Below are 72089 nucleotides of genomic sequence, written 5' to 3'. Positions count from 1 at the left end.
ATGGGCCAAAGTGGAGGGGCTAGGGAAGCCTACCTTCGAATGATGGATGCTTGGTATACAGAGTTCGTTCGTGCAAACCCAAACACTCCACCTCCCCCACCTCCTCCAATTCCTCAGTATGCCCCGGTGGCTCCGTAAGGTGTGGACGTGTTCAGGAGAGAAAAACCTCTGGTAGACAAGATCCGAAAGCAAGAGGCTAAGGAATTTCGGGCTAGTGTAGATGATGACCCAGAGAGAGCGGAGTTTTGGCTAGAGAATACCATAAGGGTATTTGATAAGCTATCATGCACTCCCGATGAGTGTGTGAAGTGTGCCGTGTCACTTCTACGACACTCGGCCTATTAGTGGTGAAACATTCTCGTGTCTGTAGTACCAAGAGAAAGAGTAACTTGGGAATTCTTCCAAGAAGAGTTTCAAAAGAAGTACATTAGCCAGAAGTTCATGGACCAGAAAAGCGAGGAATTTCTAAAGTTGAAGCAAGGTAATAAGACTATGATAGAATATGAGCGTGAGTTTGTGACGCTCAGCAAATATACGCGAGAATGTGTATCCACTGAAGCTATTATGTGTAAGAGGTTTAAGGATGGTGTCAACGAAGACATTTGAGTGTTTGTGGGAATCCTAGAGTTAAGAGAATTTGTGGTGCTCACTGAGAGAGAATGTAAAGTAGAAGAGCTGGTAAAGGAGAGGAGGAAGGCAGCCATCGAGTTGCAAGATTTAAAGAGAAGACAGATGGGGAAGACGCATCTGTCCTCCTCCAAGAGGTCTAAAAAAATTAATACCCGATCGAACACTTCAGTGGGATTTTCGTGGAGGAATAAGAATCAATAGAACATTCCATCTAAAGCCCAAACTACTTCAGTTGTAAGTGTCGGCGGTGCTCGGCCAAATAGGCCGGAGTGTTCGTAATGTGGAAGACGTCACTTGGGTGAATGTCGAGTAAATGAGAGAGGCTATTTCAAGTGTGGGTCGTTAGACCACTTCATCCAAGATTGTCCTAAAATAAATGACAAGGAGAAAAATCAAGAGATGAGGGCGAGTACTGCTCCTTTGAGGGGCAGACCCCAAAGGAATACGGGCAGTGGAGCTAACAGTAGAGGCACGACTAGAGATGAGTGGCAAGGTCCAAGGATAGAGCGCCTGCGAGGACCTATGCTATATGAGCCCGAGAAGAGGCAGAGTCTCCAGACGTGATCACGGGTACCTTTTCTATTCACGATATAATTGTTATCGCTTTAATTGACCCGGGATCTACCCACTCTTACATATGTATAGAATTAATACCTTGTATAAACATGCTAGTAGAGTCCACTAAGTTTGTAATAAAAGTGTCTAACCCGTTAGGCAAGCATGTATTAGTGGACCGAGTATGTAGAAATTGTCCTTTGGTGATTAGAGGCCACTATTTTTCGGCCAACTTGATATTATTGTCATTTAATGAATTCGATGTAATTCTTAGGATGGATTGGTTGACCTCCCATGGCGTTGTAGTAGACTGTGGGACAAAAGTAATTTTTTAAGATGTGAGAATGGAAATGTTCTTCGAGTTGGGCCAGATAAGTTAGATAACTTGTCTGTAGTAATATCGTCTTTAACAGCCGAAAGATATTTGAGAAAAGGTTATGAAGCTTATCTACCTTTTGTGCTGAATATTCAAGTGTCCGAGTCGAAGATTGAGTCAGTACCAGTGGTTTGTGAGTTTATAGATGTCTTTCCGGAGGAGTTACCAGGGTTAACCCTAGAAAGAGAGGTTGAGTTTGGTATCGAGTTGGCTCCTGGTACGACACCAATCTCGATTACACCTTATAGAATGGCCCCTACCGAGTTAAAGGAGTTGAATGTACAGTTGTAAGAATTAACAGATAAAGGTTTTGCTAGACCGAGTTACTCACCATGGGGTGCTCCAGTGCTTTTTGTGAAAAAAAAGGACGGATCGATGAGGTTATGTATCGACTATAGACAACTTAACAAAGTAACGGTAAAAAAAAAGTATCCCTTGCCAAGGATTGATGATCTCTTCGATCAACTGAGAGGAGCCACTATATTTTCTAAAATAGATTTGAGGCCGGGTTACTACTAGTTAAAAGTCAAGGAACAAGATGTATCGAAGACCACTTTTCAGATGACATATGGGCATTATGAGTTTGTTGTTATGCCTTTTGGATTAACAAATGCCCTGGCAGTATTTATGGACTTAATGAACCGCATCTTCTGACCGTACTTGGATAAGTTCGATGTCATTTTATTTATGACATATTGATTTATTCGTGTGATGAGAGTGAGCATGCGGAACATTTGAGAACTGTGTTACAGACTCTGAGGGATAAACAGCTCTATGCTAAGTTTAGTAAGAGTGACTTTTAGCTTAACGAAGTTAAATTTCTAGGACACCTTGTGTCGGGTGATGGGATCAGAGTTGATCCAAATAAGATCTCAGCTATTGTAGAATGGAAATCGCTGAGGAATGTGACAGAGGTTCGCAGTTTTCTGGGGCTAGCGGGATACTATAGATGATTTGTAAATGGATTCTCCATGATAGCCACCCCGATAACAAGGATACTACAAAAAGACGTCAAGTTCGAATGGACAGAAGAGTGCCAATAGAGCTTTGAGAAATTAAAGGTTTTGTTGACCGAAGCCCCAATTTTAGTGCAACCTGAGTCGAGCAAGGAATTTGTAGTTTTTAGTGACGCCTCCCTAAACGGTTTAGGGTGTGTGCTAATACAGGAAGGCAAGGTTATAGCTTATGCCTCAAGACAGTCAAAACCTCATGAGAAGAATTGTCTGACCCATGATTTAGAGCTAGGAGCTGTGGTGTTCGCACTGAAGATTTGGCGAAATCATCTATATGGCGAGAGATGACGAGTATTTACCGCTCATAAAAGTTTAAAGTATCTAATGACTCAAAAAGAGTTGATCTTGATTCAACGATGATGGTTAGAGCTAATAAAAGATTATGAGTTGATTATCAACTATCATCCGAGAAAGGGGAATGTAGTGGCCTACGTTTTGAGTAGAAAGTCGTTGTTTGCTTTAAGAGCTTTGAACGCTCAGTTGTCCGTATCTAATGATGGTTCGATCCTAGTGATAAACCGTAATTTATACATATTTTTACCCCATGCTTAACGCATTTTATGGATGATTTTCCATTAAAATTGGTGATTCGATGCTCCTAATGCTTTAATTTCATGTTTTATACTTAGGAGAGTATAGGAGAGCAAAAGGAACGAGAAACGGGCCAAAAAAGGAGAAAATTGGCCAAAGTACGAAATCAAACGGCCTGGACCTCCTCACACGGGCAAACCAAATGGCCGTGTCAATTTTGGCAGTTTCAAAGCACGATTTACACAGGCGTGTCCCTGCCGAGCCCAAGTTGAGTCCAATTTGGAAAAGGCTAATTTTGAGGGCTTTCTGGCATTCCAAATCCTATAAATACACCCTAGAGGAGGAAAAAAAGGGAGGCAAAGAATAGGAGGTAAGGAATTACTCCAAAGAAGTTGATTGATCCATCTCAGAAGCCGAACTCACCATCAAGACTGAAGATCTCCCCTCAATTTCCCTTCAGGAGTTTTGGGTTTTCTTTTATGTTTTCTATTCTTTATTATTCTGAGATGTTTTCTTATTTAGTTATGAACTAAAACCCCTAAATACCTAAAGGGAATGAAACCTAAGACGAATCTTGTTATTATTTTCTGAATTGTATGATAAATATTTAACATGTTCTTAATTATGTGTTCTTAATTCTTGTTTTGATATCCTAAGATACTGATTCAAGATAAGCTCTTATTCAGAGGAGGAATAGACCCTGTCTAAGAGTACATTTATCATAATTAAGCGGATTTGTTTGCGCACCTAGACATAGGGTGACAAGATTTTTCTGGATTAGGGTGAAATCTAATAAGGGGATCCATAGATCGAGTTAATGCAACCCTAAGGTGTTAATTAGAGAAAAGTCTCAATTATTCAATCTAGGGATTAGACGTTATTAATCTTGAATAGGGATAACAACATAACTTAGGGATCTCTACGGAACAAGTTGAATGAATAAATCGTCCGATTCGGAGCCAGAATAACAAGTAAAGTCTAGGTGGATTTTTCCTTAGGTATTGTCTTAAGTCAATCGATTTTCCCCAAAAGCAATTCCCCAATTCCTTTCTTTGTGAGTTCTTAGTTTAGATAATTAGTTAATTAAAACAAAACCTCTTTATTCTTATGCTAGATAATAAAAAGACAGTCATTACTAGTACTTTTAGTTTCTTTGGGTTCAACAATCCGGTCTTGCTAAAACTATACTACTGTTCGATAGGTACACTTGCCTACATCGCGATAATAGTTAGTTTCAAGAACGATCAATTATAAATATTTAAAACCTATCACGAAATCACACGATCACCTAGCAGAGTTAAGAGCCAAACTGACTTTTCTTCATGAAATTCGTGAAGCTCAGAAAGATGATGAGAAACTACAAGCCAAGAGAACTCAGTGTGAATCAGAGATTGTGTTAGATTTTTGTATTAGTACTGATGGGTGTATAACGTTCAAAGATAGAATTTGTGTACCCAAAGATAGTGAGCTCATTCAGAAGATTTTGCGAGAGGCACACAGTGGTTGTTCGTCGGTTCATCCGGGTAGTATAAAAATGTATAACAACCTGAAGAAAATGTATTGGTGGTCGGGAATGAAAAGAGATATTTCAGATTTTGTTTCCAAGTTTTTAGTTTGTCAGCAAGTAAAGGCTGAACACCAAGTATCTTCTGGGCTACTTCAACCTATTACGGTTCTGGAGTGGAAATGGGATTGTATCACCATGGATTTCATGACCAGTTTACCTCTAACCCCGAAAAAGAGAGATGTTGTATGGGTTATTATCGATAGACTCACTAAGTCAGTCCAATTCATACCGGTGCGTACCGACTACTCCCTTGAGAAATTAGCTGACTTGTATGTTTCCGAAGTTGTGAGACTACATGGTGTACCATTGTCGATTGTTTCAGATAGAGACTCGCAATTCACCTCTAGATTTTGGAAGAGGTGGCAAGAGGCTTTAGGAACCAAGTTGAGTTTCAGCACAGCTTTTCATCCACTGACTGATGGATAGCCAGAAAGAGTAATACAAATCTTAGAGGATATGTTGAGATGTTGTGTTCTTGAATTCCAAGGAAGTTGGGAAAAATACTTACCATTGGTTGAATTCACCTATAACAACAGCTATTAGTCGAGTCTGAAAATGGTGCCTTATGAGGTTTTGTACAGGCGAAAGTGTCGAACGCCCCTATTCTGGACTGAGTTGAGAGAGAGTCAGATCCACGGGGTTGATTTGATTAAAGATGATGAGGATAAAGTTAAGGTGATTCGTGACTATTTAAAGGCCGCCTCGAATAGACAAAAATCCTATGCGGATTTGAAATGAAGGGAGGTTGAGTTTGAAGTCGGGGATAAGGTATTTTTGAAAGTTTACCCGTGGAGGAAAGTCCTCAGATTTGGTAGAATAGGCAAGTTGAATCCTCGTTTTATAGGACCTTATGAGGTTACCGAGAGAGTAGGGCCTGTTGCCTACCAATTGGGTTTTTCGCCAGAGTTAAAAAAGATTCATGACGTATTTCACGTGTTCATGTTATGCCGATACAGATCAAGATCTTAGCTCGAGAGGTTAAACAGTTAAGGAATAAGAATATCCACTTGTAAAGGTTTTGTGGTATAGACATGGAATCGAGGAAGCCACATGGGAACCTGAAGAGTCTCTGAAAGTGCAGTATCCGAACTTATTCACCGGTAAGATTTTCGAGGATGAAAACCCTAAGGGGAGGAGAAATGTAACAACCCGATTTAAGGCCTAGTCGAAACAGTGGTCTCGGGACCACAAATCTAAAGTTATGAAATTGTTTTTATTATTTTTATGAGGTTATGGTACAATTATCTTAGTGCATGAAAAATTTGGTGAGTTAATTTTAATGTTTTCAAGCCCGATTGCGAGAAAGGACTAAATCGAATAAAAGGAAAAAGTTACATTTTAGTACCCAATGGTGCCAAGTAGCTAGAGAATTGAAATTAGGATTATTTAAAGGGAAGTTAGACCCTTGTGCATTAGCTTGGCCGGCCATAGGGAGACAAATTGGAGAGAAGGTCAAAATTAGGTGAGGGTGAGGTCATCAATTTTGACTAGTTTTATATTAAACAAAACAAAGGCTATTTCTTCTTTATTTTCTTCTCTTTCACCGATTTTTACCAGCCATAGGGGGGTTTTTGAAAGCTTCAAAAATTTCAGCAACATTAAGCCTCTCAAGTAAGTGAATTTGAAAGTTTTTATTAATGATTTTTACATTTTTGGACTCCTTAAAGCATAGGCTTTCTAATGAGAGGTCTATTTTGCAACATGGTGGAAAGTTTAGGGTTTTGCCATGAAAATATTTGTAATGTTTGCTGAGTTTTTATGGAGGAATATGAGTCATAGTTGTGTTATAAACAACTTTTGTGAAAGGTGATAGCATGAAAACACCAAAAAGGACTATTTTGCATAAGTTGAAAAATAGATGGTTAGCGTGTGAAATAGTGAGAATTTGGGATTTCTCTAGTAGTAAAAAGAGTTTATCTAGGCTTGAAATATGAAGAAATTCGATAAAAATCAATTTTCGGGCATAGGGGCAAAATGGTCATTTTACCAAGGCCTAGGGGCAAAATGGTCATTTTACCAAAGTTGTGAATTTATAAATGCTTAATTGTGTTTAGTGACTAAATGGATGTATATTGTTAATATAGATCAAGATTTGTCAAAACTGAGCCTAGACCGAGGCAAAGCCAAGCAATCCGATTAAGCCTTCTAGCCAAGCATTTTTTGTAATCCGAGGTAAGTTGTATGTAAATAATACAACTACACTGTTAATACTTGGATTCATATTTTCATTGAATTGATTTTGTACGAATTGTTAAGTTATAATTGATAATGCCTTATAATAATTGAGATAGTAGAAATATCCCGTTGAAACCGTAGGATATGAACTGGATATTCGTGCCAAGACATTGGTTGATTTTTGCGTCATTGTAAGACCATGTCTGGGACATGGCATTGGCATCTAGACGAGGGCTAGTGTAAGACTCTGGGACATGCTTTAGCCATATTATAAGTGCTAGAGTATGACATGCCTGGGACATGGATTGGCCTCGATAGAGATAGCCAGTTTAAGACGTGTTTGGGACACATATCGGCTAAGACTTGTGCTAGTGTAAGACAAGTCTGGGACATGGCATCGGCAATTTATCCCATGTTCAAGGTTCATGGAATATCCAGTAGTAATCCAAACGGTTCAATGGTAAAAGTTATAGTTCAATTTTGATAAAGAAAGGATGATCATATTGTGAGTGTTACAGGTACCTATATGATAAGCATGAGTAATGAGCTTAATTTAGAAAATGAGACTTGAGTAGGTTAAGTTATGTTTACCTTTGAGCTATAAGCATGATGAAAAAAGGGTGAGATTGTTGTTGTATATTTATTTATAAGCTACTTACTAAGCTTTATGCTTACTCTTTTTCCTCTCCGTTTTCTTTCAGTATCGCCAGGTTAGCTTAAGGACCCTATAAAGTCACAGATATCGATCACACTATCAGCTGCAGCACTCGTTATTATTTGATTTATATTTTTGAAGGTGGCATGTATAGGTCTAGACTAGGATGTTGCATTAAGAGAATTATTCATGTATTTTTGGCTTAAGTCAAAGGCCCTTCACTTTGTATCAAGTTTAGAATAATGGCTATTATTCATTTTGATAATGCAATATAATGTTCTTTCTATGGATGAATTGGTGTCCATTGTGATGAAATTTGCATATTGACATGATCTTGTGTAGGTTGTGCAAAATGGGTGACAAAATGTCTTGGGAAATAGCCTAGTTTGTTCACACGGGTAAGACACACCAGCGTGTGTCTAGGCCGTGTGTGACACACGGCTCACGCCTATGGGTGTGTCCTATGGTCGTGCGCCCACTGTACTTAAAACTTTAAAGTCATTTTAGTATACGAGCAGGCCACACGGGCATGTGCCCAGGCCGTGTCATAAAGTCAGTATGCAAGCTATTAGTACACGGACAAGAGACACGGCCATGTGTCTTGACCGTGGGAAGGACACGGTTATAGGACCCGAGCGTGTTCTTGGGCTGTGTGGTTTTGACAGAATGCCCAGGTTTTCAGACACGGGTTTGAGACATGGGCCTGTCCCTAACACACGGTCGTATATTCTATACTCACACGGGGGTGTGCAACCTTGATGCATGAAATTTTCTAAGTTTTTTATGAGTTCTCGGTTAGGTTCGAAACCACCTCAGATGTATGTTTTGGGCCCCTAAGCCGGCATATAAGACAGATTGCTTGTGAAAAGAGAACTTTTTAAATTGTTTGAGATTTCACGGCCCAGTTATATACAGTTGGTTAGTTTAAGTCAGGTAGCACCACGAACCCTATCCTAGCGTCGGATACGGGCGAGGGGTGTTATAGCGTGAACTGTCCCAGTACACTCAGCTCATGGAAGATGGAAAATGTGCGACTCCTGTGACACCCTTCACCCGTATTCAACACTAGAATAGGGTTACGGAGCATTACCGGACTTACAACACATTTAAACATACTTTTCCCATACATTTTATCAATACATACAGTCATCATTCAATCTAAATCAATTTGTCCCTAATTGAGCCTATTAGGCCCTAAACATACATTGGGAGTGGTTCGGGACTAAACCAATAACTTAAGAAACTTTCACAAAATTTTGAAAACTTTCTCAAAATAGGGGACACACGGCCACCAGATATGTCCGTGTCACAAGCGAGGTAGACATTCGAAATGGGGGCATAAGGCGGTGTCACAACCCATGTCCGACCCCGTGTAACTCTCTAACTTGGGTCACACGACCAACACACACGTCCGTGTAGCTAGCTCGTGTACCCTAAAAATGGCCATAAACACCGGTGTGCCATGCTGTGTGCTAAGCTGTGCCAACCCTGTAAGGTATACTGACTTATGCCATACGGCCAAGTCACAGGCCCGTGTGTGAGGCCGTCTGAAGCACACTGACTTGATTTCAAATTCAACACCAGGGGACACACAGTGGTGTAACATGACCGTGTATCGCACACGGTTGAGACACATGCCCGTGTCTCTGCCCGTGTGGACAAAAATATCCTATTTACCAAGCCAATTTACCACCCGAAATTGCATACACCTACACAATCCAATTGGTACACATTCATAGCATATATAGATATCCAAATCAACCACAACCAAGACCAATGTAATAGCCTTGTTTAGACCCTAGTCGGAATAGTGATTTCAAGATGACAAATCTGAGTCAAAAAAATATTTTAATGTTATTTTCCATTTTTACAATTCTGTTTAAGTATGTGTGAAAGTTTCGTATGAAAATTTAATCGTTTGTGTGCTCAATTTGATAAAAAGACCTAATCACGTAAAATGTAAAAGTTGCTTGTCATATGTTAAGTATGCCTATTTGTTATGTCTTTGTAAATGAGAAGTCCTTATGTTAAGAATAGACCATTTGAATAATGGATGGACATAAATGGCCTTATGTTTAATGATTAAATGGTTTTATAACAAAGGGTAAAATTGGTATTTGGTTAATATGATAATTAAAAAAAAACAAAGGCATTATAATATTCATTTTGGGTTCATCTCTGCCGAAAAACAAAAAGAAAAAGAAAGAAAAATACATGCTAGGGTTCGACTATTGTTCATTTTGATTTAGGTATGTATGTTGTTCAGTTTTTTATAATTTCTACGTTTTTATGATTGTTGCTTAGTGTTCTATCAAGCCTATGTCTCAATTTCTAAAATTGTTGATGAGTTTGAATTGATCCATTGATGAAACTATAAGTTTTATGAAGTTTGATGATAGTATATGGAAGCTTGATGTTGGGTTAACTTGTTTTGTCTTTGAATTTTTGATAAATTTTAGTAATTTCGGCCAAATTGTAAAAATGAGAAATTGAGGGACTAAAATGTAAAATAAATGAAAAATGTGGACTTGTATGAACTATATGAAAATTCGGCTAAGCATATGTATAAAGAAATTTAGTGATTTTATGAATTAGGGACTAGAGTGTTAAAATGTAAAAATGTAAGGGCTAATTTGTAAAGTGCCCTAAATATGTGTATATGGATTGAATTGAATGATTTGTTGAAAAAAAATTTAAATTTGAATATATATAGATCAAGAACCAAAGAAAACAGAATTAAATCGGGAAAAGCCGAAAGTCGTCGAGTAGTCAATTCCGTTCGTTCAAATCCGTACGAGGTCAGTCAATATACAAATAAACGTGTTTGAGTTGATTTATTTATGTTTATATGACATTTAATTCTGATGAATGGCTATATGAGAGCTCAATATGTGATGTCCAAGAAAGTTCCGATAATGTAACGACGTCCGAAAAACCCTCTACGAACCATAGGAATAGTTAGGATACATATGTCATGACATAGGATCCGATATGCGTTTTCGTGTAAGACCACGTCTAGGACGTTGGCATCGATCTGGGATTTACATGTAAGACCATGTCTGGGACATTAGGATCGTATTTGATTTCATGTAAGACCTTGTCTGGGACAGTGGCATCGATATTTGATTGCATGTAAGACCACGTCTGGGACGTTGGCATTGTACGAGTTTTTCAAGCTATCCGTGTATCGTTATTGATTCTGAACAGTTCAAAGGGCATTCCGAGAAAATGAATGACTATGTGAACTTGAATTCAATTCAAGTACATTTGAAATGTTTATTAAGAATGAAATGTAAGTATATGTTTATATGTGGACATATGAAATATGTATGAATTATATAAGTATGAAATGGGTTAAGTGTAAGTGACTTATGAACAATTGAGTTATATGAGAATTATGGATATGTAGTTATGTTTTGCTATAAGTTACATGAATGAAATGGTTTGGAAATGTTACGTGATTAGTTTATTTGTATATGGCTTACTGAGCTTTTGAAAGCTTACTTTGTATGTGTTTGCATGATATCGAAGCTACTGGGAGCTTAGGGATCGTCGAGGATCATCACTACACTATTGAATTCTACTTTGGTACCTTTTGAAAATGTGAATATTGAAGTCTGAAAAGCCTCGTACGAACCATAGGAATAGTTAGGATACATATGTCATGACATAAGATCCGATATGTGTTTTCCTGTAAGACCACGTCTAAGACGTTGGCATCGATCTGAGGTTTACATGTAAGACTATGTCTGGGACATTGGCATCGTATTTGATTTTGTGTAAGACCCTGTCTGGGATAGTGGCATCGATATTTGATTACATGTAAGACCACGTCTGGGACGTTGGCATTGTACGAGTTTTTTGAGCTATCCATGTATCCTTATTGAATCCGAACGGTTCAACGAGCATTCCAAGAAAATGAATGACTATGTGAACTTGAATTCAATTTAGGTACATTTGAAATAAATGTATATTAAGAATGAAAGGTAAGTACATGTTTATATGTGGACATATGAAATATGTCTGAATTATATGAGTATGAAATATGTTAGGTGTAAGTGACTTATGAACAATTGAGTTATATGATAATTATGGATATGTAGTTATGTTTTGCTTTAAGTTACATGAATGAAATGTTTGGAAATGTTATGTGATGAGTTTATTTGTATATGGCTTACTAAGCTTTTGAAAGCTTACTTTGTGTGTGTTTGTATTGTTTCTTAGATATCGAAGCTACTGGGAGCTCAAGGATCATCGAGGATCATCACCACACTATCGAATTCTATTTTGGTACCTTTTGAAAATGTGAATATTGAAGTATGCTATGTATAGGCTAGAAGTATTTGAATATCTTTTGTAAGGTGTATATCTAGCCATGTGATATGGCTTGGTTATGGATGTGATTATGAAAGAATTTTGGTATATGTTTTTTGTTCAATAATGGTATGTTTTGATGCACTCTTGAATGAGCAAATGAAATGGTCAATTTTGGTAAGATATGGTATGTGCCTATTTTGGAATTTGGTGATATTTTGGCATGAGAATGAATGAAGTAAATTGAGATTATGAATCATATATTTTGGTACGATTTTTGGCTTAGGATTTGGTATGAATTGGTATGTATTACAAGTATGAAATTTGTTGATAATGATATGTCATGAATGGTGTATGATTGGTTATGAATTGGTTGAAAATTGGTACAAAATGTTTTGGTTTGATGCTTGTAAGGATGACCCAAAATGGGTGGCAAATTGGCTTTGCAAATAGCCTATTTTTGTCCACACGGGCGTGTGTCTCAGCCGTGTGTGACACACGGTTATGTTACATGGTCGTGTGTCTCCTGGGGTACCCAACGATTTAAAGTCAGTATACCCTACAGTTTTGACATGGCCTAGACACACGAGCGTGTCTAGTGGCCGTGTGTGGCACACAGCCTTGGCACATGGGCTTATGTGACCATTTCGAAGGGTACACAGGTTAGTGGTCGGCCGTGTGACCCAAGTCAGTAACCTCCCTAATTTTCACACGGCCAGGCAGACGGATGGGTCTTGTGGCTGTGTGGATAAGTCAGCATGTATGCCCTGTTTCGACACAGCCTAGACACACGGGCTTGTCTAATGCCATGTGAGGCACACAGCCTGTTCACACGGGCGTGTGACCTTTGTAACTTTGAAAAAATTGTTTAAGTTTCAAAAAAAATTTTGTATGAGATCGGTTTAGTCCCGACCCCTTTCTAAAGCATGTTTTGTGACTCTTTGATCTACGTAATGTGTGACTTTGATGCTATGTTGATTATGAAATGATTGCGAATTGTACTAAGATATGGTATGTGCCTATTTTGGAATTTGGTGATATTTTGGCATGAGAATGAATGAAGTAAATTGAGATTATGAATCATATATTTTGGTATGATTTTTGGCTTAGGATTTGGTATGAATTGGTATGGATTACAAGTATGAAATTTGTTGAAAATGATATGTCATGAATGGTATATGATTGGTTGTGAATTGGTTGAAAATTTGGTACAAAATGTTCTGGTTTGATGCTTGTAGGGATGACCCAAAATGGGTGGCAAATTGGCTTTGCAAATAGCCTATTTTTGTCCATACAGGCAGAGACATGAGCATGTGTCTCAACCGTGTGCAACACACGATTATGTTACATGGTCGTGTGTCCCCCTAGGGTACCCTACAATTTAAAGTCAATATTTCCTATAGTTTTGACACGGCCTAGACACACGGACGTGTCTAGTGGCCATGTGTGGCACACAGCCTTGGCACATAGGCGTGTGTGACCATTTCGAAGGGTATACGGGGCGTGTGGTCGGCCGTGTGACCCAAATTAGTAACCTCTCTAATTTTCACACGGCCTAGCATATGGGCATGTCTTGTGGCCGTGTGGATAACTCAGTATGTATGCCCTGTTTGTCCACGGCCTAGACACACGGGCGTGTTTAATGCGTATGAGGTACACGGCCTGTTCACACGGGTTGTGACCTTTGTAACTTTGAAAAAATTATTTAAGTTTCGAAAAAAAATTTGTATGAGCTTGGTTTAGTCCCGACCCCTTTCTAAAGAAGGTTTTAGGTCTCGTTGATCTAAATAAAGGACTCTATAATGATGTGTGACTTTGATGCTATATTGATTATGAAATGATTGCGAATTGTTCTGATATGTCTGGCAATGCCTCTTAACCCCAGTCCAGCAACGGATACGGGTTAAGGGTGTTAGATTTGGTTGGTATCATAGCTACGGTTTAGTCGATTTTAGGACTAATAGCGTGTGTGAGTTTAGCTATACATGTCATATTTATAAACTGCGATAGTGTGATGAATCATGACAATGAAAATGTGTTTTTATATAGTAATGGATCCCGAATGAGCCGTAGCCGACGATGCAGTAAGTAATGCACCTGCTCCCGCTCAAGGGGCAGCACCATTTGATTCTCGACCCATGACTTGTAGCCACGAGGGAGAGGCTAAGCAAGTCTTTTATCAAATGATGAACAATTGGTTTACCCAGTATATCAGAACCAATCTGACTGTGCCACAACCTTCACCCTCGCTCAATTCTTTGCAAGTCCCTGTCATGCCACAAGCTATCCGATTCAGTTAAATAAGCCTCCGGTGGATAAAATTAGAAAATATGATGCCAAAGAGTTTCGTTCTACTACTAATAATGATGCTGAGAAAGCCGAGTTCTGGTTAGAGAATACAATACGAGTGTTTGATGAATTGTCATTAACTCCAAATGAATGCCTAAAATGTGTCGTTTCACTTTTAAAAGATACTGCGTATCATTGGTGGAAGACGTTGATATCCGTAGTTCCGAGAGAACGAGTTACCTAGGATTTCTTTCAAGCTGAATTCCGAAAGAAATACACCAGTCAGAAATTCATCAATTCGAAACATAAAAAGTTTCTTGAGTTAAAATAAGGTCGTATGTCTGTTAAAGAATACGAGTGAGAATTTGTAAGATTGAGTCAGTATGCACAAGAATGTATCTCGACTGAAGCAATTATGTGCAAGAGATTCGAGGATGGCTTGAATGAAGACATCAAATTGTTAGTCGGGATTCTGGAAATAAAATAGTTTGTTGTGCTTATTGAGCGAGCATGTAAAGCTGAAGAACTCAGGAAAGAGAAAAGAAAAGCTGAATCAGAAGCTAGAGATGTGAGAAAGAGATCTACAAGTAAATCATTTCAGTCTGTATCAAAGAAATTCCGAGATGATTTTAGCCATTCAAAGATTAATATGGGGCATTCGAGTATAGATCGTATTAGATCGCATTCGAACTTTACAACTCTAGCTACTTCTGTTGCTAGTGTTGGAAATGCCAGATCTGATAGACCCAAGTGTGGACATTGTGGTAAAAGACATCCCGGCAATTGTAAATTGTATGATTGGGCTTGTTTCAGATGTGGATTTTTAAATTATTTTATCCGTGATTGTCCCAAGTCTGTTGAGCAAGAGATTATGCAAAATTTGAGATCGAGTAACACTTTAGCTAGAGGTAGACCTCCCAAAAATACGAGAAATGTGAGTGGTAGTCAAAGAGGGATTAAAGATACCACTGTTTGATCCGAGGCTCGTGCACCTACTAGAGCCTACGCCATCTGAGCTCGTGAGAAAGCTTCGCCTCCAGATGTGATTACGGGTACATTTACTCTTTTCGATACTTCTGTAATTACATTGATAGATCCTATATCAACGCATTCTTATATATGCATAAAATTAGTGAACAGTAAGACTTTGCCTATAAAGTCTACTGAATTTGTAATTAAAGTATCAAACCCCTTAGGCAGATATGTTTTGGTTGATAAAGTCTGCAAGAATTGTCCGTTAATATTTCGAGACATTTTTTTGTTGATCTGATGTTATTACCCTTTGATGAATTTGATATAATTCTAGGTATAGATTGGTTAACATTACATGATGCTATTGTGAACTACAAAAGGAAGACTATTGATTTGAGATGCAAGAATTATGAAATAGTCTGAATTGAATCTAGTGACTTAAATGGGTTGCCGGCTGTGATATCTTCAATGAAATCTCTAAGTTTTGTGAAAAATGGTTGTGAAGCCTACTTTACCTATGTGATTGATTCGAAAGTAATAGAAAAGAAAGTTGAATCAGTGCCTGTTGTTTGTGAATTCCTAATGTGTTTCCTGAAGAACTTTCAGGATTACCTCCGATCTGAGAAGTTGAATTTGGCATTCAGTTAATATCGGGAACTACTTCGATTTCGATAGCTCCGTATAGAATAGCTCCGACCGAGTTAAAAGAATTAAGGTCTCAGTTGCAAGAGTCGACTAATAAAGGATTTATACGACCGAGCTTTTCTCCCTGGGGTGTGCCTGTTCTATTTGTGAAAAAGAAAGACGGCACGATGAGAATGTGTATTCATTATCTTCAGTTAAAAGACGGCACAAAGAGAATGTGTATTCATTATCGTCAGTTGAAAAAATTGACTATCAAGAACAAATATCCTCTACTCAGAATTGATGATTTGTTTAATCAGTTGAAAGGAACTACTGTGTTTTCAAAGATAGACCTGAGATCGGGATATTATCAGTTGCGAGTAAAAGATTTAGACATTCTGAAAACTGGTTTTCGAACAAGGTACAGATACTATGAGTTTTTACTTATGCCTTTTGGATTAATGAATGCATCTGCTATATTTATGGATTTGATGAATAGAATTTTTAGATCGATTTTTCGTTGTATTCATTGATGACATTTTGATTTACTCGCGTGATGAAAATGAGCATGCTGAGCATCTGAGAATAGTACTACAGACTTTGTGTGATAAGTAGTTGTATGCGAAGTTCAGTAAATGTGAGTTCTAGTTATGCGAAGTTGGATTTCTGGGACATTTTGTGTCATCATCGGGTATTCGAGTTGATTAAAATAAGGTTTCAGCTATTTTGGATGGGAAGCCTCTAAAAAATGTTTCTAAAGTCCGTAGTTTTCTAGGGCTTGCCAGTTATTATAGACGATTTGTGAAGGGCTTCTCTATGATTGCTACTCTTTTGACAAAACTGCTTCAGAAAGATGTGAAATTTGATTAGTTTGAAAAGTGTCAGAAAAGCTTTGATCAGTTAAAAGCTCTATTGACTGAAGCTCCCGTGTTAGTACAATCAGAATTGGGTAAAGAATTTGTGATCTACAGTGATGCTTTGTTGAACGGTCTGGGATGTGTTTTGATGCAGGAAGGCAATGTTATAGCCTATGCTTCAAGATAGTTAAAGCTGCATGAAAATAATTATCCGACACACGATCTTGAATTAGCTGTGATTGTGTTCGCTTTGAAGATTTGGCGTCACTATCTGTTTGGTGAGAAATGTCATGTGTTTTCATATCATAAAAGCTTGAAATATCTGATAACTCAGAAAGATTTGAATCTGTGACAGAGAAGATGGCTAGAACTGTTAAAAGACTACGAGATTGTTATTGATTATCATCCAGGAAAAGCAAATGTTGTTGCTGATGCTTTGAGTCGAAAATCATTGTTTACATTGCATGCGATGAATGCTCATTTGGTTCTGTCTAATAATGGTTCAGTTTTAGCTGAATTGAAAGTGAGGCCGTTATTTTTACAACAATTTATCACGCTCAAGGAGTTGATAATGAGATAATAGCAAAACGAACTCAGTGTGATTTGAACCTTGATTCTGAATATCGAATTGATAATGACGATTGTCTGAGATTCTGAGATTAGTTTTGTATTTCGAGAAATCCAAAGTTGATACAGATGATTTTGAACGAAGCTCACAACAGTTGTTTATCTGTACATTTGTAACACCCAAATATCCGTGTCGACTACTAGAGTAGGTTCATAAAACATAACATGCTCAACTTTTCAATAGAACACTTGAGATACAAAAGAAAATTGAAAAGTGAAATATTAAAATTTACGAATAACATTACCCGATTAAAACCCTTCTATTCATTTTATAATTTATCCCCTATTGACCGAGTGCACATACATAATATATATAATTCAATCATATCACAAATATGAAGTTCTAAATCAAGATTTATAACCAAAACATTTTCAAATTCATACATAGAACTTTAGCCATATTCGTATGGCTTTATACACAATTATATCAAAATAGCTAACCTCCCAAAATTACTATCCTATACATGCCATAATGTCTACTAAAGTTTCAAACAAAAGTACCAAAAAGGTTGACAAAAGTTGCGATGACTTCGTGATGGTTCCCGAGCTTTCCTCGAATAAAATGATCTATACCAAAGCGAAAAACACACCGAGTGAGTTATTAACTCAGTAAGTCCTAAGAAAATTTTAATACTATAATAATTCAATTATCTACAAACTAAATAATTAACTCAATACTATTCGAACTTAGCCATGATATCACAAGGAAATATATTATGTCACAAACGTACCTTATGCATTTGGTACATACTTACCCAAATACACCATATACTCCTACTCTAAATATTCACAATTAAAATACCATGGCAATGTCATATACAACCATTGACGTATATATATATATATATATATAATATACAAAGCCTAAAATTTAAAGCATAAACCAAGCCACTCCATCTATTAATCAAATCTCCAATTTAATGTTTAGTTGCATTCTTAATTGCCACAAATAATACTCCATAATCAACATTTCACACTTAGTGCTCGATTTGAAAGTCCGCACACACGTTGCTTTTACTTATTCGCACACATAGTGCAATGTTTTCTCGCACATATAGTGCCACATAGCCATACGCATAGTGTTGTATTTTCTTATCTTTAATCATCATATTATCATAGATTGATCAATAATTTCACATTCGATTCCCAAGAACATATATATACTATGATATCTTATCTAACTTAATTTGTCTCATCTATGCTCAAAGTTAACTATAACTTGATTACCTAAGGACTTACCTTTTAATCGGATGACAACTCCGATCGGCTACTCCATCACTCTTGCTTTCCCTTTTTTCCGAACTTGGCTCCCTTTGATCTTGAGCTAAGCAAATAAAATAACTAAATCATCGTAACCCCAATTTATACTTCTTCCTCATAGACACACACACACAAAGATTCGGTATTTGCTCATACATAATTTAAAATTTAAATCTTTAAACTTAATGTATATCCAACATACTTCTCATATATTCCTATAATTCAATACATTATAAAATCAATTTCGGCAATTCACATTTCCAAATTTTATTAGCTAAGTTCATTTTCGGTTAGTGCTCTTTTAAAATTTATCAAGCTCGTATTCCTCTAATTTCATGAGTTCAACGTCTTAGTGCCGATAGTAACTACTCAAATAAATTTCGAATACATAAATTAAGTCACCCCAAACTATCTTGATTTAAAATCGACAAACATACATATGTCAAACTATTTTAACCAAATTTTACTTATCACTTATACTAAAATATGCACTTAAACTTACTATGTTTACATCATGCCTTACACTCCCAAAACATAAGACATCAATCTATTTCCTTCTTCCATGTCTCAATCAACTACTCATTTTACCTCATAATCTTGAATTTTGCATTTTAACATATCTATCATGACTTATTCGGCTTACATTGAACCATTACTCATACAAGAAAATAGCAAACAAAATGAATATTCCATTCAAATCCTCATATGGCCGAATACGCAATGTACTACCCAACTAATAATTCAACAAGTTCAATCTCATTCTCTCATCTACATATTCAAAACAACATGAAAACAACCTCCAATTCTACTACATTGATATATGGCTTAATGCCCAAACTACCATAGAACTTTGATTTCTTTTCTTTTTTTTTTTTTTTTTGACATGGCCAAGAGATGCATTTACAATTAACTTAAACATTTAAAGGAAAAATTCCAAAAATAACTTCAAATCTTACCTCCAACTAGCCAAGAAGGTGCCGAATTGCCCTAATGAAATTTCTCTTTTTTTTTTCTTTCCCTTTTGTTTCGGTTTGTAACCAGGAAGAAGATGATCACTTTTCTTTTCTTTTATTTATCTTTTTATTTTTTTATTCATTATGATTTGAATATTTTATTCCTTTTCCAATTTAATATACAAATTAATTTAAATTAGTGGAAGGGCATCATTACTTGGCTGGCCACTTAGTGCAAAAATGGGCATTTTGACATGCAAATCCATGCTTTCTCACCTTATTGTTATTTAATCCTTACAATTTACCTATCATCTTTTCTAAATTTCTCAACTAAGTCCTTTCAAGAAAATTCACATTCCTAAGGCTAATTTTAAGCATTTAATTTTTTTTTCACACATACACTATCACACATAAATATATGCAATTAAAACAAAAATAAATTTTTGTGACTCGGTTTTGTGGTCCTGAAACCACATTCTGACTAGGGTCTAATTAGGGCCGTCACAACTCTCCCCCACATAAGGAATTTTCGTCCCTGAAAATCTTACCAGCAAATAAGTTAGGATATAGATCCTTCATAGTGTCTTCAAGTTCCCAAGTAGCTTCTTTGACCCCATGTTTAAGCCACAGTATATTCACTAATGAGATTTTCTTATTTCGTAGTTCTTTTACTTCACTAGCCAAATTACGAACCGGTTCTTCTTCGTAACTCAAGTCAGATTGAATCTCAACCTCTGATGGATTAATTACGTGTGATGGATCGGATCTATAACGTCGAAGCATCGAAACATGAAAAACATTATGAATCTTTCAAGTTCAGGAGGTAAAATCAATCTATATGCGACCGGCCCAATTCATTCGGATATTTCATACGGCCCGATGAATCTTGGACTCAATTTGCCCTTCCGGCCAAATCTGAGCACCTTTTTCCAAGGTGAAACTTTAAGAAACACTTTGTCTCCAACCTGATATTCAATGTCTTTTCTTTTTAAATCCGCATACGACTTCTGACGATCCGAAGCTGCTTTCAGATTTTCACGGATCACTTTTACTTTTTGTTCAGCATCTTTAATCAAATCAACCCCGAAGATTTTACTTTCACTAAGTTCGGTCCAAAACAATGGTGTACGGCATTTACGACCGTACAAAGCCTCATAAGGTGCCATCTTAATGCTTGATTGAAAACTATTGTTGTAAGCGAACTCAATCAAAGGCAAATACCTTTCCCATGAACCACAAAACTCTAGGATACAACATCTCAACATATCCTCGAGTATCTGAATTATCTGCTCAGATTGACCATCAGTCTGGGGATGAAAAGTGATGCTAAAATACAACTTGGTACCCAATGCTTCTTGCAATTTCTTCCAAAATCGCGATGTAAATCTCGGATCTCTATCCGACACAATAGAAATAGGTACTCCATGTAATCGAACAATTTGGGAGACATATAATTCTGCCAATTTATAGAGCAAGAAATCTGTACGGACAGGGATAAAATGAGCAGACTTCGTCAATCTATCAACAATAACCCAGATTGAGTCTTTCTTACTCTGTGTCAACGGTAAACCAGATACAAAGTCCATCATTACTCGATCCCATTTCTATTTGGGTATCATGATCGGCTGAAGTAATCCCGAAGGCACTTGATGTTCTGCTTTCACTTGTTGACATATCAAACACCTTGAAACAAAGTCAGAAATGTCTCGTTTCATACCAGGCCACCAAAATTGACGTTTCAGATCGTTGTACATTTTTGGATACCCGGGTGGACTGACATTCGACTACTATGAGCCTCGCTTAAAATCATCGAAATAAGTTCTGAATTTCTTAGAACACATAATCAACTCTTGAACATCAAATAATCATTGTCGTCAATCTAAAACTCTGATTCCACATTTGAAACACATTCAGCTCGTTTAGCAACCAATTCATCGTCGACTTTCTAGGATTCCAGTATTTGATGAATCAATAATGGTTTGGCCTTTAATTCTGCTACTAACACATTATCGGATGAAACGGACAGGTGAACATTCATCGTTCTCAAAGCAAACAGCGATTTACGACTTAAAGCATCGGCAACCACGTTAGCCTTTCCCAAGTGATAATCAATGACGAGTTCATAATCTTTCAACAACTCAAGCCAATGTCTTTGTCGCAGATTCAAATCTCTTTGGGTCATCAAATATTTGAGACTTTTGTGATCAGTATAAACATGGCTTTTCTCTCCAAATATATAATGACGCCAAATTTTAAGAGCAAACACAATCGCAGCTAGCTGATATCATGAGTTGGATAATTTTTTCTCGTGAGGCTTTAATTGTCTCGAAGCATATACAACAACTCTACCCTCCTGCATCAGTACACAACCCAAACCATTCAAAGAAGCATCACTGTAAATGACAAACTCTTTACCGATTAAAATTGCACTAGTCTTCGAGCTTCAGTTAAATAGGTTTTCAATTGATCGAAACTTTTCGACATTTTTCGACCATTCAAACTTAACATCTTTTGAAGTAGTTTTGTCATTGGTGTGGCTATCATCGAAAACCCTTTACAAACCATCGTAATAACCAAAGAAGTCCCAAAAAGCTCCAAACTTCAGTAACATTTCTCGGAGGCTTCCAATCGAGTATGGCTGAAATTTTGATCGTATCAACTTGAATACCCGATGCAGATACCACATGTCCCAAAAAGCTAACTTCTCTCAACTAGAACTCACATTTACTGAACTTAGCGTATAACTGGTTATCCCGTAAAATCTGCAATACTAATCTCAGGTGCTCGGCTTGTTCGATTTCATCTCGCAAATAGACCAAAATGTCGTCAATAAACACAACTATGAACTGGTCCAAATATTGTCTGAAGATCCGATTCATCAAGTCCATAAATACGCAGGGGCATTAGTGAGCCCAAACGGCATCACTAAGAACTCGTAGTGACCGTATCTCGTTCTGAAAGCAGTTTTAGGTATATCTGAGTCTCGGACTCGCAACTGATAATAACCCGATCTCAAATCTATCTTTGAAAACACTGAGGCTCCCTTCAGCTGATCAAACAAATCATCAATATGCGGTAATGGATATTTGTTCTTTATTGTCACTTTATTCAATTGACGATAGTCGATGCACATTCTCATGGTTCCGTCTTTCTTTTCCACAAACAATACTGGTGCACCCCACGGTGAGAAACTCGGTCGAGTGAAACCTCTATCCGTCAACTCTTGCAACTGAGTTTTCAATTCTTTCAATTCCATTGGTGCCATACGGTACGGAGCTATCGAAATTGGTGTAGTCCCAGGTACAAGTTCGATGCCAAATTCTACCTCTCGAACGGGTGGTAATCCCGGTAATTCCTCAGGAAAAACATCTGAATACTCACAAACCACTGGCACTGATTCAAGTTTCTTTTCTGACTCTTTGCTATCAAGTACATACGCAAGATATGCTTCACACCCCTTTTTCACATATTTCTGAGCCAACATCGAGGATATTATTGCTGGCAATCCGTTTAGGTCAGTAGACTCAACTTGGATTATCTCATTATTTGCACATCTCAAATCAATGGTCTTTCTTTTGAAATTTACAACTGCATCATGTACAGTCAACCAATCCATACCGAGAATAACATCAAATTCATCAAACGGTAAAAGCATCAAATCAGCTGGAAAACTGGAACCTCAGATTATTAGGGGGCATTTCTTGCACACCTTGTCGACAAGCACATATCGACCCAAGGGATTCGACTCTCGAATTACGAACTCAGTAGACTCAACAGGTAGAGTCTTACTGGACGCTAATGTTTCACATACGTAAGAATGAGTTGAACCAGGATCAATTAAAGCAAGCACACTAGTACTATAGAGAGTTAATGTACCAGTGATAACGTCAGGGGAGGATGCCTCCTCTCGTGCACGGATAGCATAAGCTCTGGCGGGGGCACGAGTCTCAGATTGAACAGTCATATCAGTAGTCCCTCTTTGATTACCACCCCTGCCTCCTGCATTTCTCAGTGGTCTACCTCTAGTTGTTGTACCACTCGACCTCTCACCTTGCAGTTTATTTTTCTCGTTAGATTCCGTGCAATCTCAAACAAAATGATCCCGCGAACCGCATCTATAACAGGCTCTGTTAATAGATTTACCCCAACATTCACCTACATGTCATCTTCCACACTGTGGACATTCAGGTTTTTCTGGCCGATTGTTGCCAACACTAGCAACCGAAGTAGCTCGAGAGTCCGTTGATGGTCGCTCCTTAATAGAAATTCCTGCAGTCGTCTTTGATCTATTAGTATCGTCTCTGAACTTCTTTGAAGCTGAGAAAGAAGTTTTACCCATCGATCTTTTGCGAAAATCTCTAGCTTCAGTTTCAGCTTTCTTTTTCTCCTTTCCAAGCTCTTCAGCCTTGCAATCTCGTTCAACCAGTGTTACAAATTCTTTTAGTTCTAAAATACCCATTAGTAGCTTTAAATCTTCATTCAATCCCTCTTCAAATCTTTTACACATGGTAACTTCATCAGCTACACACTCCTGAGCATATCGACTGAACCTTACAAACTCACGTTCATATTGGGATACCATCCAACGGCCTTGTTTAAGCTCCAAAAATTCTTTGCGCTTTTGATCAATGAATCGTTGACTGATATACTTTTTACCAAACTCCATCTGGAAAAAGTCCCAAGTAACTCGTTCTTTTGGAACAATCGAAATCAAGGTTCTCCACCAATAGTAGGTCGAATCGCGTAATAAGGATATGGCACACTTTAGACACTCATCGGGTGTGCAAGATAGCTCATCAAAAACATGGATGGTATTATCAAGCCAAAACTCAGCCCTTTCAGCGTCATCAGTAACGGTGGCTCGAAATTCCTCGGCCCCGCGCTTTCTAATCAAATCAATAGGAGGTTTACTCAGCCTCATAGGGTCAGTAGTTGCTGGTATTATAGGCACCGGAGAAGGATTATTCAAATTCGGGAATTGTTGAGCAGCCGGGTTTGTTCGGGCATACTGTGCAACCCACTCATTCATCATGGTAAAGAAGGCTTGTTTAGCCCCATCATCTTGATTACTCGTAGATGGTTGAGGTTCAACAGGCGCTGTCCCTTGCGTTGGAGCAGGCGCTACACTCTCAATGACATCCGCTAAGGCTCTCTCTGGAGTGGATTCCATTTACTAATCAAACAACAATTTCAACCATCAGAAGTCATCACACTATCATATCCTAGCATTATGGCATGTATAGCTAGACTCATACGCGCTACGGTAGTCCTAGAATCGACTAAATTGTGGCTCTGATACCAATAAAATGTAACACCCAAATATCCTTGTTGATTACTAGAGTAGGTTCATAAAACATAACATGCTCAACTTTTCAATAGAACACTTGAGATACAAAAGAAAATTGAAAAGTGAAATCTTAAAATTTACGAATAACATTACTCGATTAAAACCCTTCTATTCATTTTATGATTTATCCCCTATTGACCGAGTGCATATACATAATATATATAATTCAATCATATCACAAATATGAAGTTCTAAATCAATATTTATAACCAAAACATTTTCAAATTCAAACATAGAACTTTAGCCATATTCGTATGGCTTTATATACAATTATAACAAAATAGATAACTTCCCAAAATTACTATCCTATACATGCCATAATGTCTACTAAAGTTTCAAACAAAAGTACCAAAAAGGTTGACAAAAGTTGCGATGACTTCGTGATGGTTCCCAGGCTTTCCTCGAATAAAATGATCTATACCAAAGCGAAAAACACACCGAGTGAGTTATTAACTCAGTAAGTCCTAAGAAAATTTCAATACTATAATAATTCAATTATCTACAAACTAAATAATTAACTCAATACTATTCGAACTTAGCCATGATATCACAAGGAAATATATTATGTCACAAACGTACCTTATGCATTTGGTACATACTTACCCGAATACACCATATACTCCTACTCTAAATATTCACAATTAAAATACCATGGCAATGTCATATACAACCATTGACGTATATATATATATATATATATATATATATAATATACAAAGCCTAAAATTTAAAGCATAAACCAAGCCACTCCATCTATCAATCAAATCTCCAATTTAATGTTTAGTTGCATTCTTAATTGCCACAAATAATACTCCATAATCAACATTTCACACTTAGTGCTCGATTTGAAAGTCCGCACACAGTTGCTTTTACTTATTCGCACACATAGTGCAATGTTTTCTCGCACACATAGTGCCACATAGCTTCACACACATAGTGTTGTATTTTCTTATCTTTAATCATCATATTATCATAGATTGATCAATAATTTCACATTTGATTCCCAAGAACATATATATACTATGATATCTTATCTAACTTAATTTGTCTCATCTATGCTCAAAGTTAACTATAACTTGATTACCTAAGGACTTACCTTTTTAATCAGATGACAACTCCGATCGGCTACTCCATCACTCTTGCTTTCCCTTTTTTCCGAACTTGGCTCCCTTTGATCTTGAGCTCTAACTCCAGCTAAGTAAGCAAATAAAATAACTAAATCATCGTAACCCCAATTTATACTTCTTCCTCATAGACACACACACACAAAGATTCGGTATTTGCTCATACATAATTTAAAATTTAAATCTTTAAACTTAATGTATATCCAACATACTTCTCATATACTCCTATAATTCAATACATTATAGGATCAATTTCGGCAATTCACATTTCCAAATTTTATTAGCTAAGTTCATTTTCGGTTAGTGCTCTTTTAAAATCTATCAAGCTCGTATTCCTCTAATTTCATGAGTTCAACGTCTTAGTGCCTATAGTAACTACTCAAATAAATTTCGAATACATAAATTAAGTCACCCCAAACTATCTTGATTTAAAATCGACAAACATACATAAGTCAAACTATTTTAACCAAATTTTACTTATCACTTATACTAAAATATGCACTTAAACTTACTATGTTTACATCATGCCTTACACTCCCAAAACATAAGACATCAATCTATTTCCTTCTTCCATGTCTCAGTCAACTACTCATTTTACCTCATAATCTTGAATTTTTCATTTTAACGTATCTATCATGACTTATTTGGCTTACATTGAACCATTACTCATACAAGAAAATAGCAAACAAAATGAATATTCCATTCAAATCCTCATATGGCCGAATACGCAATGTACTACCCAACTAATAATTCAACAAGTTCAATCTCATTCTCTCATCTACATATTCAAAACAACATGAAAACAACCTCCAATTCTACTATATTGATATACGGCTTAGTGCCCAAACTACCATGGAACTTATATTTCTTTTCTTTTTTTTTGACATGGCCAAGAGATGCATTTACAATTACCTTAAACATTTAAAGGAAAAATTCCAAAAATAACTTCAAATCTTACCTCCAACTAGCCAAGAAGGTGCCGAATTGCTCTAATGAAATTTTTCTTTTTTTTTTCTTTCCCTTTTGTTTCGATTTGTAACCAGGAAGAAGATGAACACGTTTATTTTCTTTTATTCATCTTTTTATTTTTTTATTCATTATGATTTGAAAATTTTATTCCTTTGCCAATTTAATATACAAATTAATTTAAATTAGTGGAAAGGCATCATTACTTGGCTGGCCACTTAGTGCAAAAATGGGCATTTTGACATGCAAATCCATGTTTTCTCACCTTATTGTTATTTAATCCTTACAAGTTACCTATCATCTTTTCTAAATTTCTCAACTAAGTCCTTTCAAGAGAATTCACATTCCTAAGGCTAATTTTAAGCATTTAATTTTTTTTTCACACATACACTATCACACATAAATATATGCAATTAAAATAAAAATAAATTTTTGTGACTCGGTTTCGTGGTCCTGAAACCACATTCCGACTAGGGTCTAATTAGGGCCGTCACAACATTCGAGTAGTACAAAAATGTATAATGATCTAAAACAGCATTACTGGTGGTCTGGAATGAAAAGAGATATCTCTGGCTATGTTTTGAAATGTTTGATCTGTCAGCAAGTTAAAGCTAAACATCAAGTGTCATCTGGTTTGTTACAGCCAATTATGATTTTTGGAATGAAAATGGGATAGAATAATGATGGATTTTGTTTCAAGTTTGCCCCTATCTCTGAGAAAGAAAGATGTAATTCGGGTTGTAGTTGATCGATTGACGAAATCATCTCATTTTATTCCGGTTCGATTTGATTACTCGCTTGATAAATTAGCTGATTTATACGTTTTCGATATTGTGAGATTGCATGGTGTGCCGTTATCTATTTTGTTAGATAGAGATTCGAGATTTACTTCACGATTTTCTAAGAAACTACAAGAGGCATTCGGTACGAAATTGCATTTCAATATTGCTTTTCACCCGCAGACAGATGGTCAATTTGAGCGGATTATTTAGATTCTTGAGGATATGTTGAGATGTATTCTTGAATTTGAAGGTATGTGGGAACAATATTTGCCATTGATTGAATTTGCTTATAATAACAGTTTTCAATCGAGCATCAAAATTGCACCGTACGAAGCCTTATACGATAGAAAATGTCGTATACCATTGTATTGGTCAAAGCTTAGTGAAAATAAGATTCACGGGGTTGATTTGATTAAAGAGACTGAACAAAAAGTGGAAGTGATCCGAGATAGTCTGAAAGCAGCTTCCGATTGTCAGAAATCATATGTGGATTTCAAACAAAAAGATATTGAATTTGAGATCAGCGATAAAGTGTTTTTGAAAGTATCTCCATGGAAGAAAATATTCCAATTTGGCAGAAAAGGAAAATTGAGTCCAAGATTCATTAGGCAATATGAGATTATCAAGCGTATCAAACCGGTTACATATAGATTGTTATTGCCACCAGAGTTAGAAAAGATTTATAATGTGTTACACGTGTCGATGCTTCGACGATACAGATCCGATCCCTCACATGTGATTCCTCCGTCTGAGATTGAGATTCAGTCCGATATGACATATGAAGAAGAATCGATCCGTATCTTGGCTCGCAAGGTTAAAGAACTGTGAAATAAGAAAATTTCGTTAGTAAAAGTAATGTGGCATCGACATGGTGTGGACTAAAATTTCGTTAAGGGACTAAAATGTAAAATAAATGAAAAATGTGGACTTGTATGAACTATATGAAAATTCGGCTAAGCATATGTATAAGGAAATTTTGTGATTTTATGAATTAAGGACTAAGTGTAAAAATGTAAAAATGTGAGGGCTAATTTGTAAAGTTCCCTAAATATGTGTATATGGATTGAATTGAATGATTTGTTGAATAAAAGAGTTAAATTTGAATATATATAGATCAAGAACCAAAGAAAACGGAATTAGATCGGGGAAAGTCAAAAGTCGTCGAGTAGTCGATTTCATTCGTCCAAATCCGTATGAGGTAAGTCAATATACAAATAAACGTGTTTGAGTTGATTAATTTATGTTTATATGACATTTAATTGTGATGAATGGCTAGATGAGAGCTCAATATTTGATATCTGAGAAAGTTCCGATAATGTTACGACGTCTGAAAAGCCCCGTACGAACCATAGGAATAGTTAGGATACATATGTCATGACATAAGATCCGATATGTGTTTTCCTGTAAGACCACGTCTAGGACGTTGGCATCGATCTGAGGTTTACATGTAAGACTATGTCTGGGACATTGGCATCGTATTTGATTTCGTGTAAGACCCTGTCTGGGATAGTGGCATCGATATTTGATTACATGTAAGACCACGTCTGGGACGTTGGCATTGTACAAGTTTTTCGAGCTATCCATGTATCCTTATTGAATCCGAACGGTTCAACGAGCATTCCAAGAAAATGAATGACTATGTGAACTTGAATTCAATTCAGGTACATTTGAAATAAATGCATATGAAGAATGAAAGGTAAGTATATGTTTATATGTGGACATATGAAATATGTTTGAATTATATGAGTATGAAATATGTTAGGTGTAAGTGACTTATGAACAATTGAGTTATATGAGAATTATGGATATGTAGTTATGTTTTGCTTTAAGTTACATGAATGAAATGTTTGGAAATGTTATGTGATGAGTTTATTTGTATATGGCTTACTAAGCTTTTGAAAGCTTACTTTGTGCGTGTTTGCATTGTTTCTTAGATATCGAAGCTACTGGGAGCTCAAGGATCATCACCACACTATCGAATTCTATTTTGGTACCTTTTGAAAATGTGAATATTGAAGTATGCTATGTATAGGCTAGAAGTATTTGAATATGTTTTGTAAGGTGTATATCTAGCCATGTGATATGGCTTGGTTATGGATGTGATTATGAAAGAATTTTGTTATATGTTTTGTGTTCAATAATGTATGTTTTGATGCACTCTTGAATGAGCAAATGAGATGGTCAATTTTGGTAAGATATGGTATGTGCCTATTTTGGAATTTGGTGATATTTTGGCATGAGAATGAATGAAGTAAATTGAGATTATGAATCATATATTTTGGTACGATTTTTGGCTTAGGATTTGGTATGAATTGGTATGGATTACAAGTATGAAATTTGTTGATAATGATATGTCATGAATGGTGTATGATTGGTTGTGAATTGGTTGAAAATTTGGTACAAAATGTTTTGGTTTGATGCTTGTAAGGATGACCCAAAATGGGTGGCAAATTGGCTTTGCAAATAGCCTATTTTTGTCCACACGGGCGTGTGTCTCAGCCGTGTGTGACACACGATTATGTTACATGGTCGTGTGTCCCCTGGGGTACCCAACGATTTAAAGTCAGTATACCCTACAGTTTTGACATGGCCTAGACACACGAGCATGTCTAGTGGCCATGTGTGGGACACAGCCTTGGCACATGGGCTTATGTGACCATTTCGAAGGGTACACAGGTGTGTGGTCAGCCGTGTGACCCAAGTCAGTAACCTTTCTAATTTTCACACGGCCAGGCACACGGACGGGTCTTGTGGCCTTGTGGATAAGTCAGCATGTATGCCCTGTTTCAACACAGCCTAGACACACGGGCTTGTCTAATGCCATGTGAGGCACACAGCCTGTTCACACGGGCGTGTGACCTTTGTAACTTTGAAAAAATTGTTTAAGTTTCAAAAAAAATTTGTATGAGATCGGTTTAGTCCTGACCCCTTTCTAAAGCATATTTTAGGACTCTTTGATCTACGTAATGTGTGACTTTGATGCTATGTTGATTATGAAATGATTGCGAATTGTACTGATATGTCAGGTAATGCCTCTTAACCCTAGTCTGGTGATGGATACGGGTTAGTGGTGTTACAACTAAAATGTACCATTTCAATATCAACAACTAACTTACTTTTAACACCATACTTTGCCTACTCAAACATGCCAATTCACATTTCCAAAACATTCATATATATATATATATATATACCATATCAACTAAGCATTTCTTAGCCTAAAATCACAAGCACAAACATTCTCAATTTTTCAACCATTAGCTACCATGAAAGTTGCATTCAACATACCATTCCCAAATCAAACATGAACCATATCACTAAGAGGTATTAGCACAACTATATACATACATCACCAACCAAGCCAATTAAATCAACTTACAAAGCCATTTATAACATTATAAACAAACTTTTGTAAGCCAACACAAATGGCCAAATTCATAACAACTAATATACCAAAAAGACCAAGTTCCTATACATGCCATATACTTAATATACCAAAGTTCATAGGTATCGAGAAATAGGTGGATAGTGTGGAGCGATCTCTGACAATCCCAGAACCCAAGCTAGCTTTGTATTCACTATAAAACATAGAAAAAGAAAAAATGTAAGATATAAAGGTTAGTAAGCTCGTATAAAATAAACTTAATGTAATCACATAAATATAACTCAATAATTTGAATACAATAATTTGTAGCTTACATTAGCTAACAAACCTTTCCAATTCTCAATTGTGAGATTATACACTACCTTCCCAAGTTTCTTTGATTTGAAACTTATAATTCATGTACATACCTGTATCATTTAACGTCAATCTCATAATCATCCACCTCTTTCATATACCCGTTGAACCATTCGGAATAGAAGTCAGATACTCAAGGTTTTCACACAATAAGTACCTATACCATAGCCCGAAGCCAAATCAAGGTAACTTATCTCCAAAGTACTGATATCATGGCCCGAAGCCAAATCAGTATAACTCACACCCGAAGTGCTATATCATGGCCTGAAGCCAATTTAATGTATCCCCTAATGACATGTCACTAGCATCCTAAACTATTCCTAAGGTTCAACCGGGATTTTGAATGTCAAATCAACATCGAATCACTATCATTCATATCCACAGTCTCGTATTCATAATTTAAGCAACATCAAAGTATATGAAATACATTTATATTGAAATTTATCACTTATGAACTTACCTCGAATGTGGAAACGACGAAATAAGTTTTTTAGTCGATAACTTTCATTTTTTCTGATCCAGATCTGAATTCCACTTTTCTTGATCTAAATATATTCAGAATTAACTTATTTAATCATTTCTCTATTCAATTTAATCTAAAACACACATTAGGGCTATTTTACACATTTGCCTCTAAACTTTCATATTTTTACAATTTAGTCCTTATTACACAAAATCACAAATTCATGCAAATTTCAAAATACCCATGCTTAGAAAAATTACTATTATGCCCTTACCAGCCCATTTTTTTCATTTATTTCACATTTTATCCATAAATTTTCAACATTTCTCAAATTAATCCTTATTTTGAAATTTCACTAAAAATCACTTAACAAAACTTGTATATCTATCAACAAGCATTCATAATCTATCAAGGAACTTCAAAATACACATGTATTCATCAATGGCATCATTTAAAATCTTTAACAGTTTTGCAAAATAGTCCCTGGGCTTGCTAGTACTAGATGCAACGATCACAAAAACATAGAAATCATTCAAAACAGGACAAAAACGGACTTACAATTGCACAAATGAGCTTGGACGAATGAAAGTAATGAAAATGGATTTCTCTAGCTCTAATTTTCGGTGCTAATCACTTAAGGAAGATGATGATATTATGTACTTTTATTTTTAACTTATTAATTAACCAAATTACTAAATTAACGTTAGTTATAATTCATTAAAACCATATAATGCATGCTCATATTTGTCCACTCACAATTAAAATGGTCTAATTACAACATAAGGATCTTAACTTTAAGGTTCTATAGCTATTTGATATCTTTAACTAATAGAACAACACTTTTGTATTTTACACGATTTAGTCCTTTTTTATCAAATTGAGAAACCAAATGCTAAAATTTCTTAACGAAAATTTCACACCATCATATATTCATGCTATAAACATTAAAATAATAATAAAATAAATATTTTAACTTCAGATTTGTGGTCCGAAACCACTATTCTAATTTGACTAAAAACGGGTTGTTACAACTCTAGTCTCCACCTTTCCACCAACGCACTTACGAGTGTTGGGTCCAACTTATACCCCTTACCTATAAGGCCACGTGCGAAAAGTCAAATTCTCTCAAGTACGGTTCGATCAATGGTGATGGAGGAGCAAGTAGATTACGAATGTTGGCTTGCAAAATTCAATCTTCCGCCTATTTAAGGAAAAAATATACAAAATATTAAATTCAAATATAAAAATATATAAAATTATACAACATTAAAATATAATAAGAAATATTCTTACCATTTGCAATTGATTGATGAAAATATGGTTCTTATCATGACAAATTAGAGAATTTGCCATTGATAATTTCGAAAAAACTAAATATTTTGTATTAGAAAAATAATTTAAGAAAATGTTAAGATAATTTAAATAAAAAGAAATAAAATTGTTAAATTAAATGACCGAATCCTTATTTAAATAAAATATAGTGGTAAAATAAAATAAAAGTAAAATCTAAATATACCTACACTCTTTTATTTTATTTTAGAATAAGGTTTTTAAACCTTATTAAACTCCATCTATTTTATATTGATTAGAATAAGGTGTTTCAGTCTTACTAGAATATGTCTTTACAAGCCTATAAATAGATATAGTTTATTCCTCTTGTAATGATTTGAATTCGACATAGTGAATTTTCTTCTCCTTTGCCCGTGGTTTTTTTTCCTGAAAAGGTTTTCACGTAAAAATCTGTGTTTTTTATTTTATTTTATTTTATTTTTTACAAATTGGTATTAGAGCTTCTGGGTTGTTCATCTTATCACGTTAATGACATCTTTGAAGTATGAAATTTTGCTATTGGATCGCAACACCAGATTTGCGTTGTGACAGATTAAGATACAAGCAGTTCTTGCGCAGATGGATCTAGAGGATTCCCTACTAGAGATAGATAAGATGCCTTCGACATTAACAGATGAAGAGAAGAAGCGTAAGGATCGAAAGGCGTTAACACAATTATATCTGCATTGGTCCAACGAAATTTTACAGGATGTGATGAAAGAGAATGCCGTCGCTGCATTATGGAAGAGGCTAGAACAAATATGTATGTCGAAAACTCTAACAAGCAAGTTGCATATGAAGCAGCGTCTTTATGCTCATCGTTTGGAGGAAGGTGCGTCTATCACGAACACTTAACAGTGTTTAAAGAAATTCTCTCAAACTTGGAGGCCATGGAGGTTCAGTATGATAAGGAAGATCTAGGGTTGATTCTACTTCGTTCATTGCCCTCGTCTTATTCAACCTTAGAGACATGATTTTATATAGCCACGAGTCTCTCACAGTTGATGAGGCTTATAATTCTTTGACCTCGTATGATAAGATGAAGCATCTTGTGGTTAAACTGACTCTCAAGGAGAGGGTCTCATTGTTCATGGGAGACAAGATCGGAATACTGATGATGATCATGGAAGGATATAGGGATTCCTGGAAGGATACAGGAATGGAATCCTCACGGAAAATTTAAGGATAGATCAAAGTCTTCAAATAGAGGTAAAACTTGTAACTTCTGTAAGAAGAAAGGGCACATTAAATCTAAGTGCTATAAGCTACAGAACAAGATTAAAAAGGAGGCTGCGAATCAAAAGGGAAAATAACTAGAAAATTTCAGTGAAGCTGATGTTGTAGAAGACTACAGCGATGGTGAACTTCTTGTCACTTCAGTCAACAGTTCTAAAGTGAACAAGGAGTGGATACTTGATTCAGCTACACCTTCCATATGAGTCCCAATAGGGATTGGCTTACAACTTACGAAATAGTGTCTGAAGGTGTTATTTTGATGGGAAATAATGATTCATGTAAAATTGCAAGTGTTGGAACAATTAAAGTTAAGATGTTTGATGGAGTTGTCAAAACACTTAGTGACATACGACATGTTCCAGAATTGAAAAGAAATTTAATTTCATTGAGTACTCTTAATTCAAAAAGGTACAAATACACAGCTGAAAGTGGGGTTTTAAATATTTTCGAAGGTTCCCTTGTTGTGATGAAAGGGTAGAGAAAGACTGCCAAGCTATATGTTTTACAGGGTTCTACTGTTACTGGTGATGCAACTGTCGCTTACTCTTCCTTGTCAGATGATGATATTACTAAACTTTGGCATATGCGCTAGGGCATATGAGTGAGAATGGCATGACAGAATTGAGCAAAAGAGGACTTCTTAATAGGCAAGGAATTTGCAAATTGAATTTCTATGAGCACTGTGTTTTTGGGAAGCAAAAGAGAGTTCGATTCACTAGAAGAATCCATAACACGAAGGAAACGTTGGAGTATATTCATTCTGATCTGTGGGGGTCATCCAGAGTGCCTTAAGAGGTGGAGCTAATTATATGCTAACCTTTATTGATGATTTTTCCAGAAAAATTTGGGCGGAGCTAATTATATGCCAACATTTATTGATGATTTTTCCAGAAAAATTTAGGCGTTCTTCTTGAAGTAGAAAAGCGATGTGTTTTTCGTATTTAAGTCTTGGAAAATTATAATTGAAAAATAGACGAGAAAACAAATAAAATACCTCCGCACAGACAATGGCTTAGAGTTCTGTTATGATGAGTTTAATAGATTGTGCAAGTCAGAAGGGATCGTGAGACACTTGACAGATCAACATACTCCACAATAAAATGGCGTTGTAGATTGAATGAACAGAACGACCATGGAGAAGGTTCGATGTATGTTGTCAAATGCCAATTTACCAAAGTCGTTTTGGGCTGAGGCCTCCTCTACTGTATGTTTTTTTATCAACTGATCCCCATCCGTTGCCATTGAGAAAAAGACTCCACAAAAGGTATGGTCTGGTAATCCTGCTAATTATTCTGATTTAAAGATATTTGGGTGTCCTACATATGCTCATGTTGCTGATGGAAAATTAGAACCGAGATCCATTAAATGTGTTTTTCTTGGTTATAAAGCTAGCGTAAAAGGGTATAAGTTATGGTGTCCTGAAAATAGAAAAGTTATGATTAGCAGAGATGTTATTTTTGATGAAATTGTTATGCTACCTAACTTATCTCTTAAAGACTCTTCCAATAAAGAAAATCAAAAGCAGGTAGAGCATCAGATTAATATAGAGTCGACTCCTTAAGCCAGTACAAAAATTAAGAACAGAATTGCTTCTTCACTGCAATACTCTATTGCCAAAAACAGAACTAGAAGAGAAATTAAACCTCCAAAGAAGTATGTCGAGGCTGATCTAGTTGCTTATGCTTTAAATGTGGCTGAAGATATAGATGCGAATCAAGAGCCATCTAACTATTCTGAGGCGGTTCGCTGTGAAGACTCAGAAAAGTGGATGTTTGCTATGCAAGAGGAGATGGAATCACTCCACAAAAATAGAAAATGGGATCTTGTGAAACTTCCTAAAGGTAAAAAGGTTGTTCGTTGTAAATGGGTGTTTAAAAAGAAAGAAGGGACTCCAGGAGTTGAAGAACCCAGATATAAAGTAAGCTTGTTGCAAAAGGGTTATAGTCAAATTCCAGAAGTAGACTTCACAGATGTGTTCTCCCTAGTTGTTAAGCATAGTTCGATTCGAGCTTTACTTGGTATTGTGGCCATGCATGATTTGGAGCTTGAGCAGTTAAATGTAAAAACTGCATTTTTTCATGGAAAACTTGAGGAGGATATTTACATGCAACAACCAAAGGGTTTTACAGTCTTAGAAAAAGAGGATTATGTTTGCTTGCTGAAAATGTCCCTTTTACGGTTTGAAACAGTCACCAAGACAGTGGTATAAAAGGTTTGATTCCTTTATGACTTCTCATAATTTCAAAGAAATAGTTTTGACAGTTGTGTTTACTTTAAGAAAAACAGTGATGGTTCTTTTGTGTATCTACTTCTTTATGTTGATGACATGTTAATAGCAGCAAAAGATAAATGAGAGATAACAAAGGTCAAAGCCTAACTAAGTGAAGAATTTGAGATGAAAGATTTAGGACCAATAAACAAGATACTTGGTATAGAGATTCTTAGAGATAGAAAAGCAAGTAAATTGTACCTAAGTCAAAAGGGGTACATTGAGAAAGTTATTTACAGGTTCAATATGCAGAGTGCTAAGCCTGTTAGTACTCATTTATCAACCCATTTTAGACTTTCATCGGCTTTGTCTCCACAATGAGATGATGAGATTGAGTACATGTCACATGTTCCATACTCTAGTACAGTGGGATCTCTCATATATGCTATGGTTTGTTCACGTCCAGATTTATCATATGCAATCAGTGCAGTTAGCAGATACATGGCGAATCCCGGTAAAGAACACTGGAAAGCAGTTCAGTGGATTTTAAGATACTTACGAGATACTACTGATGTTTGCTTACAGTTTGGAAGAACTAGAGATGGAGTCATTGGGTATGTTGATGCTGATTTTTCTAGAGACCTTGTTAGAAGAAGATCTCTCACAGGTTATGTTTTTACAATCGGAGGTTGTGCAATTAGTTGGAAAGTCCCTTTGCAAACTACAGTCGTTTTGTCTACCACTGAAGCTGAGTACATGGCAATTACTGAGGCTTGTAAAAAAGCTATCTGGTTGAAGGGACTCTTTAGTAAACTCAATAAAGACCTTCAAATCAGTACAGTATTTTGTGACAGTCAGAGTTCAATCTTCCTTACAAAAGATCAAATGTTTCATGAGAGAACAAAACAAATTATGTTTGGTATCATTTTCGGTATCATTTTGTTCGTGATATTATTACTTATGGAGATATTGTTGTGAGCAAAATTAGTACTCATGAAAATCCTACAGATATGATGACTAAGTCACTTCCTATAACCAAGTTTGAGCATTGCTTAGACTTTGGTTGGTGTCCATTGTTGAAGTTAAACCCTTAAGGGGTTTTATGGAAGAGGTGGAGAACTTGTTCGTTGAGAGTTCGCGATGAAGAACTTGTTCATTGAAAATCATGTCAAGGTGGAGATTGTTAGATTTAAATGACCCGAATCCTTATTTAAATAAAATACAATGGTAAAATAAAATAAAAGTAAAATCCATATAGAACTACACTTATTTTATTTTATTTTAGAATAAGGTTTTTTAAACCTTATTAAACTCCATCTATTTTATATTGATTAGAATAAGGTGTTTCAGTCTTACTAGAATATGGCTTTACAAGCCTATAAATAGACATAATCTATTCTTCTTGTAATGATTCGAATTCGACATAGTGAATTTTTTTCTCCTCTGCCTGTGGTTTTTTCCCGAAAGGGTTTCCACGTAAAAATCTGTGTGTTCTTTATTTTATTTTATTTTATTTTATTTTTCACAAAAATTGAGAAAGCAAAAAAAAAATAGTGAATTTAAGTGGGTATTAATAATGTGAGAGAGAGATGAGATTGAATTGAAAAAAAAATAAAATGGGAGGGGTTATAGGAAAATAAAATTTGACTGTTTGGGGGTGTCTAACAACTAATTAAATAGCTGTTATTTTTTATCGTTAGAGAAACGCTTCCAGCTAGAAGTATTTTCAAATGACTTAGCAGAAAGCAATTCTAACTAGAAGCATATTCCATACAACATGCTGAAAACGCTTCCAATTGAAAGTATTTTCTTGCAAATTGGAAGCGTTTTCCAAAAAATAGCTTATTTCGATAATTTTTTTCCAAAATCGGTCTATTCAAGTAATATTTTTTGACATTTATTGATAAATTAATCTTTTAATTGACCAAAGTTAATATAATTTTCCCAAGATTCAAAAAGAAAATTATTTAAAAAAAGGTGGAGGAGATTGTTTTACAATGGTAAAATGGGCATTGTATATAATTTACCTCCTGACCGTCATTAAGACCTTTTCCTTCCTCGTCTCATCCACGATTTATCTGCTATTTCTTCTTTCAAAGGCATTCCTTCAGGTAAATCTCAAAAATCAAGTTTCCCTTTTTTAAACTTATTTAATCATATACGAAATTTCACTTCTCTATATATATTTTGTAAAATTTATGTTTAGATCTGTTTCTTTTTCTTCCTATTTTTTTTGCTGTTAAGAACAATTCTGTTTTAAGTCAAATTTCAAAGTGTCTATTCAATAGTTATGATTAGTTTTTAGCTGTAACACTTGAATTTCCCTTCTGGGTATTTCATTCTTATTTGTTGCATCTTAATTAATCCCTGATATTTCGGATCTTCTTTATAACTCTCTGAATCTGATATATATAAATATAAATTATAATATATTTTACGCAGACATATAAATGCTAAATTTATTACAATTTTACCTCCATAGCAACCTGTGATCACTGATTTTTAAGGTCTGGGCCTAGATCTGTGTTTCTATTTATGTTTTCCATTTTGGGTTTGACCTTTTTTTGTTTGTTTGGATGCTGTGAAAATGAAGGAAACTAAAGGGGGAAAAATATAAATTGTCTGTTTCTATATCTTAATTCAATCTTTTTTCTTAGATCTGGTTGTTGACTTCTTTTTTGTAATTAATTATTTGAATGTTAGATTTTTGAGGAAGATGAATCACTACAATCTTCAGCAGATTCCCGTTGCCGTTTCCGCTTACGAGGAGATGGGAGGGTTTATCTTTTCAATATCGGAGCATCATAGGGCCGGCCCCGTTGTTTGCCCTAAGCCTCGGCGAATTGGGGTTCTCACCAATAACCCTATCAAGCCCTTTAGATTGCATATGAGGTATAATTTTTCTTTTCTTTTTCCTTTGTGTTTTTCCCCCTTTTCTCTAATTGGACTTTTGGTTGATTTGATTTGCTTGCTTTTATTAATTTAGTTTTTTGGTTTTCAATTCCAGTCACCAAGCCGATGTAAGTGAATCGAAAGCCAGTGCAGAACTTCTAGATATCATCCTCAACAAGGTAATCACTGAATCTCAAGTATTATAAAAAAGTGAAAATACTAATGTTATATACATATTGCTTTTTGATAGTTGCTATGGTTCTTAAAAGTATTTGCGTCTTGCACTTCTATCCGGATAAACGACTATACGAAAACGCTTCTAAAAGTCGGATATATATTTTCTTCCAGTTTGGAGTAATATAGGATATTTGCATTTTTGAGGTTTGTGTTATGTGTGTTAATGTTTTTGTTTCTAGGATGGACTTGTTTTAACGTGTTGTTTTGTTTCGGTTTTTGTAGGGTGATTTATGGGCAGAGCAATCTGCAGTACAGGTAGCATCTTCACCCCCATTTTTTTGTGGTTCGCCCCCAAGTAGGGCCACGAACCCAGTTGTGCAAGATGCTCGATTTGGTGATGAAAGAGTTGCAGCCCTTTCAGCATCGCAAAGTCCATCTCCGTCGCAATCGGCACATAAAGGGGGATGTGTTAGGATGTCGTTTGGGCTAAAACCAGCGGCAATTAGAGTAGAAGGATTTGATTGCCTTAACAGGGATAACCAAAATTCCAGAATCCCTGCTATGGCTTAGAACTAAAGTGTACATAAAAGGCCACCGTCCGGGTGAACAAAGCAGGGATGAATTAGGGAAATATGGATTATTTTTGGGGAGAAAGAGATTGACTTGTGTGTAGTAGTGTATATATGATGTGGTTTTTGGTCTGGTAAAATCTATTTGATTGCTGGGATGGAAGGGAAGGCAATGTGAAAGGATTGGATTTTCAGGGGATTGAGCAAATGATGATGAATTAGGGGATTAAGTTTTGAATGATTGATGGAGCATTTTTGTAATATAAATGATTTGATATTTTGATTTTGTAAATCACCATGGAGAAGAGCAGGGGAAGTTGTGTATAGATCCTATTGGTGATTGAATTTTGTTCTGTAATTTATGATTCAGTAATTGTCAATTTTTCTTCTTATGACATATTGAGCATCATATTTATGTTTTATCATATGATAGCAACCGACATGGTTCCTGATGATGGTCATTGCAGGCACATCCCCTCTATAAATCCCATTGGGAGTGCATTTTCCATTTGCTTCATGACTGGTTTTGACCTTAGCAGCTACACAAGAACCCATTGCAAAACCTTCCGAATCCCTTATAGCAGCAGCTATGATTGAACATGATTTTTTGTGAGTCACTTTTTAGTTTAATTATACTTTTGAAATTTAGTGCTTTTGCTTTTAATTTTTTTAAATTACTCATTTTATTTTTTAAAATTTAATAATTAAAATTCAGTTAATAAGGGGGTTAAGGAATTTCATTAAATTAGATAATATGCCGTTTTTATTTTAAAAATGGTTCATTTGGCTGGTTGAAAGACGCGTAGAAATCATGTAAGCAAAAAAATAAATAAAAATAATAAACTTTAATCTCTTTCGTTGAAAGAGTCTGAAGAAACTTACCATCTTTAATTTAGAATTGAAACCTTATAACTCTATATTTAATATTGTTTTTTTTTTGCTTATTTATGTTTGTAATATTAGATACATGAGTATTTTAAAATGTTATATATCTCACATTCTTTTAGTGATATTTTTAATTGATTTTCAATTATTAAATTCCTAGAATTAATATTTGTTAGAGATTGGCCTATATAAATATCGAAATAGAAAATGTATAGAAAATTGAACACATAAATATTTACGTGGAAAACCCTGATTTAAGAGGATAAAAGTCACGAGCAAAGGAGGCTTCGACATTTTACTAGATGAGTAAACAAACGAAGGTACAAGATGAAGAAAATAAATCTAAATGTATTAAACGTACAAACTCAAATCTCGAAAACAAAGCCCTAACTTGGGAATAAAATTCTCTCCATAGTTACCACGAAAACCCTCATTAAAACCCATTTGCAATTACATATTATTGCCCCCAAAAGAAAAGTTCTATAGTACTACATCTTTATTTGTCTTTCTAAAATAGGGATACAATGACCCCTTTAAATAGACTAAGTTTAAAAAGTTGAAACGACTAAAATATCCCTGAAGTAATTAAAGTTCGACTAGGAAAATATAACAGAGTTTAACTAAGAGAAGAAACTTGGTATTTGTGGGAAACATGTCACCACGTCACAACGTCATCATTCGCGTTGTCACGAAGTCGTTCGTCATCACGACGTTGGGAAGCTTCTCATCGTGATGTCATCAGCTGAAATTGGTAAGTGCCTGCAAGCTATCTAATAAATACGAGACACACCCTACAAACCTCCACCTTAACTCGTATTTAACGTACCTTCTTCTCCAAGCCCTGCCACATGTAGAACTCGATCTTTGCAGAATGTCAACCAAGCTTAAACCGTTCTCAAACTTGGAAACCGAAAGACTCCTAGTCTTCAAATCAAGGTTGTATAATGCAACCAATGCCAATGATACCCGAACGGATGTGTGCTTCACAACAAAAGAGAAAGCATCGAGGAAATCAACTCCCTCCACTTGACCGTCACCCTTTGCGACCAACCTTGCGTTAAACACTTTTCTTTATTCTAAACTGCTACAATATGAAATCTATGATCTCATCAAAATTTTCAATATCGAAATTCATTGTTATTATACTTGAATGGGTCGATTACAAGAACATAACCTAGCTCTGATACTAGTTTGTTGAGGATCGACCTGTATAAACAACGAACAAAAAAATAGAGAAAATCAAACATACAAATATTTACGTGGAAAACCCTCAGTTAAGAGGATGAAAAACACAAGCAAAGGGGGTTTCGACTTTTTACTAGATGAGTAAACAAACGAGAGTATAAGATGGAGAAAATAATCCTAAAAGAGCAAAACTCAAAAACCTAAATACAAAACTCTCTCCAAAACTCTTAATCAAATCTCACATAAGAGATATTCGATCAACTCTCTAAAATAGGGTTACAAAAACACTTTAAATAGGCTAATATTAAAGTCCTAATATGACTAAAATATCCCTAGAGTAACTAGAGTTTGATTGGGAAAAGATTACATAGTTTAACTAGGAAAAGAAACTCGGTGTTTGTGGGAAACACGTTGTCACATCGCAACGTCCTCATTTGCGTCGTCATAATGTCGTCCGTCGGCGCAACGTCGGGAAACTTCTCGTTGTGACATTGCTGGCTGACTTTGGCAAGTATCTGCAAGCTGTCTGATAAATGCGAGGCACACTCCACAATACTCATTATATAAAAAAGTCTCTTAAAAATAATTCAATAAACAATTGAGCTCTCAATCAAAAGCAACACTCAATTGAGTCCTTAATCAAACTTAAGCACTCAATTAAGCATTCAAATTAACACTTTCTCTGGAAGCCCCTACACAATGTTAACTCCCCCATGTGGCACAATAGAGTAATACCACGTGGCAAAATTTGGTAAATTTTATTATAAAAATCATAAAAATTATTTTTAAAATCTAATTTTTTGAAACTTTAAAATATACAATTTATAAAAATTATTAAAATGTTTTTAATAAAATCATTAAAAGCATAAAAATTCTAAAATATCTAAAAAATTCTAATTTTTATAATTTTTAAATATTTTATATTTTATTTTCTAAATGATTTCTATTATTTTTAATATTTTAATATTTTCATTTTTATAATTTTTAAAATTATATTTTCAATTTTTATAATTTTTCTAAATTCTATTTTATAGTTTTTTTCTAAAATTTCAAAAAAATTATGCTTTTTAATGAATTCTATTTTTATAATTTTAATAATTTTTATAAAGTCTATTTTAATGTTCTAAAATTTTAAATGCTTTTTTATTTTTTATTTTTTTATTTTTAAAATAAATATAATAGAAATTATCAATTTTCATCATGGCATAACCCGACATACCATGTGATGAAATTATTGACAAGTTAACGATGTTAAAAGATGAGGATCTAATTAATTGCTTAAATTTAATTGAGGACTCAATTGAGTAGTTAAATTTAATTAAGAATTCAATTGAGTATTATCCTATTTGAGAACTCAACTAAATTTTGAAATATTTTTCAATGGAATTTTAATATAATAAATATAGAATTAAAAGTAGGATTAAAATTTAAGCGTGCGAACGAGAGCAATAAAGAAAGGGGAGGCAAAGGCAGGGCGGTTGGGAGATGGTAATGGAATAGTTGGAGCAGCTAAGAGTCGGGACATTGGTAGCTTCACATTTGGCTAAATCTTTTTCATATTATTTTGGAAGCTGATGTAGTTGTGATGTGATGTTCTAAATATTATCAACTCAATTCACTGTTCCACCGTTAACTTTTATGTTTGATTTAGTGGTTAAAAGATATTGATTTAATTTAGATTTAAAGAATTGGGTAAATTTTTATTTAGATAATACTCTTTGAACGGAGGGTGTGTGTATATAGTGTGAGTATATATTTTTTTGCAATAGTTTATAATATTAGTAATAATAATATTTTATTATGTAAAAAATTATAATTATTTATCAAATAATTATATTGTAAAGATAAAATTTTGTATATAAAGTTATTTAATAAAATTATAAATTTACGTAAAGTTATATTATAAAACAAACATAATATTATAAAAGGATATCTCATTAAAATATATATCATTATGAAATGATATATTTAGATGTTTATATAAACCGCTTTTTATTAATATTTTCATTATTTTACTTGAAGTGTTGATGTTTATATAAACCGTTTTTTATTAATATTTTTATTATTTTACTTGAAGTGCTGATGTAATTTAAAAATATTTTAAAGTTTTAAGAAAAATGTTTTACATGTTTTAAACCATTATTATATTTCTTATTTTACTTTCCTATTTAATTTTTCTAATATATTCCTTCCACGTGTGTATCAACCTAACTGTATAGTATAAATATAAGAAAAACAAAAACAAAAATTCACTCACCACTACCTTGATCGATCTATTATACAACCACACCCATAAGCAGCTTTAGACAATTTTGACTCTTACAAGCGTGAAAGCATAATTTAGAAGGGATTTATATAAATTGTTGGAAAATAAACACAACGATAATTACATATTATTATTTACTATCATAATAGGTTAGTCCAAATTTAAAAGTGATTTAATTTAATTACGGTTTATTGTGCTTTAATTATTAAATAAAGTATAGATCAAATATGTGTAGATACTCTAGTAACTAATTTTTAATTGATGATGGACTGATTAGAGATTAGGGCTAATATGCCAAAGTTATATATATATATATATATATATATATATATATATGTAGGGTTATGGTCTCCAAATTACATATAAAGTAACTTTTTTAATATCCCATCTTTAGAAAAGGTGAGTCACCTTCTCTAATTACTTGTGTGCTAATTTGGAAGACCAAAACCCTAAGATCCGTAGATTTCAAGAAATCGATGAATTCAGGTACGCTTTCGCATCTAGTTTTGTTCTTAATTTATTCTTGATGATTTGACATGACGAATCTTGCTTTACAATTCTAATTTTATATTAAATATTATTTATGGTTCTAACACGTGGCATCAGAGCTTCGTCATGTCATGTTGAATTATTGGGAATGAATTGATTATTTATTATTTTTGGATTGATTCGTTTTTCTTTTTAATTTTATGGATTTGATATTTTAATTATATACTATGTTGAATCTTTGAATTCTTAATAAAATTTTTGAGTTTGGATTCTTTAAATAAAATTTTAGGATTTTATAAATATAATCTAGTTTAATATTTGAATATATTATTCAAAGATAAATGTTTATTTATTTATTTATAATTAAATGATAAAGTTTGATTTGTGGGATTTCTTTCTCTTCTCTCGCACAATTATTTTATAAATTTTGGTTAAAGTCATTATTAGATTAAAGTTACAGACTTATAACTTTTTGTAATTGAAGAATTTCAATTGGATTGTATAATTGGTTTTGAATGTTAATTCACTTGATAATCGAATGAATGAATGTTGTTAAGATATTTTTTTCGCACTATTTATTTTAAATTTTCTGTTTGTGGTTGAATGTATATGGAATTATCATATTTTGTCTTTATTCATAATGAATTATATTCACGATTGAATTCAATTCATATATACGAATGATTATTTTTGGTTTCTGTTATAATTATGGAACTGACTAAAATTAAAATATTTGGGTTTTTTTTATACGGTGGCTATAAATTTTCATAAGTAGTTGCGCATATGAAGGCCTTTATACAAATTGAGATTTTTTTTTTTTATATTTGGTAGTTATGGATTTTTTTAAGTGTTTGTGCATATAAAGAAGTTTTATGATAATGTCTTTAGTCATGAATATAAATTTGAGTTTACATTAAATATGTAAGGCAAGTCAATATTATTTTTTTATTATTAAATCGTGTATATGCATATATTATATGCATAGCAATGATTTTGAGGATTAATACATGATCATAATTTGCGTGGATAGGTGTTTATAACCATTATTCAATAAGATATCTTTTATAGTTTAATTTGTGACATTAAGTTTTGATGGATATCATTGAAGTTGTTAAATTTTTTCTTGTTATGGTTATATATTCAAATTTATGTGTGCTTTGATGCAAATTCATGTAAACTATATACATGTTTAAATAATTTGGTTTTAAGTTTGGTTCTACAACATTAGGTTCTGGCATCTTATGGTTCCAAATATTTAGTTAAATTATGTTGATATGGTCTACAATATGAACTATGGGATATATCAACTATTATAATTTTGTTTTTTTAGATTTATTAGCTTGAATGTATTTTTCAAGTATTCATGCAAATCTCTATTTAATCATTAATACAATTTTGGATTTACATGGTATATGCATGTATAAGTTTTTTTTATCTGATTTTGAATACATGTATATGTGTGAGTTACTTTGGTGTTTTTGTCTATGCTAAAAGAGAGAGCCATATTCTCTAGATTACTTGTATGCTAATTTGGAAGATCAAAACCGCAAGATCCGTAAATTTCAAGAAATCGATAAATTCAAGAATACTTCCGCATCTAATTTTGTTCTTAATTTATTCTTGATGATTTGACATGACAGATTTTAATTTACAATTCTAATTTATATTAAATATTATTTACTGTTCTAATATAAATACCATTGAGTATTTTGCAAATAACATAAAATTCTTATATTTTCACCCAACACAAATTTAACATCTTTTTCATTCGAATTTAACACTATATTTTATATGAGTGAAAAATTGGGATTTATATAAATATACAATATTATGAGTTATAAAAGTATAAAAAGAAAACAAATGCAATTATTGGTACGTCTACATTTATGGTCCAGAAAATAAATTTATAGGAGCCTTAAAACTTCTCATGTATCCCTTAGGGTAAATATGAGACCACTCATTTTCTTACTACTATTATTTTATTTTTCTCAGTATTCCATTGGATGGATTTATTCTGGTTGTTTCTTCTCAAATATATAAGATATTTCAGTAACCTGCGAAATATTTTCTTTTCTAATTTGATATATATTTTTCCTTACATATGAGAGTAGGGTTAGTTTAATAATATTTTTAAAAGTGTAGTTGAATTAAAAAGTAGTTTTGAGTTAAAGTTAAAATTTTCTGTTCCTACTTTTGGTAAGAAAAGTATTTTTAAAGGATATTTTATCTCAAAAATACTTTTAAAAACTTAAAAGTATCTTGTTTAGAAATATTTTTATTTAAAAAATATTTTTATCTTTAAAAATACTTTTGAGAAGCAATATTAAACTGACCTTAAGACGTAAATAAAAATTTTGATGATTGAGAATATTTTAATGTGTATTTTAAAATTTTAGATAATTACCATTTAACAGAATAAATACTTTAATTTTTTTTAAAAACACATCTTAAAATGAAAAAAAAGAAAAAAAAAGAAGACTTTTATTGTTCTTTTCTTTATCTTTTATGTATTGCTTCTCTAATATTAACATTTTAGGCTAAACATGGTAGAGAAATAATTATGAATTTTGTTAACATCAGTTATAATGTTAGTTGCGACTTAAGAAAAGGCCAAAGTCGACAAAATATTATAATTTACTTCACATGTATATATTTACATATTTTTGAGTAAATTACAATACTGAAAAACATTGAATTAAGTGAAAATTTCAAATAATCTTTATGTAATATGCCTACCTCATTTAAAAGAGATTGATTTAAGAAAATCTCTTTTATTATATTTTATAATAAATTATTTAATTAGAATAAGATTTTTATATTTATTTCGATCACATTTACTCTTTATTTTCGAATTTTTAGAGGAGTTGAGAGAGTATTTATTCTGTTTATGTTAGAAATCTATTTGAGTATAAATTCTTTGTAAGTAATTTGTTTTACCGATTAATTTATAACTAAATCTTTTGTGAAATTTTAATGTGAGAGTAAGTTGAATTTAAATTATTATCTTATTATTTAAGTAAGATCTTATAAATGGAGAAATTTTTAAACCGTGCTAATAAATTTTTAATGTCAATTTTTGAGCAAAACCTTATAGATGGTAAATTTTTTTGAATTACGTTAGTGTCATTTTTATATTCCTAATTACTTATTCGAATTGCAATTTAACCAATATTTAAACTAATATCTGATAGGCAAATTTCTTTTTAGAATTGCATTTTTAGAGTTGTATTCCAATTATTGGCGCACTTCGAGTGAGAGGGAGAGGGAAACAATTCTTATCTGAATTTCTCCATCTTTTGGTTCCACCACAAATGTAGCTATCCTTAATATTAGGTTTTCTTTTTCTTTTTTATAGAAAAGAGAACGAAAATTATAGTCCACTAATTAAGCACCAATTATAAAACAAAAATTCCTAACCCTTTTGAGTTACAAATTTTGAAATGAAATTGAGTTTAAGAACATAGAGCTACTAGTATTATTCAATATTATAATTAATATGCATCATTATGGTTTTCCTTTTCCATGTTGGGTTAAAAACTAATAAAGATAATCATAATTATTATTTTTAAAATAATAATGAATTCAATTCTTAATATTTATTCTTTTTATTATTTTAGTTGTTTTTTTTATATTTTACCATCCAATCTTGAAAATTAGTTAAATTGCTCTTTTAGATGGAAAAGTGACTAGATTTTTAAATTTAAATGACATTGATGCAATAGCTGCGTGATGTAATTTATAAAATTAAAAAAATATTTTAAAAAATCATAATTTTTTAAAAAATTATCCACATAAACAATAATATATATAAACTGTCATACAGATTGTTACATAGTGTCATTAAAATTTAATAGTTCCTTCAAATTTTCTATTCAAAGCAAACTAATATTTGACTTTTAAAAAAATTTAGAGTGAAAATGATAAAATAAAAATATATTATATATTAAATTTATCATTATTTTTAAATTAAGTTCAAAGATATCAACTAAAACTTATGTAATGCAAATCATTTGTCACTATACCAATAGTGATTTTAATATTTAACGAGGAAATAGATTGAATGCTGAATATATACATTTGAATTTAGCCTTTTAAGTTGTTATTTTAATGATAGAAACTTGGGATGTTATAATAAAACAATTTAATAAAAAATGGTTTGTTAGGTGTGTTCCTATGTACTAAGATAATGAGCCTCCAACAGCACAGCGTTGCTTGTCCACAAAATCTTTATCCTCTTATTTTAAAGGCAGACCACCCAATCGCCTTTTTCTTTTTTAATTTTTATCCTATCTTAACATGAATATCTTAGCACTGGAAATTAAGGAAGAACTGGATTCAAGAAATATGGCAAGAAACTACCTTTTTATTCATTAGTTCTCAGCCGTTCCATTGGAAATCCAAAACAAAACAAAACAAAGAGAAAGACCCCAAGCCAAATACCTCAATTAAAAAAGAAAAAGAAAAAGGGGGGGTTTTGAGGGGCTTAATTTAAGTACAACTTTGAAACAAATGGAATTCCTAGGAGGGAAGTAAACAACTTAGTAGCCTTTAGGCTTGTAGGCAATGAAACTAATGCACTGCACTTGACGAACGTTGTCGAACCCAATGATTCTAATGAATGCATTGGGGTATTCCTTCTTGCAATTCTCAAGCTCCTCCAACACCTGAGCCGAGTCAGTGCACCCAAACATGGGCAGTTTCCACATGGTCCAGTAGCGTCCATCGTAGTACGTGGGTAAGCTCGAGTACTTACGGTGCACGAATCCCTCCTGCACATACATATAAAACACATTTAATCAAATCAAATATCCCACTAAAAAAATAAAGTGTTGGAATGGAATAATTTAGAGCTCGAAAACACCTCTAATTCGAATTCCAAGCAAGGAATCCATTTAGAGCGAAGAAGGTAATCTACTTCCTTAGCCAACTGTACGGGTGTAAGATCGGGGAGGTATGAGAGTGTCTCGAACTTCTTCTTCCCAAGAGGAGGCCACACCTATACTCAAAAGCCAAGATATATATTTGATTCAATTTATGTAATTTGTTGTATTCAAACAATTGGGGTAATTTAAGTTGTATTTATGCATCACCAAGTACCTGCATGCATTGCACTCTCCCACCATTGCTTGCAAGAGAAGTGATGTCGTTGTTGGCCTTCCTAGTGACTGGGAAAGCAGAGGCAGACTTGAGGCCGGTGAAGGGGGCCACCATGTTGGCCTGTGCCGGGGAGGAGCAGTTCACGGTGGCAATGGTTGCCGATGAGATCATGGAGGAGGCCATTGCTATTACTGCTTACTAGTACTATATGCTACAGTTATACAAAAGAGTCTCACTGATCCCTTAATAGTGTCACTGCCTTGGTGCAATCCCCTATATATAGTCATAAAATTTGGCCTAAGCTCACAACATTTAGAGATTGGTTTGGGAGAAAGGGTGACCGTTGGATCCTAAATCAGATGACATTACAACCATTATGACCACAAAGAGGGTGGAAACTTTTCTTGAATGGTAAAGCCTTATCTTTGGCAACCTGCCACGTGGAAGAAGCACAGTGATCTTATCTCATTTCATCCAATGGAAACCGTGAATGCCTGATTTCTCCTTTGTCCCCTCTTCACGGTCCCATTTGGCCATTCCCGATTCAAAAAAAATCTATGTCCATACCTTGTTTGCTTGGTCATGCTTGCCTTTTGTGTTTTTACCTTTCGCCTTATCTTCAAATATGGTAACTCGGTAACCAAGTGTTAATTCTTTCATATAATTTTGATGTCGATTATAGGAATTAATTGTTAACATGAGCGCAGCTACAGTTGTAGTGGCATGATTTAAAAAAAAAAAACTGTTAAAAAGGAGAAGGTAATATTATTCTGACTAGACCTTTCTGATGATTATAAACTGTTGCAGCTAAAAGATGGAAGCATTTTTTAGGATTGGAATGTATGAGAGAATTAATGAAAAGTTACTGAAACAGGCTCTTACTTCAAGACCCCGCAAGATTGAAAGCCTTCCAACAAAACAAACAGTGATTTGGCAATCATTAGCATGCAGTTATAGATGGCGCTTTTCTTTTTCCCTTTTTTGTATTTAAATACAAACAAAAAGGCTTGTATCCCCAAAGAATCTACAACAAGGATTGGGGAAGATTCATATATATGGATTCCATGTTTGATTGCCTTGAGATGCGAACAGGACCCAGTAATGTGAGGGGTGAACCTTTGATAAACGAAAGGAAGTTTGATGTCACCATTTTCGAGGATATAGTTTTGGAAGAAAAAGGGGGAGAAGAAGGAGAGTTGGCACAATTTTATAGTTCTGCATCATGACATGATTGTCCATGTTCACTGCAGTGTACAAATATTAGGGTATTACAATTACAATTTCCAACTCTGGAAATATTTTCTAAATTTGGAGGTCAAAGTGTGGCCTGTTAGTCTCCTGGAAAACAGATTATGATGAAGCCAGCCATTTTTTTATATTATGCCACACTTGAAATGCCAATAATTATATTCAGTATGTTTGGAGAAAGAAGAAAGGCACACATTTATTTACCCACAACCACAGCTAATTTACACAAGACCAAAATCCAACGGATTCCTGTACAAAACATTAATACACACTCAATAAATATAACAATACTAAACTAAATCTTTTAATCTTGAAGATATGAATTATTGAAAGAAAATGAATATTTGATAATTACTGAAAAGTTATATGTTAGATAAAATACTTTAGTGAATAAATATAAATATACCTATTTATATTAAATACAAGATCTTGAACAAATAATATAAACAAATATTTATATTTATGTAAAAACACCGAGATCTAAACAAAACAAATTAAATAAATATTTATATTTATTTAAAACATCATATCTGAAAAATAATTAAATAAACAAGATCTTGAAAAATCAGAAATCGAATAAGGGAATCGAGTTTTACTAAATGTTGAGGCCTGTTTTCACAGTTTCCATAAGATGGATTCGACAGTTCCTAGGGTACTTGGAGAAACGTTGGTCGTCTGTCTCCCAGGATACAACAACAAAATGATCGTGGGAGTAGTGCTTCTGCAATGATCAATGAACAAACCTTGCCTTTTTCTATCACCGAACATTTGAAAATTTTGGAGAGAAAAGGAAAAGAATTTTCTAGAGTGAAATAAATTCGTTGTGTGTCTCTAAAAAATTCTATAATATTCTTTAGGCTTTTATAGGCATTCAATGTAGAGGAATTTTGGAAATTTCCATGAATAAAGATACAAATCTACATTAAAGGAGCCTTTAAATCAATTTGAATAAAATAAAATCAAATTTGATTGGAATCAAATTAAAACGAGATATTTGGCCTTTTAAAACAGATTTTGTATAATATTTGCTAAGAAAAAAAAACATATTGGGCTAACATATTCGCAGGCCTAAAAGGGCCCGATCGGTCTAAACATTTCGCGTTACCCATGTCATGCGAGGGCATCCCCAACCCCGATGGATTTGGATTTGCACCCCTTGAGCACAAGGGAGAGCATTAGTTTACCAATAACCATTTAGTTGGTTTACATATATATACAAGTTCCACACTTGATTCCTAATCAATGTGGGACTAATGCTTTTTCATTTTTTCTTAACATAATTCCCAAGTAGCTTACTTTAAGCATCAATTTCTCATTCATCACTCAACCATTTTGAACATATGATATCCCATTGTAAAGGTCTCAGGGGTAGAACATAAAATTATAATTTTATGATTCAAAACTCCTCATTTACCAATCAAAAATATGCCTCAAAGATTTCAAAAAAAAAAAATCATATTTTTCCAACAATGCCCCACATGAATGAAATTGATAATTTTAACGATAAGCATTGACTGAATGGGGTGATAGATTCTATGATTGATAGTTGCATATGATAGGTAGACATCAACTCTTGTACCTTCCCTTGTGAAAGTATATTTACTTTACTAGCTAACCAATAGACTCAATGTCCTTGAACTATTCTGCCGTTTGTGTAAACAATGATATACCTCACACAACTACCTCCTTGGCAAGGTCTTCGTTCTCATGGGTATGTTCATATGGCCATGAACATTTCTTGTGTAACACCCTTCGCCCGTATCCCTCGTCGGAACAGGGTTCGAGGTGCTACCAGATTTAAACTCAACCATTTATATAAAACCAGGCCGTAAATTTTTTTGATCAATTTTATACTTTTCATACACGCGTATATTATCCTTTAATCGGGCTTACAAGGCCCCAAAACATTCATGAGGCATTATTAAATATTTACCAATATCTTAGTCTTGTATCATTTACTTACTCAACAATGAATCACAATTCAAATTCTAAATATACATGCTATAAACCACATCACAGGAGATAATAACATACAAGCATATGAATAATCAAACTACCTTAATAATAAGCCAAAGTCTTTGGCTTAATCATAATATTACATACTCAACTTTACAACCCTATACATGCCATAGACTCAGAACACTAAGATTTACTTATGCCGATAGCGTAGACTCGACAATGTGATAATATCTCTGACGGCCTCCAACCCGAGCTAACCTGGCAACCCTAGGGAATATGGGAAAGAAAAGGGGAGTAAGCTTTACGCTTAGTAAGTTCATTAGAAAATAATAAGCAACTCATTAACAAGTTTTATCAATGTTTACAACATAATCACAAATTCACTACAAGTTGTCTTCTTGAGCAATAGTCACTAAATTATTTATAACTGGAGCTACGAAACTCCAAATCAATTGCCGTTAATTTTCCCTGAAAATAGACTAATATATCTTCTATCCATAGAATTTTCAGAATTTTTTGTTTGGCCAATCAATACCAGATTTTTCTTAAAGTTTCCTCTATTTTACTGTTTGACTAATCTGACCACTGTTCACTATGAGTCAAATTTCTCATTGTACAGAATTCAAAATATGTTCTCGTTGATTTCATTTGAAACTAGACTCATTAAGGAGTCTAAGAATATAAATTTTATCTTATAAACATTTTTGTACAAATTATAATGATTTTCTAAAAACAGAATAGAGGACCCTAAAGTCATTTGACTCTGTCCCACGCCACTTCAAATATCTCATTATCAGCAATTCTTTTTCTTACATGGTTTCTTTTATAAGAAACTATACTCATTAAGCTTTAATTACATAATTTATTCAGCTTCTAACTCAACTCTCACAATTTATGTTGATTTTCCAAAATCACGTTACTGCTGCTGTCCTAAGCAGATTTATTACAAATTTACTCTTTCACACATTCTTTGCATTCATATTATTTAAACATGTATATCACCAATCAATTTCATCACATATCTATAATTTCACTTAAGCATAATCACAATACAATACATCATGCTCAATGATTCGTACACAACTATTCAAATTAGCAATTATAAGATGGTTCCGCACATAGCCCACCCTTATCGATAATTTACGATGGTTTTACCCTTACTCACATATATGACATAAGCATTTAAATACTTCAGTGTCAACTTTAATTCAACCGAATTCAACCATTGTACCATTTCATAACCACAGTTACTTTCGTCATTCATATCTAAATGGTATTTCACATAATTCATATAACCTTTCACCATGACCGAATACACACATACACATATGACATCTTCACCTATGCTTCTCATTTCACATTTGTGATTCAATTCCAATCGATCTAACATGTATAAGTATCTATCACATACCTGGCCAACTTAATGTATTGAATGAATTCAATTGCCGATTTAACACAAGGTCTCATAGTCTTAGACTTTTATCAAATCACCGGCATTTAGCCTGCTAGGTTTTAAACCCGAATTCATCACCGGCACGAAGCCAGCTAGAATTTAAGTCTGAACTCATTCACCAGCATTTCGCCTGCTAGGCTTGAAGCCCGATATCATTTCACCGACATTATAGCCTGCTAGGCTCGAAGACCGATATTATCTCACCGGCATTATAGCCTGCTAGGCCCAAAGCCCGATATTATCTCACCGGCATTATAGCCTGCTAGGCCCGAAGCCCGAATATCACATTTTGATAAACAATTCACCTGTTCTTTCATACTTTCATAATTTATACTTCAATTACGTATAACTGAAACACATATCTATGAACAAAGATTTTCATCCTCTCAACCACATAGGGTTTAATTTCCACATTGGAACACATATCTTAGTACATCATTTAATAGTATCAAAATCGACTAGATATGCTAGTCACATATGGCTCATAACTTTAATTTAATATTCATTCAACACAAAGAACATATGTGTATATATATATATACAATCAAACATCTTCTTAATTATGATTATTCAACTCTTAAGCATATAACATGATCAAACACAAACACTTAAGAACTTACCTTGAATTTTATCGAATAACTACGGATTGACTAATCGACTAGTTTTGCTTTCCCTTTATCCAAAATTGGCTCTTTATGCTCTTGAGCTTGATTAACAAATTCAACTTATCACATCTCTATTATTTAAAACCACATTCGGCAATTTATAAAATACCATAATTATCACATCTCATTCATCCAAAATCACATTCGGCACATAAAAAAAAACATTGATAAGTCTCAAAACACAAACAACACTTATCAAATTCATGTAATTTACACACTTCACATGGCACTACTACATTCATTAACCTTACTTTCATACAACCACTCTTCTTTGACCGAATGCTATAACATCAAGTGCACATGCTGTTCATATAGCCGAATATCACTTAACTAATTAATTAAAAATCTTTTAATACTTAATTCCACAAGTCCATTCGGCATTAGCTCATCCAACTCATATTTTTCATTAACCTCTATAACTACAATTTATTCACATCCTTATTCATGCTACATTCGGCCATTATAAATAAAAAAATATATAAATAATTACACAATGATCACTTTAGTCGATTATAAAATTCTCAATTAAATCACATATATCATTTACCAGCTCAAACTCCTCCTTTACCTCATTTCTCTCTTTAATTCATATTCGGCAATCTTTCTAACCGCTTAAACGATTATAGCACAAGGACATTTTCAATTCAATCAAAGATGATCTCACATTTACAATTTACAAATGGTAATTTCATTCTATTTATCTCAATTTACTAACAAACCCAATCTTGCATGGATTTAAGCACATTCGGCCATTATTTAACAACAATTCATTCACATCATAATTCATGTTCATATTCGGTCATCTATACCCATACTAACCGTATAACTATTAAATTCCAAATTTAAACACAAGTATAACATTTTAACACAATGGCCGAACACTTCATGAAGTTACCAAAACTCATCATTTGCTATTTCACACACACTCACATCCAATCCTTTTTATTAAACACTCAAAATCAACCATCTTCATGCCTCATCACAAAAACATCAAAACACCAACCAAGAAATTCAACATCCATGGCCGAATATCATCTCCATCAAATAGCAAAATTTGAACCATGGGCTAGGTAGAATTCAAACTAACAACTTAAAATAATCATGAATTTCGAAGAATAATATCAATCATACCTCAATCTAGTTACACGCATGGCCGAACTTTTTAGAAACTTTTCCTTTTCTCTTTTACTTGGTTTTTTGGCTAAGGAAGAACAAAGATGAACAAACTTTGTTCTTTTCACCCCTTTTTTTATTTCATATTATAAAACATTTAGTAATTATATTTCTTATATATATAAAATGCATATATTACAAATCATCATCAACATGGCCGGCCACTAACTTTAAATTGGACAATTTGACATGCAAGTCCTCCCTTTTAATAAGCCATGCATTATTCGGTCACCTCATTTCTTCCTAACACATTCTTCAAGTTTATCACATAAGTCATTTTTCATAATTTCACATTTAAATGACAAAATTTAGACATGATACTTTCACACATGATACTTCACATATAATAAACATAGAAAAGAGCATTTAAATAATTTTGTGACTCAGTTTTGTGGTCCCGAAACCACTTCCCAACTAGGGTCAAATTAGAGCTGTCACATCTTGGTTCTGCAAGAGTTTGAGAGATGATCTCCTCGAAGGGGCCCCACTTCGCTCTCACTTAGGTGACTTATGTTACTCGGCTCTCCGAAACACACAATGGTCATTAAGAGCTTTGCTTAACCTATCTCACTTTAAATCACTATTTATATCATAGGAACAGACTTGGAATAAGAACCCTCATAGTGACCTCACAAGGCCTATGCAATTAGGTTGTCCCTTTGAACCTAGATCTTGGGATTCTAGTCAACTAGGTTGGGTTTTCCTTCACATAGCACCTTTAATTTCCATGGACTTTAGTCCCATTCCTTTCGATGTTTTATTAACCTGATCTCAATTTAAGCATTTAGTTAGCGGATCCACAATGTTATCTTTTGATTTTACACAATCTAGGCTAACTCGATGCTCCTTCAACCAATCCATACAAAAAATAAGATTGAATTCACCGAATGGAAGCTCCATCAAGTCAGCTGGAAACAACTCTCCCTAAATTTCTAAAAGATATCTCCTAAAATTCACATACACAAATTGTCCTGGGGGACTGAGTACAGTTATGTCGCTAGCATTGTTTTCCACTAGAACTCCGAATTTATCAGTCATAGAGCAGGCAATATGAGAGTGAGTTGATCCTACATCTATCAAAGCAAAGTATTGTACAAAATTTGTTGTAAAAGTACTTGTGTTAACATTAGCTGCATTACCGTTCTCCTGGTGCCTCGCTGTATAAACCAAGGTGAGCTATTTAGCATTAATGCAATTCGCACCTTGACTAGTTGTCCTCTGCTTAGTATTACCATTTCTGTTTTTACTATGCCCCCTTAGATTCTGATTCGATTGGGGTTGCGGTGCTTACCTCTGACCCCTTATTAGTGGACAATCCTTAATCTGTTGCTCCATGGCCCCACACCTTGAGCATACTCTCTTGCTTTGTCAACACTTGTAACACCCCTAACCCATATCCATCGCCGGAATAGGGTTATGAGGCATTACCGAATAATACATCACATTCTCATACATTTATGCATTCAATATTATAAACCATTCACAAACATTCACATTGTCCTTTAAAAGGTTTTACGAGACCTTAAATCATGCTTAAAAGTGGTTCGGGACTAAACCGATCACATATAAAAATTTTCGAACGCTTAGAAAAATTTCATGAAATCAAAGGTCACATGCCCGTGTGCATAAGCCGTGTGCCTCACACGGCTACCAGACATGCCTGTGTCACAGGCCGTGTGAAAATAGGGCATACATACTGACTTATACCACACGGCCGAGGACACGCCCGTGTGCTAGACCGTGTGAAATTTAAGGGAGGTTATTGACTTAGGTCACATGGCCAACCTCACACCCATATGCCAGCCCGTGTTCTACACATGGCCAGTAGACATGCCCGTGTGTCTAGGCCATGTCAAAACTGTATAGGCAGCCAAACCTAAACCACATCAAATTGCATCATTTCTAAACATATATAGGCAGCCAAAACATGCCAATTCACACACATACCATGCTATTTATCCAAAATCATTTCAACTACTCAATTCCGTATTCAAACAAACCAAACCATTATGCAAAATTCATCACAACATACATAAGTTCCAAATACATTAACTCATTATCTTATCATCTATTCCATATCACATAACACATAACACATTATAATATCATCTCAAAATCAAACCACATTATGTCAACTTTTAAGCCATATTTTTTCATCTATAAACTATACCAAACAAGCCAACACATTAGGCATTATAAACATCATCTATATATCACTTGACAAGCACATAATTCAAACCAACTTACATGGTCATATACCAACATTCACAAGCCAAATCTCATGGCTAAAATCACAACTCAAAACATATCAAGATGATAAGAGCCTATACATGCCATATACCATATATACAAAGCTTCCAAAAATACCAACGAGATGATCGATAGTGCGATGACGTATTCCTGATGATCCCCGAGTCCGAGCTAGCTTCAATGATCTATAACAACAAGGAAAGAACACATAAAGTAAGCTTTAAAAGCTTAATAAGTCATATACAAATAAAATCATCATATTAATCAGAAAATTTCCATTATTAAGCCAAGTACAATATACACATATAGATATACAAACCTTTCTCAATAAATACATATTCATTTTCTCATGTAAACTCAACAACTACTTTAGTTTCCAAATCTCATATAAATCTCGTATATACCAGAGTCGTTTAACTTATTAACACATTCTTTCTCGATTTGTCTTTGCCCACTGAACCATTCGGAATTATTAAGGATACTCCAAAATCATATAAGCTCGTACAATGCCATATCCCAGATATGGTCTTACATGTTATCACATATCGATGCCACTATCTCAGAGAGGGTTTACACGAAATCGATTAACGACGCCAATGTCCCAGACATGGTCTTACACATAATCTCAATACAATGTCAATATCCCAGACATGGTCTTACTTATAATCACATCTCAATAACCTAATGTCATGACATTTGTATCCTATTCTATTCCTAAGGTTCGTACGGGACTTTCAGGTATCTCAAATCTGTTGATTCTTAATTACTTGTTCAACATTCATAACAATTCAATCATAAATAAACATATATAATTCAATGTAAATACATTTATTTGCATATGTACTTACCTTGTAGTAGAAATAGATGAATTTGATCGATTACTTGATAACTTTCGATTTCCCTCAATCTAAATCTGATTTCATTCTTTCAGGATCTATATAAATTCAAAATTAACTCTTTTATTCCTAAATTCATTCAAATTCATCCAAAGCACACAATTTGGGGCATTTTACACATTAACCCCTATAATTTCACATTTCTTACAATTTAGTCCTTATTTCACAAAATCACAAATTACACAATTTCTTTCTAATTTCATGCTAGCCGAATTTCATATAGCTTCATATCATCCCATATTTTCATTTATTTCACACTTTTGACCACACATTTTACACTTTTCACAAATTAGTCCTTTTTAAGTAATTTCACTAAAAATAACTTTACAAAACATGATAATCTAAAAACAATTACTCATTTTCCATCATCAAACATTTAAGAAATCAAACATTCATCAATGGAAATTTACAAAATCACCAAAAAAATTAGAAATTAGGGTACGGGCTAGCTAGTACTCAAAGCAACGATAAAAAAAAACGTAAAAATCATCAAAAACTAAGCAAAAAACATACCTCAATCAAGATGAACTATGGCCGAAACCTTAAAGGTCCCAAAACTCTTATTTTCTTTTGTTTTTTGTTTGGAATGAAAAAGATGAACAAAATTTTAACTTTGTTTTTATTAAATTATGCTTTATTTAACTAATTACCAAAATGTCCTTATTTAATATCATTTAAAATCACATGATGGATGGCTATTCATGTCAATATCCACTATCAATGGTCTAATTACAACATAAGGACCTTTCATTTAATAAGCCATAGCAATTAGACACCTTTATCAATTAGATTGCAACTTTTGCATTTTACGCGATTAAGTCATTTTTCTCAAATTGAGCTATTAAACGATAAAATTAACACACGAAACTTTCACACATACTTATTCACACGCTGTAAACACATAAAATAATATTAAAATAATTTTATGACCTCGTATTTGTGGTTCTAAAGCCATTGTTCTGATTTAAGCTAAAATTGGGCTGTTACAACACTCCCCACCATGAGACTTCCCACAGTGAGCATAATTGCGACTCTGATTTCTATTACTTGCAATAGCAGGGTACTGACGTGGTCTATCTTCACGGACCCTCTTCACTAGGCATGGATTAGAATTTCTTGGACTAGAATCTCTCTTCACTAGAGTCTTGGTCTTATCTCTTGTATCTTGCTCAGCCTCTTTCACCTCTTCAAGGATCTTCACCTTCTCTACTAAAGTTTCGAAGACTCTCTCCTGCAACATGACAAATTGGGCCTTGAGATCATACCTCAGCCCATTCTCAAATCTAACACGCTTTTCCTACTCTGAAGCTTCCATCCCTTGTGCATACCGGTTCAATCTCAAGAACTTAGCCTCATACTCGGATATGGTTCGGTCTCTTTGTTTTAATTTAATAAAATCAAGTGTCCGAGCTTCAACATACCTCGAGCTCACATATTTCTTATAAAAGGCAGTTTGGACATAATCCCAAGTTATCTTCTTTTGTTGGGTACCTTCCATGATAGATTGCCACCAACAATATGCCTCATCTCTCAAAAGAGACACTGTACACTTAAGTTTATGTTCTAGGGTACAGTACAAATGATCTAAGATCCTCTCAATAGATGCCATCTAGTACTTAGGTACCGTAAGGGTTGTTCCAGAAACTCCTCTAAATACTTCAGCTTTATTCAACTGAAGCCTCTCAGTAATAGACTTACGACTTTTAGTTCCTAATTGGCCTCTAACAACCTGCTATAAAATCCTCAATAGTGTTTGGGAAATTGTACCATCAATAGATTCATGATTTTCCTCCTCATTAACAAATTCCTCAGGCACATTACTCACAATTTCCATAACAGGATCATCCTCGTTGACACTGAGGTTCGGTGTAGGCAATCGAGCAGTGAATGACTCTTTTTAGCCGCACAGTGATGTGCACCACGAGTTCTAACCCTTTGATTATTCATAGTACTTAAAATTTATGAATTATCTAACAATTACAAATGGAAATTCTACATTATCACTTGAATTTTTTTTTATCAGAGTCTTTACTATTGAAAAAAATACTATCTAAAATATCATAATCTAAAGTAAGGAGACTTATCTTAATCAGCTTCGGGAGTCCCAAATTTTTAATTTTTTGGGGTTTAAAAATCTTAAATTCAATAGAAAGAAAGGTTTTCCAAAAATTCCTTTAAAATATTCATGCAAACCTATTAAAATACACAATTTGAGTTTTGGATCGGGCTCTGATAGCATTAAACGGAACTCCTAAAACCTGACCTAGACGTTATGGTTGAATCTTAAAAATTATGTTAAACGATGTACAAAATTATTTGTTTACTTGAAAATAAAGGTTTTGAGTTTGAAACGTAAAATTTCTAAGATTGACTAATTTTATTTCTTTGAAAAATATTTAATAAAATTATTTATTTTTAAAAGAAAACGTCACTTAATTGTAATGTTGTTCACCTAAGACTATTTATGAATTTAGTAAGAAAAATTGGATTTTTCAACCTAACGACAAACTCAACTCAACAATCGTTATTTCATACCCAAGACTTTGTTTTTGAAACTTAACACTATTTTCTCATTTAACTGATATGTTACAAGATATGTCAAAATTACAATTTCAAATCAACGAGTGAGATGTAGCTAAAATATTTTTCGCTATGACTGTTTTGAAACATGATGTTTTCTGGAAACCTTCGAAAACTAGAGTTTTCTAAAGATAATCGATTTTGAAAAATTCTCTCAAAAAGAAAACTTGCAGGTACTGCTCGGTTTTTCTCAAGCAAATTAAAATGATGATTTTTTAGTAACAACATTATTCGGCAGAAATAGTTAAATGATTTTTCATGCCATTACCATGGCCAATGTGATCTTCAAGATTCGGCCATAACGTCTAGGTCGGGTTTAGAGTGTTACAGTTTCTTATAGGATCAAACTCTTGAATTATGATTAAAGAATAGAAAAAAGAAGGATAACAAATAAAGTGATAAAAGGGATATAACTTTCAAACTTGAAACAAACTTAGAAATTAACCTACGTTATATAACAACGAGACTTAATTTTTATACAGTTGTTTAAAACTTAAAAAGTTTGGGAAATGAAGAAGAATTGTGACCCACTATCTATACAGAGATAGGAACCAATGGTATAGGGGTGATCGCCACACTTTGAAAATAGGTGAGAGGGGAAATGATAAGATTGAAGGTAGTAAACGCCACAAGAAAACAATTCTTGATAAGTTCATTTTTTAAGTTGTTAAAGAACAAAAAAGATTTAACTCAAATATATAAAATGTTCATTAGCCTTGGAATGTCTACAATCAAAACTATTTATAGGAAAACTACTAAGTTAGATGAATGGAAAAATTTTGGCCAATAATAATTACATGCATCAAACCCATTAATGAACCAAAGGAGTTCATGTATTTCTTCATACATTAAATGAACAAAAAGTCTTATGCTTCCCTCCTTAACGTGCATGCATCTAATTGTTCAATGTATATGTATATGTGAATGGTCACATTCTCTTCCCCCTTGCCGTCCATGCATCTACTAGTTTTCATTCATGCATTTACAAGGTTCAACGTATGCTACATAAGTCGCATACATTCCCCTTAATCATACATGCATCTTGGTATTCATTGAATCGGCCAATATTAAAAAAAAAGTCCCCCATTGATGACGCATGTTTATGGAGTTTCTTCCCTTTTTGCCAATGTATCTTTTTAGTTCAATGTGTTGCATTTAATCCATTCATCCTCCCTTGGTCGTACGTGAATTTAAAGAAGGTGGTGAAAATCCACAAGGTACATGTGTGGTATAAATATAGCTAGCTAATGTACCTAAATCACATATAAATAGCAACATAAGATCATTTCAACACAAGAAAAAACACAGGACATGACATAAACATAGATTATCACATATCTTAACATACAAAATAAGAACAATAGACACATGAAAAATGAACAAAAGACATAAACACTTAAGCTCAAAACACGCATAAGCATTATTAAAACATAAAAATATAAGACACAAAAAAATAAAACATTCATAATAGAAATTAAGTCAGAAACTGAAGTTCCACTACTAAGTGGTTGAAAAATATGGCCGGAATAACCGCTTCGAAGAGGTTGCATTTCAGCTTGTATTTGGGCTCCTCACGTTTGGACCAATCTTCATGTTTGGACCCAACTTGCGTTATGGGTGTAAAAACCCAATTTAGCCCTTTAATTTGTAGCCCAATAAAGAAGCAAAATTGAGTCTTAGCCCAATCAAAGGCCCACGTGGTTAGGCTTACATCAAATAGGAAAGAATAATCATAAAGCATGTACAAAACATAAGTTAAATAGAAATATAGGCATAGGTACTGAACTATGTACAAGGTTTGCCATACTTGTGCGAAGCCTGGTTCACAAAAACTTAATGTCAGCTAACTTAGTAAAAACTTATGTTTTCAGAAACACAATCTTATTCAATTGTTTGTTCCATTTGGATAAGTGAATCTTATTATAACGCCTTAGAATGACTCAACGAGTCCTTATCATAAGTGCAGAACAATGCTAAATACTCCAACATGTCCTATTGAATGGAGCTTAGCTTGATATTTCCTTATCTTTCTATCCTGTCCCAGGGCTCAATGCCCAAAACATAAAACATAAAGGTGAGTACTCACCATCCTATGGCATGCCATTATATCCAACTGTAACAACTTGTTTTTGGTTAAATTAGAATAGTGGTTCCAGGACCAAAAATTTGAAGTTGAAATAATTATTTTATTATTTTAATCTTTACAGCATGATAGTGTGTTTGTGTGGAAGTTTCGTTCAGAAATTTTATCGTTTGAGTGTTTAATTCGATAAAAAGGACTAAATTGCGTAAAGTGCAAAACTTTAGTTCTATTAGTAAAGGTATCTAATAGCTATGGTTTATTAAATTGAAGGTCCTTAAGTGGTAAATAGACCATTGTTTAATTGAATGGACATTTATGTGCATGGTTAGATGAATTTTAAAGGTTAATATTCAAGGTTAATATAGTAAATTGGTAAATATATGTTAGTAAAATAATAAAGAAACAAATGGTCATCTTCCTAAGTGTTTAACCATCGAAAATTAACCTTAAAAACTCCATGGAAAGGGTTTGAAGCATTCTGCCATAGCTATCCATGCATGTAAGTGTTTTATTGCTCGATTTTTAATGTTTTCTATGTTTTTGATATCGTTGCAGCTTAGTCTAGCTAGCCCAGCGACTATTCTGCAAAATTGTTAAAGGTTTAGGATGTTTCCATTGATGAATGAGCATGTATTTTAGTGATTGATGATAGATTATGAATGTTTGATGATAGTTACACAGGTTTTGTTAAGTTATTTTTGGTGAAAATGTAAATTAGAGATTAAATTGAGAAATATGGAAAGTTTGTGGGTAAATTTTAAAATAAATAAAAATTATGGGCTGATATGTGTACTAGAAAAATTCGGCTAGCATGGGTTGGTATCAAATTGCATTAATTTGTGATTTTATGAAATAAGGACTAAATTGTAAAAGTTGTGAAATACTTGGGGCAAAAGTGAAAATGTGCTCTAATGAGTGTTTTTGGATTAAATTGAATAGAGCTATAATTAAATAAGCTAAATTTGATTACATATAGATCAAGAAAAGTGAAATTCGGATTTAGATTGGGAAAAGACAAAGTACTCGACTAATCGACCTATTTCATCGTTTTTGTGAACTGAGGTAAGTTTGTATGATTAATAAGCTTAATGTTATATGTGTTTATATGCTTAGATATTATAATTGTGATATTACGACACTATGGAATCTATCGACAAAGCATTGACACAGTGAGAATCCTGGTTGAACCTAAGGAATAAATAGGACACTAGTGACATGTCATTAGGGATTATTATGATTATGTGATCTGGGTACTGGTCCTGTACATCCTACCGGTGGCTGAGTATACCATCATGGGTTACGGTTACTTGACAGCTTGTGCAAGCAAAACTGTGTAGCTACATCTTGACTAACAGCTTGTGTGAGTAGGCCCGTTGATAGGTCGAGAGTGAGCAAATATGTGATATGAGATTGAGATAGTATTGGCTATGTATGTGGCACTTTGGTGTGAGATTCCCGAGTATCTGATATTATTCTGAATGGTTCAACGGGAAAAGATGATAGTACGAGAATGTAAGCAATGATACGGATCATTTCAGGTACTCGTGAAAAGTTTGGCAAGCAAGTGATAATTGATAAGTTTATTCGAAATGTAAGTGAAATTTGATGAATTTATACGTGATACATAGAATTATGGCAATGTGTAAATTTTTGATTTGAATGAAATACTTATGTTACTCATGTTCTTTAAATGGTGAATAAATAGGCAAATTATACTTATTAATCATATGAGCTTACTAAGCTATAAAGCTTACTCTGTTTATTTTTTCGTGTTTTATAGTGATTTCAAAGCTAGCTCAGATTCGGGGATTGTTGGAGACCTCATCACACTATCAAACTATCATTTTGGTACTTTTGAATCTATGTTTTTGGAATATATTGCATGTATAGGAACTTTGGTCACTCTGGTTTATAAGTTGATGATGAATTTAGCAATTAGAATTGGCTTGTAAATGTTTAAATTTTGGTCTTGTATATAGCCATGAAAGTTGGCTTATTTGGTTGGTTTGGTTGTGTATATATATTTATGTGTGCATATGGCTTATGTTTTGTGATTGAGGTTGGCTTTGTGATGCTTATTGTTAGTAGGTATTGTGGTTGTCAAATGGTTGATATTAGAGAAAATATATGCTTGTAAATTTAAGCATAATGATGCATGTTTGGAAATGTTTACTTAGTTGAATTGTATATGTGAATTAGGTATAATGTAATGACCCATTTTGTGACTTGTGTAGATTGTGGATAATTGAATTGAGTTGGCATGATTTAGGCTTTATTTAGTTGGTTTGAATGCCTATATATGCTAAGTTTTGATGTCATTTGGTTTGGTGTAGGTGCATACAAATTTGGGTGGCAAAATGGCTTGGTAAATAGCCTATTTTTGTCCACACGGGCAAAGACATGGGCATGTGTCTCAGTCGTGTATGATACACGGTCAGGTTACACGGCCTTGTGTCCCTTGGTGTTGAATTAAAAACCAAGTCAGTATGCTCCACACGGCCTAGCACACAGTATGTGATTGGCCGTGTGGCTTAAGTCAGTATAGCCTATAGATTGGCACGGCCTAGCACACGGCCTAGCACACGAGCATATGTGGCCATTTTTTTGGGCATACGGGCTAGTCACACGGGCGTGTGTGTTGGCTGTGTGACCCAAGTTAGAGAGTTACACAGGGTCGGACACAGGCTAGGACACGGCCATGTGCTCCGATTTCAAATGTCCACACGGCCTGTGACACTGGCGTGTCTTTGGCCATGTGAGACACACGGCCGGGCCACACAGTATGTGTCCCCTATTTTTGGAAATTTTTTTTTAAGTGTTTGAGAAGTTTCTAAAGTTATCGGTTTAGTCCTGAACCACTCTGAATGCATATTTTGGGCCTCGTAGGCTCGTATTAGGGACGATATGAATGTTGTTGATTGATGACTATATGAAATTTGAAAATGCATGTAAAATGTATGTGTAATTGTATGATATGTCCGGTAATGCTCCGTAACCCTATTTTGGCATTGAATACGGGTGAAGGGTGTTACACCTACAGATTCAGAAGGTTACCTTGTCAAATCATTTACTTAACATAGAGTTTGCAAAGCACGAAGTCATATGGAGCTCACCATATAGAGCTAACATATCACTGTTCATAAAAATACATATTTGAATACATTCATCAAAGTTATAGAAAAGACTTACTCTCAAAAATTAGGTCAAAACCCTAAGCTCCTAATTAACATTATGATCCACAATACAAGTGGCGATCCTTGAACACTTACCAATTTGCTGAGAACTTAGGGAAGTTTAGCTTTTCCCTTATCTCTACTTGTAGACAGTTTTGTTTGGGTTCGCAATTGTAACATCCTGAAGTAGAGCTGAGAATTATTAAACCAGATGAGCTGGGTTCGCCAAGGAGTTTGGCAAACAGGAAATTGCCCAAGAGTGTGACGAATAGGTACTCGTCAATAAGATCATTGAATAAGGGTTTGCCAGAGGAAATGATAAGCATGTATACGACATTAGATTTGCGAGTAGGTGTGTAAGAACCCATTTTTCAGTGGTTTTCGACGAGTAAGGTTGTAAAATTAGTATTTAAATTATACGAGTCAATAATAATTTTTATATTGAATTTTTATTTATTGAATTTTAATCAGTTGAATTAATTGTTAGAATATGGGGTTCAGTCCAAAAGTCAAGTGATTTTTGAAAATGAGGTATTGGGACCCATGTCCGTAACTTAAACTTGTAAATATTTTTATTAAATGTTTATAGAGTCGTATTATAGGGGAATTGAGGTTTGGTCCGATAATTTTGACAATTGGTTGCTTAATTAAGGTAAAAGGATTAAATTGTAAAATGGTAAAAGTTAATTGCTATAGATTTAAATTAGTAAAGAGACCAAAATCTTGATTAAACCATGATAAAAAAGTCCAAGAAGTGGTGGATATGATTAATCCACTAGCTTTTAGGCTATTTGCTCGTTTAGTCCTAAGTAGTTTAGGGTTAAATTGAAATTAAGCTTGTTTAGTTAAAATTGTAAAATAATTGAAGGACCAATTATGCAGTTAAACCCCTTTAGATGGTAATTATACCATATTCTCATTTGATGGACAAATATGGACATGTTTTATTTATTTTTATAAGTCATAACGTAAAGGTTAAAATTGTAAATTAAGTAAATAAAAGGTTAAATTAAAAGAATACTAAATTAGGTTATCATCTTCCATTCTTTTCTTATGGAAAAAAAATGGCCATTGTTATGGGAGAAGAAAGTTTTGGTCAAGCTAGGGTTATGGTATGTAAGTGATCCTTTATCTTGTTTTTAGTAATTTTATGTTTTTGAGCTCGTATTAGCTTGATTTAGCTACCTGGAGAATAATTTGTAAAACTGTTAAATGTTATAGATATTCCATTGATGAGTTTGAGTTGTTCTTGAAGTTTTATGGTAGATTATTAAGCTTGGTTGTTAAATAGGATTATTTTGTAAAGTAGTTTTTAGTAATTTTAATGTTTAAGGACTAAAATGTTACAGTGATAAAATTACAAGGAATTGATGTGAAATAACAGAAAATATGTGTTGTCGTAGAGTGCTATACAATTCGACTGAACTTAGTTTTAGTTAAAATTGGTTAAATTACAAGTTTTGAGCTTAGCGACTAAATTGCATAAAAGTAAAATGTTGGGGGTGATTTTGTAAAATTTTCTAAGAAGGCTTAATTACATAAAATGAGTTAATTTCACTATTGGAATTAGTTAATTGATTGAAATTATTATTCTAGATCAAGAATGGGTTGAAAATCGAGGCATAGAAAAGTTGAATAGTCTTTGTACCTTTGTCATCGTTGTAGTTTAGTCTGGTAAGTTCGTTTGGTTCGATTTTAATACATTTTAAATGTATATTATATGAACTTAATTGTACAATGATGGATAATACTTATGCATGTATTTGGGAATGAAAGTAATGAATTGATATGGTATCGATCACTGATTGGAATATTCTGAGCCGATGAATATAGGATAGAGTAAGATTGGCATGCCAATAGGTTGTTTTGCGTATTGGACGAGATTGGTATGAGATGTGATGGTGATTTTTGTATATCCTCTATTCATTGAATATACTGAGGTCCTGCATACGTTGTAGATTATCTTGTTTTATTAGAATGTTTTTCTGGTGTGTTACAGGGGCAGATGTTAGCCTACGGGCTAGACACTTAGTGCCGGGGTGTATTATTGATTAGATTGGCTCGTATGAGTGTCTGGTGTGTTCTGGATGGTTAAACGTGTACTCCTATCCATATAACATTCACTGAGCAATGTTTTATTGATCATTGAGTGTTATTTAAATGTGAAATTGATTTGTATTATTGTTTGAACATTACTCACTTGTTTTGAGTTATGATTGACAGGAACTCTATTAGTAACCTTGTTATTAGAATTATTATTTTAATTCAATAAACTTTATTATTTAATCTATGAACTTACTAAGCTTTATGTAAGCTTACTCCTGTCCTTGTCTTTTTCTTTGTAGATTATGTTTTTTTTTGAAAATCAGAAGATCGAATCAACTCGAAGAATCACACTATCCAAGAACCTTTTGGTATACTTTGAGTGTGACCTTGGCTTATAGGCATGTAATAGGCTAATGGTGGATGTTTTGTGATAGTCTTAAGCATATATGTGGTAGATTGATGTACTTGTAATATTGTTGTGTCAAGTAGCTATTTGCGGCATGTATGCTTAATTCTAGTGAAGGCATGAGTGGTTGATGCTAATCAAGCATGAATTGGTAAGTTATTTTATTTGATGTGGTATGCATGGATGGCTTGAAACTTTATCTTGATAATTTTTTATTATGTGATTGAAATATTGTGTCAATGGTGGCACATTGGTTAGACACATAGGATGGTCGATTAACTTGATTTGAGTGGTTTAAAATGCATTCCAAATTCTTATGAACATGTGTGTAAGTGTATAATTAGGTATCTAAGCAATTGGATGTGAAATGGGCAAGTTTTGGGTTATTTTTGGCACACATAGGTTAGGATACGGGCTATCACACTGTCGTGTGTAACACACGGGTATATGCCCCAAACGTGTTAGGTGTAGGGTTCACACAAGCTGACACATGACCTACGACACGGCTGTGTAACCCAAGTCAATGAGTTACATGGGTGGGCACATGAGTGAGCACACGGGCATGTGGGATAGCCAGATGGCCCTGGTTGGAGCCACACGATCTGGGCTGTAACAGCCCATTTTTCTGTAAAATCGTAACAGTGGTTTTGAGACCACAAATCTGATCCGAAAATAAAGTTGATTTTTATTTTATAATATGGTCTGTTTTATGATAGACATGTTGTGTGAAAATTTTGATTCGAAAATTTTATCGATTAAGTGTTTAATTACGAGGACTAAATCGCATAAATGAAAAAGTTGAATTCTAGTAGTTGTAAGGATTAAATAGCTATGGAATTCAAAACTAGAGGTCCTTATATGGTAATTAGACCATTGAAGAAAACTATGTAGATTTTTGGTGTCTCATCCATGGAAAAATTAGAAAAGAATAGGGACTAAATTGGAAATTAAAATATTTAATTAATTAAAAAGATGATAAAAGATACCATCTTATTATTTTTGTCATCTTCAACCACAAAATTATATGGAAACCCTAGGAGAGAGAGAAGAAACTTTCAAGGCTTAATTGGGTAAGTTTCATTGTCCCGTTTTTAGTAATTTTGATATTTTTGAAACCGGAATAGCTTAAACTATCTATTTGGGGGATTAATTTAAAAAGTTATCAAAGTATGGAAAATGGGTCATGGATGTATATGCTGAAAATTAGAAATTTAAGGTAGAAAATGAAAGGTTGTTGATAAATCAACAACTTTTACAAAGTGATTTTTGATGAAAACATGATTTAGGGACTAAAATGTAAACTTGTGAAATTGAAGAAAAATGTTGAATTTTTATGAATACATGTGCTGTAAATTTTTTTATGGGATTTTTGGTTAGGCTTGGAATAGGGAGTAAATTGCATAAGTTTCATTTTTTGAGCCTAGGGATGAAATTAGAATTTATGGAAAAGTTAGGGGCAAAATGGTAATTTTTCCTAGGGCGTAAATTGAGTTCAAATAATTATGAAATATGAGAAATTGATGATTGAAGCTATTTATATAGATCTGAACAACACAAATTCAAGGTTAGACCGAGGAAAAGAAAATGTTTCGAATTAGTAGATTTTATATGCGAACAAGTGTCGAGGTAAGTTCATGTAACTTAATTGAGTATATAATTATGTTAATTGAATGTTATGCTTGTATGTAATGTGACTTACATTGAAATGCATTACTTGAATGCTATAATGGACAATCTAATGCATGCTTGAAATGGTGAAAAAGGGGTTAAGTCCCGATTAAATATTGAATTTCGATGAATATATATGCTTCTCGAAATGGATGAGGTCCAGCATTTGTTGCGGACGGGATTTAACTCGGACGAGTATTCCTATTGACCTCATTATAGAAATGATTTAGCTCGGACGAGTCATCCTGATATAATACCTCTCGACTATACATTATGATTTGGGTTTAGCCTGGACTGGTAATTCTAATTTAGCTCTTCTAAGCATACGTTATATAA

At 34.0% G+C, this 72089-nt stretch overlaps 2 protein-coding genes across 3 annotated transcripts; one reads left to right on the top strand and one right to left on the bottom strand.

Moving 5' to 3' along the window:
- The first annotated feature begins 38548 nt into the window (after positions 1 to 38548).
- Positions 38549 to 40628, top strand: LOC108453365 (uncharacterized). 2 transcript variants are annotated; one of them, XM_017751429.2, is made up of 4 exons: positions 38549 to 38704; positions 39297 to 39485; positions 39601 to 39664; positions 39945 to 40628. In XM_017751429.2, the coding sequence occupies exons 2-4, from the start codon at positions 39310 to 39312 to the stop codon at positions 40230 to 40232; spliced, it is 528 nt and encodes a 175-aa protein (XP_017606918.1). In that variant the 5' UTR covers positions 38549 to 38704; positions 39297 to 39309; the 3' UTR covers positions 40233 to 40628. The 2 variants fall into 2 exon arrangements, with proteins under 2 accessions (XP_017606918.1, XP_052886451.1); XM_053030491.1 differs by lacking the exon at positions 38549 to 38704 and adding an exon at positions 38713 to 39100.
- An 8762-nt stretch (positions 40629 to 49390) lies between these two features.
- LOC108453366 (ribulose bisphosphate carboxylase small subunit, chloroplastic) lies at positions 49391 to 50427 on the bottom strand. The gene is made up of 3 exons (XM_017751430.2): positions 50154 to 50427; positions 49918 to 50052; positions 49391 to 49825 (listed from the first exon to the last, which is right to left on the bottom strand). Exons 1-3 carry the CDS (start codon positions 50334 to 50336, stop codon positions 49595 to 49597), a joined length of 549 nt encoding a protein of 182 aa, XP_017606919.1. The 5' UTR covers positions 50337 to 50427; the 3' UTR covers positions 49391 to 49594.
- Positions 50428 to 72089: the final 21662 nt, after the last annotated feature.

Source organism: Gossypium arboreum, chromosome 7 (genome assembly GCF_025698485.1).
Source record: "Gossypium arboreum isolate Shixiya-1 chromosome 7, ASM2569848v2, whole genome shotgun sequence".
In the NCBI taxonomy this organism is placed as follows: Eukaryota; Viridiplantae; Streptophyta; class Magnoliopsida; order Malvales; family Malvaceae; genus Gossypium; species Gossypium arboreum.
The sequence above is the reverse complement of the archived record's forward strand: the minus strand, read 5'-3'. Positions and strand labels throughout refer to the sequence as shown.

What these genes read in the sequence shown, in the direction of transcription:
- LOC108453365 (XM_017751429.2), top strand. Translation starts at nt 39,310, where the DNA reads ATGAATCACTACAATCTTCAGCAGATTCCCGTTGCCGTTTCCGCTTAC. An exon ending in CCCTTTAGATTGCATATGAG is followed by an intron (nt 39,486 to 39,600) that starts GTATAATTTTTC and finishes TTTCAATTCCAG; the next exon opens with TCACCAAGCCGATGTAAGTG. An exon ending in TAGATATCATCCTCAACAAG is followed by an intron (nt 39,665 to 39,944) that starts GTAATCACTGAA and finishes CGGTTTTTGTAG; the next exon opens with GGTGATTTATGGGCAGAGCA.
- LOC108453366 (XM_017751430.2), bottom strand. Translation starts at nt 50,336, where the DNA reads ATGGCCTCCTCCATGATCTCATCGGCAACCATTGCCACCGTGAACTGC. An exon ending in GGAGAGTGCAATGCATGCAG is followed by an intron (nt 50,053 to 50,153) that starts GTACTTGGTGAT and finishes TTTTGAGTATAG; the next exon opens with GTGTGGCCTCCTCTTGGGAA. An exon ending in GCTTGGAATTCGAATTAGAG is followed by an intron (nt 49,826 to 49,917) that starts GTGTTTTCGAGC and finishes ATGTATGTGCAG; the next exon opens with GAGGGATTCGTGCACCGTAA.